This window comes from Oncorhynchus gorbuscha, linkage group LG02 (assembly GCF_021184085.1).
Source record: "Oncorhynchus gorbuscha isolate QuinsamMale2020 ecotype Even-year linkage group LG02, OgorEven_v1.0, whole genome shotgun sequence".
In the NCBI taxonomy this organism is placed as follows: domain Eukaryota; kingdom Metazoa; phylum Chordata; class Actinopteri; order Salmoniformes; family Salmonidae; genus Oncorhynchus; species Oncorhynchus gorbuscha.
Genome location: NC_060174.1, coordinates 20,643,553 through 20,715,641, shown reverse-complemented (window position 1 = coordinate 20,715,641; position 72,089 = coordinate 20,643,553). Strand labels below are relative to the sequence as shown.

Here is a 72,089-nt window from a genome sequence, read left to right as displayed (position 1 = left end):
CCCCTGATTAGAGTCCCTATTTCTTCCTTTGTGTTCCGTTCCTGTCCTGTCGGTTCCTTGTCTAGAATTCACCGTGCTGTGTTTGTGTATCGCCCTGTCGTGTCGTGTTTTCCTCAGATGCTGCGTGGTGAGCAGGTGTCTGAGTCTGTCTGGTTCAAGTGCCTTCCCGAGGCAACCTGCTGTTCACCTGCTGTTCAAGATCGAGTCTCCAGTTTGTCCTCGTCATTTCGAGTGAAAGTTGTGTTTTTTGTTTGTATTTACTTTACTGGATTAAAGACTCTGTTTTCGCCAAGTCGCTTTTGGGTCCTCTTTCACCTGCATGACAGAAGGAACCGACCAAGGAATGGACCCAGCGACTTCAGACGCTCGTTACACTGCCGTCGAGATCCAAGGAGCCATGCTCGGCAGACACGAGCAGGAATTGTCTGCTGCTCGCCATGCCGTGGAGAACCTGGCCGCTCAGGTTTCCGACCTCTCTGGACAGTTCCAGAGTCTACGTCTCGTGCCACCTGTTACTTCCTGGCCTGCCGAGCCTCCAGAACCTAGGGTTAATAACCCACCTTGCTACTCCGGGCAGCCCACTGAGTGCCGCTCCTTTCTCACGCAGTGTGAGATTGTGTTCTCTCTCCAACCCAACACATACTCTAGAGAGAGAGCTCGGGTTGCTTACGTCATTTCACTCCTTACTGGCCGGGCTCGAGAATGGGGCACAGCTATCTGGGAGGCAAGGGCTGATTGCTCTAACAAGTTCCAGAACTTTAAAGAGGAGATGATTCGGGTTTTTGACCGTTCAGTTTTTGGTAGGGAGGCTTCTAGGGCCCTGGCTTCCTTATGCCAAGGTGAACGGTCCATAACGGATTATTCTATTGAGTTTCGCACTCTTGCTGCCTCTAGTGAGTGGAACGAGCCGGCGCTGCTCGCTCGTTTTCTGGAGGGACTCCACGCAGTGGTTAAGGATGAGATTCTCTCCCGGGAGGTTCCTTCAGATGTGGACTCTTTGATTGCTCTCGCCATCCGCATAGAACGACGGGTAGATCTTCGTCACCGGGCTCGTGGAAGAGAGCTCGCATCAACGGTGTTTCCCTGCTCCGCATCGCAACCATCTCCCTCCTCTGGCTCAGAGTCTGAGCCCATGCAGCTGGGAGGGATTCGCATCTCGACTAAGGAGAGGGAACGGAGGATCACCAACCGCCTGTGCCTCTATTGCGGAGTTGCTGGACATTTTGTTAATTCATGTCCAGTAAAAGCCAGAGCTCATCTGTAAGCGGAGGGCTACAGGTGAGCGCAACTACTCAAGTCTCTCCATCAAGATCCTGTACTACTTTGTCGGTCCATCTACGCTGGACCGGTTCGGGTGCTACATGTAGTGCCTTGATAGACTCTGGGGCTGAGGGTTGTTTCATGGACGAAGCATGGGTTCGGAAACATGACATTCCTTTCAGAGAGTTAGAGAAGCCTACGCCCATGTTCGCCTTAGATGGTAGTCATCTTCCCAGTATCAGATTTGAGACACTACCTTTAACCCTCACAGTATCTGGTAACCACAGTGAGACTATTTCTTTTTTGATTTTTCGTTCACCGTTTACACCTGTTGTTTTGGGTCATCCCTGGCTAGTATGTCATAATCCTTCTATTAATTGGTCTAGTAATTCTATCCTATCCTGGAACGTTTCTTGTCATGTGAAGTGTTTAATGTCTGCCATCCCTCCCGTTTCTTCTGTCCCTACTTCTCAGGAGGAACCTGGCGATTTGACAGGAGTGCCGGAGGAATATCATGATCTGCGCACGGTCTTCAGTCGGTCCCGAGCCAACTCCCTTCCTCCTCACCGGTCGTATGATTGTAGTATTGATCTCCTTCCGGGGACCACTCCTCCTCGGGGTAGACTATACTCTCTGTCGGCTCCCGAACGTAAGGCTCTCGAGGATTATTTGTCTGTGTCTCTTGACGCCGGTACCATAGTGCCTTCTTCCTCTCCGGCCGGGGCGGGGTTCTTTTTGTTAAGAAGAAGGACGGTACTCTGCGCCCCTGCGTGGATTATCGAGGGCTGAATGACATAACGGTTAAGAATCGTTATCCGCTTCCCCTTATGTCATCAGCCTTCGAGATTCTGCAGGGAGCCAGGTGCTTTACTAAGTTGGACCTTCGTAACGCTTACCATCTCGTGCGCATCAGAGAGGGGGACGAGTGGAAAACGGCGTTTAACACTCCGTTAGGGCATTTTGAGTACCGGGTTCTGCCGTTTGGTCTCGCCAATGCGCCAGCTGTTTTTCAGGCATTAGTTAATGATGTTCTGAGAGACATGCTGAACATCTTTGTTTTTGTCTATCTTGACGATATCCTGATTTTTTCTCCGTCACTCGAGATTCATGTTCAGCACGTTCGACGTGTTCTACAGCGCCTTTTAGAGAATTGTCTCTACGTAAAGTCTGAGAAGTGCTCTTTTCATGTCTCCTCCGTTACTTTTCTCGGTTCCGTTATTTCCGCTGAAGGCATTCAGATGGATTCCGCTAAGGTCCAAGCTGTCAGTGATTGGCCCGTTCCAAGGTCACGTGTCGAGTTGCAGCGCTTTTTAGGTTTCGCTAATTTCTATCGGCGTTTCATTCGTAATTTTGGTCAAGTTGCTGCCTCTCTCACAGCTCTTACTTCTGTCAAGACGTGTTTTAAGTGGTCCGGTTCCGCCCAGGGAGCTTTTGATCTTCTAAAAGAACGTTTTACGTCCGCTCCTATCCTCGTTACTCCTGACGTCACTAGACAATTCATTGTCGAGGTTGACGCTTCAGAGGTAGGCGTGGGAGCCATTCTATCCCAGCGCTTCCAGTCTGACGATAAGGTTCATCCTTGCGCTTATTTTTCTCATCGCCTGTCGCCATCTGAGCGCAACTATGATGTGGGTAACCGTGAACTACTCGCCATCCGCTTAGCCCTAGGCGAATGGCGACAGTGGTTGGAGGGGGCGACCGTTCCTTTTGTCGTTTGGACAGACCATAAGAACCTTGAGTACATCCGTTCTGCCAAACGACTTAATGCCCGTCAAGCTCGTTGGGCGTTGTTTTTCGCTCGTTTCGAGTTTGTGATTTCTTACCGTCCGGGTAGCAAGAACACCAAGCCTGATGCCTTATCCCGTCTGTTTAGTTCTTCTGTGGCTTCTACTGATCCCGAGGGATTCTTCCTTATGGGCGTGTTGTCGGGTTAACAGTCTGGGGAATTGAAAGACAGGTTAAGCAAGCACTCACGCACACTGCGTCGCCGCGCGCTTGTCCTAGTAACCTCCTTTTCGTTCCTGTTTCCACTCGTCTGGCTGTTCTTCAGTGGGCTCACTCTGCCAAGTTAGCTGGTCATCCCGGTGTTCGAGGCACTCTTGCGTCTATTCGCCAGCGCTTTTGGTGGCCGACTCAGGAGCGTGACACGCGCCGTTTCGTGGCTGCTTGTTCGGACTGCGCGCAGACTAAGTCGGGTAACTCTCCTCCTGCCGGTCGTCTCAGACCGCTCCCCATTCCTTCTCGACCATGGTCTCACATCGCCCTAGACTTCATTACCGGTCTGCCTTTGTCTGCGGGGAAGACTGTGATTCTTACGGTTGTCGATAGGTTCTCTAAGGCGGCACATTTCATTCCCCTCGCTAAACTTCCTTCCGCTAAGGAGACGGCACAAATCATTATCGAGAATGTATTCAGAATTCATGGCCTCCCGTTAGACGCCGTTTCAGACAGAGGCCCGCAATTCACGTCACAGTTTTGGAGGGAGTTCTGTCGTTTGATTGGTGCGTCCGTCAGTCTCTCTTCCGGGTTTCATCCCCAGTCTAACGGTCAAGCAGAGAGGGCCAATCAGACGATTGGTCGCATACTACGCAGCCTTTCTTTCAGAAACCCTGCGTCTTGGGCAGAACAGCTCCCCTGGGCAGAATACGCTCACAATTCGCTTCCTTCGTCTGCTACCGGGTTATCTCCGTTTCAGAGTAGTCTGGGTTACCAGCCTCCTCTGTTCTCATCCCAGCTTGCCGAGTCCAGCGTTCCCTCCGCTCAAGCGTTTGTCCAACGTTGTGAGCGCACCTGGAGGAGGGTGAGGTCTGCACTTTGCCGTTACAGGGCACAGACTGTGAGAGCCGCCAATAAACGCAGCATTAAGAGTCCAAGGTATTGTTGCGGCCAGAGAGTGTGGCTTTCCACTCGCAACCTTCCTCTTACGACAGCTTCTCGTAAGTTGACTCCGCGGTTCATTGGTCCGTTCCGTGTCTCCCAGGTCGTCAATCCTGTCGCTGTGCGACTGCTTCTTCCGCGACATCTTCGTCGCGTCCATCCTGTCTTCCATGTCTCCTGTGTTAAGCCCTTTCTTCGCACCCCCGTTCGTCTTCCCTCCCCCCCCTCCCGTCCTTGTCGAGAGCGCACCTATTTACAAGGTACATAAGATCATGGACATGCGTTCTCGGGGACGGGGTCACCAATACTTAGTGGATTGGGAGGGTTACGGTCCTGAGGAGAGGAGTTGGGTTCCGTCTCGGGACGTGCTGGACCGTTCACTCATTGATGATTTCCTCCGTTGCCGCCAGGATTCCTCCTCGAGTGCGCCAGGAGGCGCTCGGTGAGTGGGGGGGTACTGTCATGTTTTGTCATTTATTATCTTGTCTTGTCCCTGTGCTTCCCATTCTATTCGTTTCCCTCTGCTGGCCTTATTAGGTTCTTTCCCTTTTTCTATCCCTCTCTCTCCCCCCTCCCTCTCTCACTCTCTCGCTCTCTCTTCTCTCTATCGTTCCGTTCCTGCTCCCAGCTGTTCCTATTCCCCTAATCAATCATTTAGTCTTCCCACACCTGTTCCCGATCCTTTCCCCTGATTAGAGTCCCTATTTCTTCCTTTGTGTTCCGTTCCTGTCCTGTCGGTTCCTTGTCTAGAATTCACCGTGCTGTGTTTGTGTATCGCCCTGTCGTGTCGTGTTTTCCTCAGATGCTGCGTGGTGAGCAGGTGTCTGAGTCTGTCTGGTTCAAGTGCCTTCCCGAGGCAACCTGCTGTTCACCTGCTGTTCAAGATCGAGTCTCCAGTTTGTCCTCGTCATTTCGAGTGAAAGTTGTGTTTTTGTTTGTATTTACTTTACTGGATTAAAGACTCTGTTTTCGCCAAGTCGCTTTTGGGTCCTCTTTCACCTGCATGACATTGACATCATGGTAAAATCAAAAGAAATCAGTCAAGACCTCAGAAAAAAAATGTAGACCTCCACAAGTCTGGTTCATCATTGGGAGCAATTTCCAAATGCCTGAAGGTACTACGTTCATCTGTAGAAACAATAGTACGCAAGTATAAACACCATAGGACCACGCCGTCGTCATACTGCTCAGGAAGGAGATGCTTTCTGTCTCCTAGAGATGAACTTACTTTGGTGTGAAAAGTACAAATCAATCACAGAACAACAGCAAAGGACCTTGTAAATATGCTGGAGGAAACAGGTACAAAGGTATCTATAGCCACAGTAAAACAAGTCCTATATCGACATAACCTGAAAGGCTGTTCAGCAAGGAAGAAGCCACTGCTCCAAAACCGCCATAAAAAAGCCAGACTACAGTTTGCAACTGCACATGGGGACAAAGACCATACTTTTTGGAGAAATGTCTTCTGGTCTGATGAAACAAAAATAGAACTGTTTGGCCATAATGACCATCGTTATGTTTGGAGGAAATAGGGGGAGGCTTGCAAGCCGAAGACCACCATCCCAACCATGAAGCACGGGTTGGCAGCATCATGTTGTGGGGGTGCTTTGCTGCAGGAGGGACTGGTGCACTTCACAAATAGATCATCATGAGGTAGGAAAATTATGTGGATATATTGAAGCAACATCTCAAGATATCAGTCAGGAAGGTAAAACTTGGTTGCAAATGGGTCTTCCAAATGGACAATGACCCCAAGCATACTTACAAAGTTGTGGCAAAATGGCTTAAGGACAACAAAGCCAAGGTATTGGAGTGGCCATTACAAAGCCCTGACCTCAATCCTATAGAACATTTGTGGGCAGAACTGAAAAAGCGTGTGCGAGCACGGAGGCCTACAAACTTGACTCCGTTACACCAGTTCAGTCAGGAGGAATTGTGGGAAGCTTGTGGAAGGCTTCCCTGAAACGTTTGAACCAAGTTAAACAATTAAAGCCAATGCTACCAAATACCAATTGAGTGTATGTAAACTTCTGACCCACTGGGGATGTGATGAAAGAAATAAAAGCTGAAATAAATCATTCTCTCTACTATTATTCTGACATTTCACATTCTTCAAGTAAAGATCCTAACTGACCTGAGACAGGGAATTTTTACTTGAATTAAATGTCAGGAATTGTGAAAAACTGAGTTTAAATGTATTTGGTTAAGGTGTATGTAAACTTCTGACTTCAACTGTACCTGCTGGAGTGCATGCTCGGGGTGGGTGTTGCTATGGTGACCACAATCGAGTGTTACTCCATGCAGTTTAGTCATCTCAACTTGCTCAAATTACGCATTATTTATGACAAGATTTAGTTGAGGTTTAGGGTTTAGTGAGTGTTTTGTTCCAAATAGAATGGTTTTAGTTTTACAAATATTTAGGGCTAACTTATACGTTAACACCCACTCTGAAACTAACTGCATCTTTTTGTTGAATGTCGCAGTCATTTCAGTCGCTGTAGTAGCTGACGAGTATAGTGTTGAGTCATCCGCATACATAGAAACTCAGGTTTTACTCAAAGTCAGTGTAATGTCGTTAGTAAAAATTGAAAAATACAAGGGCTTTTGTGGCTTTTGTTGCAGGGCTTGCAAACCATTACAGACTACAAAGGGAAGCAAAGCCGAGAGCTGCCCAGTGACACGAGCCTACCAGAGAAGCGAAACTATTTCTATACTCGCTTCGAGGCAGGGATGGTGTTCTTCGGCTTGCAAGCCTCCCCCTTTTTCCTCCAAACATAACGATGGTCATTACTGCCAAACAGTTTTATTTTTGTTTCATCAGACCAGAGGACATTTCTCCAAAAAGTACGATCTTTGTCCCCATGTGCAGTTGCAAACCGTAGTCTGGCTTTTTTATGGCAGTTTTGGAGCAGTGGCCTCTTCCTTGCTGAGTGGGCTTTCAGGTTATAAGCTGATATAGGACTAGTTTTACTGTGGATATAGATACTTTTGTACCTGTTTCCTCCAGCATCTTCACAAGATCCTTTGTTGTTGTTCTGGGATTGATTGCACTTTCCGCACCACAGTACATTCATCTCTAGGAGACAGAATGCATCTCCTTCCTGAGCAGTATTACGGCGGCATGGTCCCATTGTGTTTATACTTGTGTACTGATGAACGTGGTACTTTCAGGCATTTGGAAATTGCTCCCAAGGAACGAACAGACTCGTGGAGGTCTACAATTTGTTTTGGTGATTTCTTTGGATTTTCCCATGATGTCATGCAAAGAGGCACTGAGTTTGAAGGTAGGCCTTGAAATACATCCACAGGTACTCCTCCAATTGACTCAAATCATGTAACGATCGTTGTTGGAAGGATTGGACCAAGGTTCCACATATTTATTAATGTGAACCACTAACAAAACAAATAAAGTATAACAAAATGAAACGTCCAGCATTGTCGGGCTCAAAGCAACAATACAAAATCAAGATCCCAGAAACAACAGGTGGGAATAGGCTGCCTAAATATGATCCTCAATTAGTTACAACGAATGACAACTGCCTCTGATTGGGAACCATACTAGGCCAACCTAGAAAGAAAACTAGAATGCCCACCCTAGTCACACCCTGGCCTAACCAAATAGAGAAATAAAAGGATCTCTTAGGTCAGGGCATGACAAATCAGAAGCTTCTAAAGCCATGACATCATTTTCTGGAATTTTCCAAGCTGTTTAAAGTCACAGGCAATTTAGTGTATGTAAACTTCTGACTCACTGGAATTGTGATACAGTGAATTATAAGTGAAATAATCTGTCTGTAAACAATTGTTGAAAAAAGTACTTGTGTCATGCACAAAGTAAATGTCCTAACCGACTTGCCAAAACTGTAGTTTGTTAACACTAAATTTATGGAGTGGTTGACAAACTAGTTTTAATGACTCCAACCTCAGTGTATGTTTACTTCCGACTTCAACTGTATATTTCACTGGTCATCCCCAAAGCCAACACCCCCTTTGGCCCCCTTTCCTTCCAGTTCTCTGCTGCCAATAACTGGAACGAATTGCAAAAATCACTGAAGTTGGAGATTTATATCTCCCTCACTAACTTTAAGCATCAGCTGTCAGAGAAGCTTACCGATTGCTGCAGCTGTACACAGCCCATCTGTAAATAGCCCATCCAACCAACCTCATCCCATATTTGTTTTTGTTTTTCTGCACACCAGTATTTCTACTTGTACATCCTTATCTGCACGTCTATCACTCCAGTGTTAATTGCTGAATTGTAATTACTTCGCCACTCTGGCCTATTTATTGCCTTACCCCCTTACTTCATTTGCACACACTGTGTACAGATTTTTCTATTGTGTTATTGACTGTACGTTTGTTTATCCCTTGTGTAACTCTGTGTTGTTGTTTGTCGCACTGCTTTGCTTTATCTTGGCCAGGTCGCAGTTGTAAGTTAGAACTTGTTCTCAACTGGCCTACCTGGTTAAATAAATTGTAATAATTATAATAATAAAACAATTATAATAATTTGTAAACTGTCATGGTTAAAACATATTGATGCAGTAGCAGCTAAGATGGGGAGAACCTGGGAGGACTGGGGACCGTCGCCGGAAGCTCTGGACTGGGGACCGTCGCCGGAAGCTCTGAACTGGGGACCGTCGCCGGAAGCTCTGGACTGGGGACCATCGCCGGAAGCTCTGGACTGGGGACCGTCGCCGGAAGCTCTGGACTGGGGACCATCGCCGGAAGCTCTGGACTGGGGACCGTCGCAGGAAGCTCTGGACTGGGGACCGTCGCCGGAAGCTCTGGACTGGGGACCGTCGCCGGAAGCTCTGGACTGGGGACAGTCGCTATATAACTGTGAACCATCGGAATATAACAAAGGTATGAGATAAACTTTTGTTATTGACCAAATACTTATTTTCCACCATAATTTGCAAATAAATTCATTAAAAAATCCTACAATGTGATTTTCTGGATTTTTTTTCTCATTTTGTCTGTCATAGTTGAAGTGCACCTATGATGAAAATTACAGGCCTCTCTCATCTTTTTAAGTGGGAGAACTTGCACAATTGGTGGCTGACCAAGTTATTTTTTGCCCCACTGTATGTGGTAGTGGTGGATTAGGGGTCTGATGGCACATAGCGTGTTGTGAAGTCTGTGAATGTATTGTAATGTTTAAAAATTGAATAAACTGCATTGATTTTGCTAGACCCCAGGAAGAGTAGCTACTGCCAAAGCAGCAAAGCAAATGGGGATCCATGACAAATACAAATACAAGTACAAATGCATCCGACGAGCATCGGAGCCGGTGTAGTACGATTTGATCTTAGTCCTGTTTTGGCGCTTTGCCTGTTTGATTGTTGGTCGGAAGGCATAGCGGGATTCCTAATAAGCTTCCGGGTTAGTCCCACTCCTTGAAAGCGGCAACTCTAGCCTTTAGCTCAGTGCAGATGTTGCCTGTAATCCATGGCTTCTGGTTGGGGCATGTATTTACGGTCACTGTGGGGACAACGTCGTCGATGCACTTATTGATAAAGCCAGTGACTGATGTGGTGGACTCCTCAATGCCGTCGGAAGAATCCCGGAACATATTCCAGTCTGTGATAGCAAAACAGTCCTGTAGTTTAGCATCTGCTTCATCTGACCACTTTTTTACAGACCGAGTCACTTGTGCTTCCTGCTTTTAATTTGGCTTGTAAGCAGGAATCAGGATGATAGAATTATGGTCAGATTTGCCAAATAGAGGGCGAGGGAGAGCTTTGTACACGTCTCTGTGTGTGGAGTAAAGGTGGTCTAGAGTTTTTTCCCCCTCTGGTTGAATATTTAACTTGCTGATAGAAATTTGGTAAAATAGATTTAAGTTTCCCTGCATTAAAGTCCCCGGCCACTAAGAGTGCCACCTCTGGATAAGCATTTTCCTGTTTGCTTATGACGTCATACAGCTCATTGAGTGCTGTCTTAGTGCCAGCATCAGTCTGTGGTGGTATGTAGACTGCTAAGAAAAATAGAGATGAAAACTCTCTAGGTAGATAGTGTGGTCTACAGCTTATCATGAGATACTCTACATCAGGCGAGCAAAACCTAGAGACTTCCTTAGATATTGTGCACCAGCTGTTGTTTACAAATATACATAGTATTATTAAGTATCATTATATTATTGATCAATTGACTATGACTTTTCAAATCCCGCAGTAGTGCTATCTGCAGAGTTAGCTCCAGGTAAATGCTGCACTCCTCCAACAATTTTTGGACCAGCCACCAAAAACAAGCTACAGTACATATGGAAAGTACCAAAACAAATGATCAAATGAGTCGTTCTCTTTGAAGAAATAGCTTTTCAATTGTATACTTTAATATATTTGTCATCAATCATTTGGTATAAGGAAAAGCTTGGAATAATCATCATTGTTAGTTTTCAATGCTAGATGGGATGTTTTTGACATTTGCTCTTACAACACGTTTACTTCCACATCCTTCCCAGCCAGGTGTCCATCATGCAGTGTACTACTTAGTATGCTAAGACAATTGAAATGCAACTTTATGTGAGCCAAAGTGTCCTTAATACCGAAAGGTCCTTCTCAGAACAGTCTTACAGAGAAAGCATTTTTAGATACATTGTACATATAACAATATACAACATTGCCATTGCTGTTCATTGAATCGAGACCTATTCAGAATATTTTGATACCTCAATGCCTTTTCAGTGGACAATATGACATACCCTAGAATCCATACAGTTGCCCCAGGTATGCACTGATTATATAAAAGCAGTTGTCATAAAGCAGCTATATGGGTGTACACACCGGACAGGAAACCACATGAATAGCACTCCTTCTCTCACATTCACTTTTCAGTTCCTGCCCTCACTGAAAACATGATTTACCAAGAGGAGAGTTGTTTTAGCAAACAAAGTGATCACTACTGCTGTCCATTCTTTTAGACCACACCCACCACCCTTCCTAAACATATCGTTGTATCTATTGGAAACCAAAAAGGAAAACAGTGCTTTGATTTTTCCCTTTAAGCACTGTAATCCCAAACAAGTAGAGGTATTGTGAAAGTCATTGAACTCGTGCCAAAAGCTGCACCTAGAAATTTACCAAATGTCTCCCATTGGAGGGAAGCTTTCGACAAAACCATATCATTGATTGTTTTCAAATCCACATGTCCATAAACTAAGAAAATTTCTCTCCGCGGCAGGAATGTGTTTATGTAAATACTGCTGAAGGTCAAATATGATGTTTGTCAACATGGTCTCAACTGGGTATTGATGTGTTAATGTGTGAATAAACTAGAGTTATGGGTCGTTAGGGGTTGGGCTTAAAATGGCCATTAAATACATATAAATGAATAGAGTATCACTGAAACAACACTCCTATCCTATAGGTGGGGCCTGCATACGTAGGCTTATTGGCTCTTTGTTTTGTACTGGACTTTTTGGGCTGGTCAAAAGCAGGTAGAAGGTAAACGGGGGGTAAGGTAATCAGATCCCTAAACATCTGTAGGTATTTGTCAGATCTTGCTATGTGTATGTATGTGTTTATGTATGTTAACCACCCCACCCTGGAAGCATTAGAAATGTGCCTCCCAAAACCAACTCCTCTTGCTCTGTTCTTGTCAGGATATTTACATTCAGCATAATGGACTTTTTGCCCACCTGATGTTGAGTAACAGATTGGACCTTCGGTAACTAGGCTGAAAAACGTAGGCAAATTGTATAACCTATAGATGAAAAGACTGATGGATCATTTTTTAAATTAATAAATCATTAGACCAGCCCTCAGCACACAGGATATAAAGGATTTTATTATGTCACTTACTCTTTTGGCTCTGCTAATGTAAATGTACATACATAATGCATCTTTATCCTTTGTGCAGAGGTCAGTGCAGACTGTGACACGAGCATAAGCACACGCACATGAATCAACTGCAGTCCAGAGATATTCTAAGCCAGCCTCCTTTGATTAGACTTGAGTCTGCCAATGGTGTGTGTGAATGTGTCTGAGTGCGTGTGCGTGCATGCGTGTGTGTATTTGAATGTATTTATGTCTTAAAGGGGAGGGGAGGAAACTAGGAGGCGGAGAAAGGGGGCGAAAGAGTGATGAAGCTATTCAATCCCTCACCCCCTTCTTCCACTTAGCTCCCCCCTCTGTTCATCCTGCGCTCCCATCCCTCCATACCTTAGCAGTGTAAAGCTGGGCTCTCTGACACAAGCAGGCTTACGAAAAGCAGAATAGTCTACTACACTACACTGTACACCAACAGAAGAGATTACTTTGAAGTTGCAGAAGGAACATTATTTCAGTGTCTGCCTGTTTCTCTTTCTCTGTGGATGACAGGTAGCAGCTGCCGTGCTTACAATCAGCGGCGCACTTACTTAGTCGGGACACTCAGTATCTCTGAAACTTCCATCGCTACAGGACCGGGATTCGCAAATTATTGTGTAATTTAGATTAAGGCTGGAGTCACTCTCTCTCTCTTACTCTGTGAGGACAGAGCTGTAATTAACTCGCATTGAAGGAATCTGTGGGGTGAATGGCTCCGTCTTGGAACGTCTTATCTTGTTCAGAGAGTGTTGTGTTCTAAACGCAGGGAAATGGACAGACTGATCGAACTCATCTGGATCTTGGAGTATAAAACGTACTCTCATGAGATTTTAAAATATTTCAGTACTGCGTAAATAACGTTCCATTTACTCAACACACTGCAGGAGATTTCTAGACAATTTATGTTGATTTACAAATTATTAAGCTGTGGGCTGATTGTTTATTGCCATAAGAGTTGCTGGATTTCTAGGGCAGATTCTCTCTCTGAAAGTCTGGCAGGTCTCCTTCAGCATACCTGGCAGTCTGGCTGTGTGTGAAGGAGGTAGAATCATCTGGAGGAAACAACTCTACACTACTAACAGACGTTGTGTTTCATACCCTTACTAAAAAAAGCTCTGTATCTGCCCTAACACCTAGGCTTTGATAAGTCACTCTGAACACCTGAAGTAAAGACTATGGGGACTCTGGGCATCTTCCTCCACCAGCGGAACCTCTGGACGTGTGACAATGGTCTTCAGCAGATGCACAAACTCAGCAGCCTGGTAGTCCTAAAGGCTAACGCCGCTACTTTCTGACTGCTTTATTACTGGACTGAAGGGAGAGTTGATACACCTCTCTCCTCTACTCTGCCTCGCCTGAGCGGAAGACGGAGGAGTATTGGCCATTATTGATCCCATGCAGTTCTCACCTGGAAGTCAAGAGAAAAGTTAGACACACAGACGAGTCTGGATAAGCCGGGCAAACGGTAAGGACACGTGGTATCCTCTTTTGTCAGTGTAAATTGGGGGCTTATGTGGGAGGATGGTAATCACTGTTAGTGTCTTAAATGAAACATGAGCGGACCAACGGCACAATGTAAGGTGCTAAGAATCTATGTCGAAATCACTGTCCCAGAGGCTATTGCGCTACAGTTAAATTTGGTTTGGTAGTGTCATGCTTAGCAGACCTGTATACGTCTGACTATATCATATACTATAATAGGGTGAATCCCCAAACAACACTGACTGTATTCTCTTTCCCAGAGAACAATTTGAAAGGGAAACACTTATAAACACTAAATTAAACCCCAGAAAGATACTTTAACTTTTTACTGGGTCAAGGTTCACACAGAGTGATTATTGGTAATCTTATACAAATCTACTTTGAAACAAAAATATACACCTCACACATGTCTATGGCCTAAAAAAAGATGAAACCTGTACCATATCAGATATAGAGTTTAAATGTATTACATCCTAATATTACACTTTATATACATGTCAGAAGACAGAAATATAACAAAACTGTTTGACATATTTTTTTACTTTCCTCCCATGACGCCAAAGAGGTTGCTTTTGGTCATTGACTACAGCAAAGGGCTATGCCAACATTGTAAAATTCAACATGCAAGGAACTGAAATCTCACTTGAATTAGTAGCTCCCTATGGAGAGAGTCTGAGGCATGGGAAGCTAAACCAGTTGTCTCTGAGCTGTTCAACTGCCATAACCTGTGCAACAATCCGGCTTATAGCGCAGGCTGTCTGGAAAACCAGTGATTTACCTTAACTGCACTCTCCGGCGTTAGAAAGGGTCACAGCCGTCTACTCTGTGTGGACAACATGGTCGGACCAATGACGATGGCTCTATGATTGACACATGACTCTAAAGCTGAATGTGTTATGACAAATTTCGATTTTCATGTGACGTAACAGGGAGGCATGTTTTTAGTTCATGTCTAGGTAGAACCACTTAAATCTGGTCATATTGGAATTACCCAATAATAAGTCAATGGGAAACCGCTAGTGCCCCCCATTGTCTGGAACACATGTTGCAACACTATGTTGAGAGAAGAGGAAGAGTTTAGGATGTGTGCTAACATATCTGAAATCCACCCATGCCAAACCGACAGGGAATATTCAAGCTCATGCTTACCAGATTACACAAAAGACATTGGCAACATTATATTCTACTTACGTTTGTCGGTAGTCAACTTTACTTAAAGTTTGGTAGCATCTTGGGTCATTCATGGTTAAGACCCGTGGTTCTTATAGATTTATTGATTTGTTTGTTGGAGATGGAGCAGATTTAAGCTTGTTCACTTGCGTCTCTTTTAAATGTATCTTCCAGCTGTGATAATTTACAGAGAAAATAAACGTTTTTCCATCTTTTCCACTTCTGTAGTGAATGTGGAAGCTCATGTAATAGGTGATCACTGTTTTTACGCACACGAAAACAAGGGACATCTTACTACATCTTCCCCTCTCTGATGAACAAGAATTCAACATGCATAATCACTGAAGCATAACTGAAATGCAGTTTTGAAACAAGTATTATTTTCTTTAACATGCTACTTCCCATTCTGAAACACCATGAAAACATGAAATTACACAGGCTGAACTATGCATTAACTTAGGTCAAATCTTTATTTTTTGCTGGGAATGGTCCCCTCAACAGTATGTATTATATTCACATAACATAGTCTTTCAGCCACTCTGGTGGCTTCACATCACTTTTTGGGCGAGCTTGTTAACCTGAGCCGGTGAGACAGGCAATGGGGAGGGTAGACTTATGTCCATGATGCAGTGGTGTGACTCTGTAAGCAAACATAGCCCTATACAGATCCTTGTTCTTTTTCAGCAGTCCCTTGACTGTTTTCACAGCCCTCTCTGCCTTGACACTTCTCTGTGTATGGTAGGGGCTACTGGTCACATGTGCGAAGTCATATTATACAGAAAAAGCAACCAGGACCTCAGCTACCCCTTGCCTGGAAAAAAATGACTTTAATCCATTGATAACACCAGCTGATGTGGTTATGGGTGTCTTTGCTATTTCAATGTATCGTGAATAGTAATCTAATCCAAGAGAACATATCTGCCCCTACCTTTTGCCATGGCCGTTTTGGCAGCTCAGTTGCCATCATTGGTTCAGGATGATAAGGTTGACATTTTGCACACACCTCACACTGGGCCACCAGCTTGGCAATCTGAGTACTTAGACCAAGCCACCACACCAACTGTAGAGCCCTCAGTCTGCATTTGGATATCCTCATGTATCCTCATATACTCCGTTTAGCATTTCTGGTTGTAGAGTCTCTGGGATAACTATCCATTGACTGTTCATGAGTAGGTCTCCATTACGGTGGAAGTCACTTTGGTGCACCCAATAGGGCTTCAGAAGCTGAGGCAGATGGTCTCGCTGTTGCTCCTCTGCAATCTGCTGCAGTTTGGTCTGAGACACAGGTATGCTGTCTCTTACTCCATGAACAGACACCTGTACCTCACCCTCTAGACATTGCTTCTCCTCTGTTAATGGATGTTTAACTGGGCCCCTGGAGAGTGCATCTGCTGTGTTCAGTGCCTTCCCTGGCACATACACCATCTTGTAGGTGAACCTCAGCAATCTGAGGCGGAAGCGCAGAACTGTGGGAGGCAAGTCGTCCAGTGCTTTTGTCCCTAACAAAGCCAACAGTGGTTTGTGGTCAGTCTCTGCTGTAAGCTGAAGGCCAATTAACTATTGCCTGAGCATTTCACATGCCCATGTGATAGCCATCGCCTTCTTCTCCACTTGTGCATGCCTTTGCTCTGTGTCAGATAAGCTTTGTGAGATGTATGTTATTGGACACCACTCCATGTTGTCCTGCATCTATGTGAGGACCGCCCCTAGCCCAAAGGATGGTGCCTCTGCTGACACATTTGTCTTAGCATGGGGGCGCCTACTGGGCCAGCACTCTCTGTGAGGCCAGGTGTCCTCTGATTTTGTCAAATGCTGTCTGTTGCATGTCATTCTCTTTGAGTCATTCTGAGTCATTCTCTTTGGCTAGTCAGTCTCTCAGGGGTTTGGTTGTGTCTGAAAGTTACTCACATATGTGGCCATGCCTAAGAAGGTCCTGACTCCAGCCACGTTCTGGGGGATGGGCATGTCTGTGATAGTGCTGATTTTCTCTGGGTCCGGCTCTTTTCCAGCTGCACTGATATTGTGTTTCCAAGAACAAGACGTTTGACTGTGCAAAGGGGCATTTTTCATTGAGTGTCAGGCCAGTCTTTCATCATGTTCTGCTCTGTCCCGTCTGCACATGAGCACGCCGTCCACGTGCACTATGATGCCCCTCAGCCCATCCAACAGCTGGGACATGCGTCTTTGGAAATGCTCAGGACCGGGAGCGATTCCAAATGGCAAAACGTTGAAACCGTACCGGCCAAACGGTGGGAGCGCCCTACTCTCTGGTGACAGGGGTATCTGCCAGAAGCCTGAGCGGGCATCCAGCTTTGTGAAGACCTGTGAACCATCCAACTAAGCCAGTGACTTCTCAGCTGATGGTAAGATGTGTCTCTCTCTGCAGTGCCTCATTCAAGTTAGCAATGTCCCCATTGGCTTTTGGGACCACCACCATCCCTGCACACCAATCAGTGGGATTCTCTATTTTAGACACAGACCCAATTTCTTCCATCCTTCCAAAGTGATAAGGGCATAGGGGACTGTATCCTCCTTCAGGTGGATTTTGTAGTCACCTTCTAGCCTTCCTAGGCCAGAAATCACTTTTGGGAATTTATTTTTGAAAACCTCCCCTGGGTCCTCCAGTTCACTCACTCTCTCAATGAGTTGCAATGCTTCAATTGCTGGCAGCCCCGGCAGCGGTCTGGCCAGAGAGTCAATGACGAATACAGGCTGGATGGCACTTCTATTTACTCTCCAGTTTACACACAATCTGCCTTACCACTGATAATATCTTATTGTTGGGCCGGTACAGTTTTTTGTTTGTAGCAAGCCATCTCTACTGTAGCTATACAGCCTAGTGGGGATTGATGTCACTGCTACACCTGTGTCTGGTTGAAATTACTACAGTTTAATGTCGGAGTGCCAGCCAGCATCCCCCCCCCCTACTTCCCCCAGAATTAGCTGACCTACTGTAACTGCTGTTCCTCCTCTGAGAACTCATGCATTTGCTTTGATTGACAGACCGATGAAAAGTGTCCTCTCTTGTGACATTTCCTGCATTGCTCATCTTTGCTAGGCAATCTTTCCAGCTCTGGAAAGGGGATTTCCCACATTTGCGACAAATGCTTGAACATTCCGTGCTTCTACACCTGCATTGCTTGCTGTTTGGGGTTTTAGGCTGGGTTTCTGTACAGCACTTTGAGATATCAGCTGATGTACGAAGGGCTATATAAATAAATGTGATTCGATTTTGATTTGAACTGGCTACTGGGACTGTCTGTGATTGTTTTCTCCACATCTGTCTCTGCTCCCCTCAGTTGTTTTAGCACGGTATGAAAACGCATGTATTTCCTCCCTCTCTTCACTCTACATAGAGCTGCTAATGCACAGCATCGGCTGCTGTTTTTTTACTGTCTCACTCTGCCTAACCTGGTTTACAGCTTTGGACAAGGTAAGCTGTGAATCCAACTGTAACTGTTCAGAAACTGTTCACTAAATCAAATCAAAATTGTATTGGTCACATGCAGATGTTATTGCAAATCTAGTGAAATGCTTATGCATTTTATGCTGACAGTGCAGCAGTATCTAACAGGTAATATCTATCAAATTCCACAACAAAACCTAATACACACAATCTCGTAAAGGACTGGGATGAAAATATATAAGTATAAAATATACGGATGAGCAGTGACAGAGCGGCTAAGATGCAATAGCTAGCAAAGAATTTTATTTATTTATTTTATTTCACCTTTATTTAACCAGGTAGGCTAGTTGAGAACAAGTTCTCATTTGCAACTGCGACTTGGCCAAGAAAAAGCATAGCAATTCCACACATACAACAACAGTTACACATGGAATAAAAAAAACATAGTCAATAATACAGTAGAACAAAATAAAACAAAGTCTATATACAGTGAGTGCAAATGAGCTAAGATAGGGGAGTTAAGGCAATAAATAGGCCATGGTGGCAAAGTAATTATAATATAGCAATTAAACACTGGAATGGTAGATGTGCAAAATATTAATGTGCAAGTAGAGATACTAGGGTGCAAAGGAGCAAGATAAATAAATAAATATACTGTATGGGGATGAGGTAGGTAGATAGCCAATCTGTAAACATTCCATCTATGTACAGATGCAGAGATCTGTGAGCTGCTCTGACAGCTGGTGCTTAAAACTAGTGAGGGAGACATGAGTCTCCAGCTTCAGAGATTTTTTCAGTCCGTTCCAGTCATTGGCAGCAGAGAACTGGAAGGAAAGACGACCAAAGGAGGAATTGGCTTTGGGGGTGACCATATACCTGCTGGAGCGCGTGCAACGAGTGGGTGCTGCTATGGTGACCAGTGAGCTGAAATAAGGCGGGGCTTTACCTAGCAGAGACTTGTAGATAACCTGTAGCCAGTGGGTTTGGTGACGAGTATGAAGCGAGGGCCAACCAACGAGATTGTACAGGTTGCAATGGTGGGTAGTGTAAGGGGCTTTGGTGACAAAACGGATGGCACTGTGATAGACTACATCCAGTTTGTTGAGTAGAGTGTTGGAGGCTATTTTATAGATGACATCACCGAAGTCAAGGATCGGTAGGATGGTCAGTTTTTCGAGGGTATGTTTGGCAGCATGAGTGAAGGATGCTTTGTTGAGATTTAGGAAGCCAATTCTAGATTGAATTTTAGATTGGAGATGCTTAATGTAAGTCTGGAAGGAGAGTTTACAGTCTAACCAGACACCTAGGTATTTGTAGTTGTCCACGTATTCTAAGTCAGAGCCGTCCAGAGTAGTGATGCTGGACGGGCGAGCAGGTGCGGGCAGGGATCGGTTGAATAGCATGTATTTAGTTTTCCCTACATTTAAGAGCAGTTGGAGGACATGGAAGGAGAGTTGTATGGAGAGTAGAATAGATAGTGAAGGATACAGTATAGACATATGAGATGAGTAATGCGAGATATGTAAACATGATTCAAGTGACGAGTGTTCCATTTATTAAAGTGGCCAATGAAATCAAGTCTGTAGGTAGGCAGCCGCCTCTCTATGCTAGTGGTGGCTGTTTACTAATCTGATGGCCTCGAGATGTTTTTAAAACTCTCTGTCCCAGCTTTGATGCACCTATACTGACCTCGCCTTCTGGATGGTAGCGGGGTGAACAGGCAGTGGCTCAGGCGGTTATTGTCCTTGATGATCCTTTTTTCCTTCCTGTGACATCGGGTGGTGTAGGTGTCCTGGAGGGCAGGTAGTTTGCCCCGAGTGATGTGTTGTGCAGACCACACCACCCTCTGGAGAGCTTTGCGGTTGTGGGCGGTATAGTTGCCGTACCAGGCGGTGATACAGTCCGACAGGATGTGCTCAATTGTGCACTGGTAAACGTTAGTGAGGGTTTCCAGTGACAAGCCACATTTTTCAGCCTCGTGAGGTTGAAGAGAAGCTGTTGTGCCTTCTTCACCACACTATCTGTGTGCACGGACCATTTTATTTTGTCGGTGATATGTACACCGAGGAACTTTCCACCTTCTCCATTGCTGTCCCGTCAATGTAAATAGGGGTGAACAGGTAGTCCACCATCATCTCTTTTGTTTTGCTGACATTGAGTGAGAGGTTATTTTCCTGACTCCAGACTTCGTTCCAGTGTTGAGGATCAGCGGAGTGGAGATGTTGTTTCCTACCTTCACCATCTGGGAGCGGACCGTCAAGAAGTCCAGGACCCGGTTGTACAGGGCGGGGTCGAGACCCAGGGTCTCGAGCTTAATGATGAGTTTGGAGGGTACTATGGTGTTGAATGCCGAGCTGTAGTCAATAAATAGCATTCTTACATAGGTATTCCTCTTGTCCAGATGGGATAGAGCAGTGTGCAGTTTGATGGCGATTGCATTGTCTGTGGACCTATTGGGGCGGTAAGAAAATAGGAGTTTGTCTAGAAGTGAGTGTTACGGGGCAATAGTAATTTAGTTCAGTTACCTTAGCTTTCTTGGGAACATGAACAATGGTTGCCATCTTGAAGCATGTTGGGACGGCAGACTAGGATAGGGCATGGTCCTTCTGTAGCTCATTTGGTAGAGCATGGCGCTTGTAACGCCAAGGTAGTGGGTTTGATTCCCGGGACCACCCATACGTAGAATGTATGCACACATGACTGTAAGTCGCTTTGGATAAAAGCGTCTGCTAAATAGCATATATTATTATTATATTAATATGTCCTTAAACACACCAGCCAGCTGGTTTGCGCATGCTCTGAGGCTAGTGATGCCGTCTGGGCCGGCAGCCTTGTGAGGGTTAACAGGTTAAAATGTTTTACTCATGTCGGCCATGGGGAAGGAGAGCCCATCAGTCTTTAGTAGCGGGCCGTGTCGGTGGATTATAGACTATATTGTCTTCAAAGCGCTCAAAGGAGCTGTTTAAATTGTCTGGGAGCAAGACGTCGATATCTGCGACGGGGCTGGTTTTCTTTTTGGAATCCGTGATTGTCTGTAGACCCTGCCACATATGTCTCGTGTTTTAGCCGTTGAATTGAGACTCCACTGTGTCTCTATACTGACGCTTTGCTTGTTTGATTGCTTTACGGAGGGAATAACTACACTGTTTGTTTTCGGCCATGTTTCCAGTCGCCTTGCCATGATTAAATGCGGTGGTACGTGCTTTCAGTTTTGTGCGAATGTTGCCATTAATCCACGGTTTCTGGTTAGTGAAGGTTTTATTAGTCACAGTGGGTACAACATCTCCTATACACTTCCTTATAAACTCGCTCACCGAATTAGCGCATACGTCAATGTTGTTGTCTGAGGCTACCCGGAACTTATCCCAATCCACGTGATTGAAGCAATCTTGAAGCGAGAAATCCGATTGGTCAGACCGGGGTTAGATAGACCGGGCACTTCCTGTTTTAGTTTCTGCCTATAGGAGAACATCCCGTTGGCTGTACAGACTCCGACAGCATGTCCCCAGCTAGCCATGTCTCTGTGAAACAGAATATGTTACAATCCCGGATCTCTCTTTGGAAAGCAACTCTTTCCCTAATTTCATCGACTTTTTTTAACTAGGGACTGGACATTAGCAAGTAATATACTCAGAAGCGGTGGGTGGTGTGCGCGCATCCGAAGCTTCACTAGAAGACTGCTCCAGCACCCTCTCCTCCGACAGTGTTGTTTTGGGTTGACCTCTGGAATCAGTTCAAATGCCTTCGGAGGTGCAGACAAAGGATCCACTTTGGGAAAGTCATATTCCTGGTCGTAGTGCTGGTTATGCTGTTAAATTGTGCTGGTAAGTTGACGTCTCTCTGATATACAATCCGATCTTGGATCAGTTCTTCCCTGAGTGCGCCAAACTGACTATGTTCTGCTAGCTTCTGAACAGCTGTGATAAATCTGCCAGCTGTTTCACCCTGCTTCTGCACACATTAAACCTACCTCTCTTAAACATAATGTTGTGTCTCCCTACGAAATGCGTTTCATACGTCTTTACTTGCACTGTAGTTAAGTTTCTCTTCCTCAGTCAACAATGAAACATTTAATAAATCCCCAGCTTCATCACCTATAGAGGAAATCAGTGTATTAACTTGAAATGCCAGATTTGCCATGTTTAAGTCTGAAACTTCTCAAAGCGCCTGACCCATTTTGGCCAGTTTTGAATGAACATACAATCAAAATTATTGTGGGGCTAATGCGAAATCCGTCAGCACTAGCCACTGGCCTGTTCATGTTCATGAGAGTGCCCATTGAACTTGGAGTTGACAACCCTGAAATCCCGACAGTTTCTTCCTCTTGTAAGATGTTGCTAGCAGTAACCTAATCCTCACTCGTTAGCTAAGACCAATGATGATGTGCGCTGTTTATCTCCAAAAATATGCCCTCCTTGCTATGAAACAGTCTGTCAGCATGGATTTATGATTTACATGTTAAGTCCTTCACATTTTTGTCATTATTAAAACCACTCTGACACCATGTAGTATTATCTAAAATAAGGAGGCACGACAAGGCCCTAGTGTCAGGATGTTTACTAGCCCAGTCTGCGCATGTCATACACAGCGCATTTGGAAAGTATACAGACCACTTGATTTTTTTCCACATTGTTACATTACAGCATTATTCTAACATGTATTAAATTGTTTTTTTTCCCTAATTAAATCTACACACAATATCAAATTGATTACAAATCAAAAACTAAAATATCACATTTACATACTCAGTACTTTGTTGAAACACATTTGGCAGCAATTACAGCCTTGAGTCTTCTTGGGTATCATGTTACAAGCATTCTTCTCTGCAGATCCTCTCAAGCTCTGTCAGTTTGGATGGGGAGCATCGCTGCACAGCTATTTTCAGGTCTCTCCAGAGAGGTTCAATTGGGTTCAAGTCCAAGCTCTGGCTGGGCCACTCAATGACATTCAGAGACTGTCCCGAAGCCACTCCTGCATTGGCATCTGTATGCTTTTCGAATGCACTGTATAGGTACAGATTCCCACAAGGGACATCCTAGAACACTTTCCATAGAAGGTTCTACATGGACCCCAAAAGGGTTCTACCTAAAACCTAAAGGGTTCTCCTATGTGGAGAGACAAAGAACCCTTTTGGAACCTTTTTTGTATACGAGTGTAGTGGGTCGTTCAATGTCATTTCAGCAAGCCATGACACCCACCATCTCCGACTGCTCTGAAATTGTTTCTGTAGTTAGAAACGGGTAAGATTAGCATTCCTGCAACAATATTTTGTTGAAATATAATTTGATCTCTGAGAAATTAAGCTAATTGATTGCACCCAAATTGGACATTTTTTAAATGATAGGATTCATATAATATTCAATAAATATAGTACATATATAGTACATAACATCCAATTTGGACCAACATTTACATGAGTAAGACATGAGGGTTTCAAAGAAATTTTCAAAAGCCACCCACGTATAACCCACACCCCACACAAATCCCAACCCAACAACTAGTATACAATACATTCTCTACCTTTGACAAGTAGTACAGCTCGGAGTATTGTTTCTTCATCCTATGTAATACATTCTCAGTGAATTTGCTATTATATTCCCTCCTGTTCAGACAATTAGTCATAGAAGTTGTAGGTTTATGTCCCTTCCTACATTCTGATATTACCAGGTCCTGACCACTTGACGGTGATGTTCTTGCTATTAGGTGTTAAAAAATGTAATCCCCCCCCCTCAATGTTAAATGGATAGTTCAACCAAATTCCAAAATTATATATTGGTTTCCTTACCTTGTAGCATTCTATGAACAAGGTATGACAGCAACCCATGCTTTGGTTTAGTTTACCTGGCCACTGTTTCAAATTTTAACTTTTTAGCATTGGTCTCACAAATCCAATGCAAGTCAATATTAGCATTCATATCCAAATTATCTCACGTAAAATAATTGAGTAATTCAATCCATTTTGAGATGGTTTGAACATGAAGAGTGATTCACAGGAAAACTATCTGAGAACATCTATCTCATTCACAACACTGGGCTTTATAGGTGTTTTGTCTTTTGTAGCCTTTTGGTTGCTCCTCATTGCTATTGTTCTTTATTTTAAAATTTTGTCATTTCTATCTGCAACTTCTGAATGTCATTTTTGGACTCAAACAGTACCATTTTTTGTAAATATTACCACATGCACTATAAGCACCTGCAACGTCCTAAAACTGCTAGATGCCATTTTATCTTAACAGGAACTGAACTGATAGTGTTATTGACAATTTCCAATTGACTACCATCCTTCCTGTTCCCAAAACCTCCAAGACATCCTGCCACAATGACTACCGCCCTGTAGCACTCTGGTCAAGGCACACATCATCTGCATCATCCCAGACACCCGTGCCCCACTCCAATTTGCATATTGCACCAACAGATCCACAGACGACTTAATCTCAGTTGCAGTCCACACTGTCCGCTCCCACCAAGAAAAGAGGAATACCTATGTGAGGATGCTGTTCATCAACTACAGCTCAGCGTTCAACACCATGGTGCCCTCCAAGCACGTCATCAAGCTCGGGACCTTCTGACTGAACACCTCCATCTGCAACGGGATCCTGGACTTCCTCACGGGCCGACCACAGGTGGTAAGATTAGGCAACAACACATCCGCCACGCTGACCCTCAAAATGGGTTCTCCTCAGGGGTGTGTGCTTAGTCCCCTCCTGTACTCCTTATTCACCCACGACTGTGTGGCCACGCACAACTCCATAATTAAGTTTCCTGATGACATGACGGTGTTAGGCTTGATCACCAACGGTGGTGCGAAAGACGATAGGGAGGATGTCAAAGACCTGTCAGTGTGATGCCAGGACAACAACCTCTCCCTTAACGTCAGCAAGACCAAGGAGCTGATTGTGGTCTACAGGGAACAGGGGTGGGTGCACACCCCATCCACATCGACGGGCCACAGTGGAGAGGGTTCGAGAGCGTCGGTGTCCACATCATTGAGGACTTATCATGTTCCTCTCACACCAGCACAGCCATGAAGTAGGCATGGCAGTGCCTTTTCTCCCTCAGGAAGCTGAAACAATTTGGCATGGCCCCTCAGATCCATAGGAACTTTTACAGCTGCACCATCGAGCGCATCCTGACTTGTATGACCGTCTGGTATGGCAACTGCATGGGGGCGGGTGTGCCGTGAGAGTTATTTAAGATTCTCTTCAAAAGAGGTAGGGTTTCAGACGTTTTCGAAAGATGGGCAGGGACTCCGCTGTCCTGACTTTAAAACTTCTTGGTGACGGGGCAGTATTTTCACGGCCGAATGAAATGCGCCCGGATTGAACACCTACCAACCAGTAAGAATTCCGGCTCTCACATAGTTTTTCTTTAAGAAGCCCTCCTGTTCTCCACTCATTACCTGTATTAACTGTACCTGTTTGAACTCGTTACCTGTATAAAAGACACACACTCAATCAAACAGACTCCAACCTCTCCACATTGGCCAAGACCAGGGAGCTGTGTAAGGACATCAGGGATAAAATTGTAAACCTGCACAAGGCTGGGATGGGCTACAGGACAGTAGGCAAGCAGCTTGGTGAGAATGCAACAACTGTTGGCGCAATTCTTAGAAAATGGAAGAAGTTCAAGATGACGGTCAATCACCCTCGGTCTGGGGCTCCATGCAAGATCTCACCTCATGGGGCATTAATGATCATGAGGAAGGTGAGGGATCAGCCCAGAACTACACGGCAGGACCTGGTCAATGACCTGCAGAGAGCTGGGACCACAGTCTCAAAGAAAACCATTAGTAACACACTACGCTGTCATGGATTAAAGTCCTGCAGCGCACGCAAGGTCCCACTGCTCAAGCCAGCGCATGTCTAGGGCCGTCTGAAGTTTGCCAATGACCATCTGGATGATCTAGAGGAGGAATGGCAGAAGGTCTGATGAGACAAAAATAGAGCTTCTTGGTCTAAACCAAGAAGGATGAGTACAACCCCAAGAACACCATCCCAACCGTGAAGCATGGAGGTGGACACATCATTCTTTGGGGATGCTTTTCTGCAAAGGGGACAGGACGACTGCACAGTATGTATGTATCGCGAGATCTTGGCCAACAACCTCCTTCCCTCAGTAAGAGCATTGAAGATGGGTCGTGGCTGGGTCTTCCAGCATGACAATGACCCGAAACACACAGCCAGGGCAACTAAGGAGTGGCTCCGTAAGAAGCATCTCAAGGTCCTGGAGTGGCCTAGTAAGTCTCCAGACCTGAACCCAATAGAAAATCTTTGGAGGGAGCTGAAAGTTCGTATTTTCCAGCGACAGCCCCGAAACCTGAAGGATCTGGAGAAGGTCTGTATGGAGGAGTGGGCCAAAATACCTGCTGCAGTGTGTGCAAACCTGGTCAAGAACTACAGGAAACGTATGATCTCCGTAATTGCAAACAAAGGTTTTTGTACCAAAAATTAAGTTCTGCTTTTCTGATGTTTAGTTTAGTTTAGTTTAGTTTATTTTTACAGGGACAGTGCACATTAATCAACATTTCAGTAAAAGTGCCGGTTTTAGCCAGCCGGCTAATTTTCAACCGCAGTCCCTGGGCAGGTTATTAAAAACAATTACAATATAGACAATAGCACCATAGAACAAGCAAGGCATAGCAACATAGGACAAGCAAGACATAGCATACAGACAGAGCAACATAGAACAAAAAGCAGCAAAACAAAATTCATAAAAGCAACAAAGTGTTTCCACACCTCACAAGCTACAGACAACAGACAACATGGAAAGCGGCAACACACAGCTAGGGACCATGTTCACAAATCTGATTGACCTTTAGCCAGGTCTTCAAGCATTTTGTGAAAGTGTGATATGTGGTGCAGTTATGTGTGTCTGATGGCAGTGTATTCCAGACATGGGAAGCTCTCACAGAGAATGCAGATTTACTAAAGGTGCTTTTCCTTAGGGGAACTATACAGTCACCTCTCATGGCAGACCTTGTGGATCTGCTGCCATATGTCTGGGTTTTCTGTTTAACAAAAATATTGAGTGGAGGGGGAGCCAGGCCATTTAGGATCTTGAATACAAGACATGCGTCGGTGTATTGCACAAGATTTTCCCAACTCAAGAGCTCATGCTTTCTAAGGATGTGACAATGATGATGGCTATTGGGCTTCCTATCAAGCACTTTGAGAGCCTGTTTGTAGACAGACTGAATAGGTTTTAATGTTGTACAGCAAGCTTGGGCCCAACTAGTCAAGCAGTATGTTAAGTGGGGAGTATCATAGAATTGAAGTACAGTTTTGCTACCTCTGTAGTCAAACAATTTCGTATAAATCGGAAATTAGCTAGGTTGAATTTGGTTATTTGAATTACCTTTTTCACATGCTTTTTAAAAGAGAGGTTGGAATCAAGTATGATGCCAAGGTACTTAAAATCGGATACCACCTGGAGCTTCTCCCCTGACACATAGACATCTGGCTCAGTTGCATCTGTTGCCCTCTTTGTGAAGAACATGCAAACAGTTTTTTTCACATTGAGATGCAAACACGAGTCACTGAGCCACTTTGTAACCTGGACCATTACAGTAGTGAGTTCTTGTGCAGCTTGTTGTTTGCTCTTTGCATGCACATATATCACTGTATCATCTGCATACATTTGAACTTCAGACCCAGTACAGACAGAAGGCAGATCATTAATGTACAGGCTGAACAGGAGGGGCCCCAGTATTGACCCTTGGGGCACGCCCACATCATAGCTACGAGTGGGCGACAGCTCATTGCTCACTCTGACACACTGAGTTCTGCCTTCAAGGTATGATTTCATCCATCTCAAGGCATCAGGGGAAAAGTTGAACTTGGACAATTTTGTGATGAGAATCTCATGGTTAACCGTATCAAAAGCCTTCCTTAGGTCCAGAAACACAGCCCCAACAGCACCCCCTTTGTCCATCTTGGACTTCACATTTTCCAGAAGAAAGCAGTTGGCCGTTTCTGTGGAGTGTTTCGCTCTGAAGCCAAACTGCATGGAGTGTAATGTGAAGGGGCTGTTGTTGAGGTGGGCAATCAGTTGTTCTATGTATCAAATACTTATGTCATGCAATAAAATGCAAATTAATTGCTTAAAAATCATACAATGTGATTTTCTGGATTTTTGTTTTAGATTCCGTCTCTCACAGTTGAAGTGTACCTATGATAAAACAAATTACAGACCTTTACATGCTTTGTAAGTAGGAAACCTGCAAAATCGGCAGTGTTATCAAATACTTGTTCTCCCCACTGTGTACCTCAATACTCCAGTATCCCTGCACATTGTAAATTTAGTTCTGGCACTGACCCTGTATCTAGCTTCCTCTCTTATTTCTTATTTGTCGTGTTTTTTATTGAATTCTTATTTTGTAATTAGTTATACTTTTTGATATTGAATACTGCACTGCTGGGTAGGGCTTGATAGTTAAGCATTTCACTGTACTTTTGCATGTGAAAAATAGACTTGAACATGAGTCACCCTACAAGACAGAGTTGACTTCTGGGATGAGGAATACCACCCATGGGAGCCTACTGGTATTTCCCATGACCTGCACCACATATAATGGGAGCTGTGGTCAATGCCCTCCATCTAATCCGCTTTCAAAATGCCTCAAATCTCTAATATTGACAAAGTACCTTTACCCCTCTCTCTGGCTGAGACATCATGTGGTGAATGAATTGCATTAATAGTAGGCTACATAATGGAAACCAGTTATCCTTACCTATATCAAAGCTATGATGTGGTTATAACAGATTATCCCCCCACTTCCATCCCCACACCTCCAGGTGGTGATTCCCTCCAGCCACGCTGGGTAAATTGCAGCCCACGTGATGGAAATAAACTGGGAGGCATTAGCAGTTGTAATCCAGGCCTGATCTTGGGAGCCGTGCTCCGCTCTATATGCTGCTCCCCTGTTGCCCGGCCATTAGGCCTTGAAGACAACTGACCGTACAATAACATGAACTATTAAGAATTCAGCCCAACTCTTCTCCTCTTCTTGGGAAGAGAAAATGTAGGTACCGAATCACTTTTCCTGCTGTGATGTTCTCGGTGTAGTGTGTCGAGTTTGAGTCTTTTTGGCTTGAGTTTCGCTGAGTTACAGAGGTGACCTTGCTCACCTTTGATCTAAATGATTGTGCTTCTGTAGAGGCGTGCAGCCATTAACATTACTGTAGCAATTGAACCTTGTGTGTCAAGTGATGGACTGCATCTGGGGTCCCCTTATGCATGCTTCTCCACCTCCTCCAAACATTTAACCCTGGAAGGACCAAAGCTTGTAGACATCACTGTACATGTACACTTGATTATCTTGTTGCACTTGGAATCTTCCTACTCTTTAGAGGTTTTCTTATGATATTGCAATTGATCCATGGAATAGACCCTAGTAGTCAGCCCAAACATTGTGCACTATTCACAGTGATCCACCTCAACATAATTAATCCCAATTTGTAAAGCACTAAACAGCAGATTGTGTGACAAAGGCTCAATGCTTATGTGGTTTATCTCTACCAAGAGCAAGGCATGTGCACATTGATGTCCTAGAATTCAAATATGGGGTAATCCTTATTCTGAATAGTTTTTTGTGAGACCTACTTTTGCTTTCATGTCACTGAATTGCAATACATTAATTTACTGTATGTCAGGGACTTGCACTGCACATGAGCAGATCATTGTAGAGTTGAGTTGATGATGTAAGGTTGCATGTATGGGCAACTCCCATAGTGATTTACTTCCCCTTCGTACACTTGTTTATTAGTTACTGAAAGACCCCACTTCATCACGTCTCCATGTATTTTTACTCGAGTGATTACAGCACGTAAATTACACAAACGGACACTATATTAGACAGACAGATGGCCTGAATTAGTCTCTATTGTTGTTGAGGCCTGTGAATGTCTATAGAGGAAGAGTGGCCTTGGAACATTGTGGATCTGTACCAACTGTGAATCACCTACTTGACTATAGGAGTAAGAACAATTTGGTTTATTTTAGTTTGTTTGGAATTATTCTATAAATACTCATAAAGTTGATTGATTTTGTTTCCTTTGGGTTGGGAATAGAAATGTATAAAGCCTGACATTTAAAGTTACAGCTTATTTTCCAAAACTTCCTTTGTGAATTGAATTGTCTCCTTGTGGGGGGACAGGGTGTAGTGTCCTTGGATACGTGGTCTATGAATAATAACCCTAGTTGTTTTCCTGTCTCACTGTAGTCTGCTCATTTGATAAACAAAAGGTTGCCATGAGAAAAGAATGCCTTCTCCTTGATATCAGTGGAGTAGTTGATGAAGAACTCAGTTTAAAAAATACATTATAGAAGAATGCACTTTAAAAAATGAAATACGAGTTGCTCGACAAGCTTTTTCTCTCTCTCACACACACACACTTTTTCTTGAGAGGATGGTCAGGGGGCCAGAACATAACTACAAATAATTTGTAGACTGCAAAATTACCTCAAGAAGACTAAACATATCATATTTGAATAAAACATCATTTCAAACTTTGCTTACATTTGTATAAGATCACAATATCTCTCTATTGTGGGAATTATTTGGAACAGATTTCCAAAATTAAAATCACTTGGAGCTGAGGCTGCACTACTTTTGTGACAAAAAAATGTACCCCGCACTGCAGACGGCTATATCAATCCGCTAATACAGTCAAAGGCCGGCCTTCTCATTAAGCAGGATTAGGCAACCGCCTATAGTGGCAGACTGAAGAGGGTAGCATTTTCTGAGAAACTGACCAAGACTTACCTCCAACAACATACAAATGCACATAATTCTGTGCCAAAACAATGACAATTTCTCTCAACCAGTGGCATATGGGATTTTTAGGTGCGTGCTGATGCCGCCCTGTGATAAGCAGTACCTACTTCCTCAAAGGCGGGCACAAAATATTTAGCTTGTCCATTCCCAGTGCACCTCTCCAGGGTACTGTTGGAGAGCTCCATCACTGCCTCACTCCACCAACTTTCCGTCAAAATAATGATCTAACATAAATCATGTAGCAGATGTATGTGGCCTTTTTCTGTAGCCTAACAATGTAATGAGACAGACACTTTTTACATCATGCAGGTTTCTCCGATCAAATAGCCTCACCTAAATGGTGCCCAATCAAAATGAATGTGCTGACATCTTAACAGTAACATATCCTTAAAACAGGAGAAGTCAAAGTAAAATGGACAATATGGAATGGATGATGCCTGGACAACTGCTGTCCATAGTTTCACCCCGTGGGTTAAATCTTTAAAAAATACATGTATTTAACCTTATTTTACCATGATCAGTGGGTTCAAGTTTGTATCCATACATTTTTGAGGAGCTGATCATAGCGAAAAAATAAAATACTTGTGCATTTCCCAACATGTAAACACATTGCAAATAGGCTCAGGATAACTCCTGATAACTCAGGATAACTCAGGATAACTCAGGATAACTCCTGATAACTCAGGATAACTCAGGATAACTCCTGATTACTCAGGATAACTCCTGATAACTCAGGATAACTCAGGATAACTCCGGATAACTCAGGATAACTCCTGATAACTCCTGATTACTCAGGATAACTCCTGATAACTCAGGATAACTCAGGATAACTCCTGATAACGTTGGGTAGCTGATAATCAGAGCTTAAATGCCTAAAATGGATTAGTCACATGAATCAGGGCTAATAAAGCCAATGCAACAGCCTGTTTTACAAATGTTGAGCCTAACACATGGATGGGCATTCATAAAGTTCCATTGCAGGCCTACAAGGTAGACTACACCCAAGTAAGCACTGACAACGTCTTTTGTATGTTATTTTGGTCCTGTCTGGACTAGTCTTTTTTGGGGGGTGCAGTCCAGACCGGCCTTGATTTCCTGGTCCACAGACTTTGGTTTTTGGTCCGGTTTGGACCAGTCTCCATTTGGCCCAAACACAGACGTCTCTGTTTGGTTCATATTTGGTGCAGTCCTGATCAGCCTTGATTTGACAGCAGCATACCACCCTACATACCACTGGCTTGCTTCTGAAGCTAAGCAGGGTTGGTCCTGGTCAGTTCCTGGATGGGAGACCAGATTCTGCTGTAAGTGGTGTTGGAGGGCCAGTAGGAGGCACTATTTCCTCTGGTCTAAAAAAATATCCCAATGCCCCAGGGCAGTGATTGGGGACACTGCCCTGTGTAGGGTGCCATCTTTTGGATGGGACGTTAAACGGGTGTCCTGACTCTCTGAGGTCATTTAAGATCCCATGGCACTTATTGTAAGAGTATGGGTGTTAAGCCAGGACACCAGGGTTAAATTCCCAATCTGGCCCTCAAACCATCATGGTCACCTAATAATCCCTAGTTTACAATTGGCTCATTCACCCCCTCCTCTCCCCTGTAACTATTCCCCAGGTCATTGCTGCAAATGAGAATGTGTTCTCAGTCAATTTACCTGGTAAAATAATGGATAAATAAATAAATACAAATTTCAACGTCCACGGACATAGATTTTTGGTCATGTCCGGACCAAATCTGAACCAATAACAGGCGACTATGTTTGGTTCAGATTTATTTATTTTGGGGCCAGGAGTGATAAAGGCCCAGTGCACTACTTTTGTGAGAAGAAAATTTCCTGATCTGCAGAAGGCTATATCGGTCCACTAATACGGGAGTTGTAAAGGCCAAGTGGACTACTTTTGTAAAAACTTGAATAAAATAAATACAAATAATTTGCCCTGCTCTGAAGCACCTCACTCACATTGCTCTCTTAGATATCTAAATTCTTATTAGCCAATGCCCGTCACGTGATCGGGTTCTCAAAGGCATACAGACACATCTGGGATGCAATGGCGCATGTCTTTCTTATAGAATTGAGGCGCATATTGAAGATGTTAGAACTGACCACATTTACATTTCGTCAGCTATATTACAAAAGTTGACCTATTCTATTGGTCAGTATAAGGGCACAAGGCGAGACCCAAATGCAGACACAGGAGGCAGATGGTAGAGCTCCAATATTTATTATAAAGGGAGTAGGCAAAGGCAGGTCGAGGACAGGCGAGAGTTCATAAAACAGGTCAAACAGTACCAGACGATAGGCAGTCTCGCAGTCAGGCCAGGCAGGGGTCAGAAACCAGATCCGAGTTCAAAACACTACAAGGGGATAGGCAGGCTGGTAGTCAGAACAGGTAGTGGTCAGGCAGGCAGGTTCGGAGTCAGGACAGGCAAGGGTCAAAATCAGGAGGACTAGAAACAAACAGAGACTGGGGGAAAAGGAGCAAGGAAAACCGCTGGTTGACTTGGCGATCTGGCACAGAGAGACAGGAAACACAGGAATATATACACCGGGGTAATAAACGACACCTAAAGGGGGTTGAGACAATCACAAGGACAGGTGAACCAGATCAGGGTGTGACAGTTGTGACGACCCTCCCACTCTGTCTGCCGTATTCTGTCTTTGTTCTTGTTTCCTTATTAGGATGCCGGTGGGCAGAGTTGAGAGGGTCGTCAGCTACATGGGAAACACCTGGGCCAGGTGTCTCCCAGGATAAATAGACCTCTTCAACATTCATGGAAGAGACTCTCTCCATGCAGACACCTGTTGTAGATTGTGGTGTGGTTCTTGGTGGCCTTTTGTTTGTGTGCTTTGGCACCTTTCAACACCCTGCATTATCACATTCATGCATGCAAAACACTCACTTACACTACGGACTACTGATTACACACACCATTGGATATTTTCCTTAGTTGCTTTAGTTAATAAATATATCTTTTGTTACTCCTTATCTCCACGTTGTCTCCCTTTGTTACGGGCTTTGAGCCGGTTCGTGACAAGTGGGGGCTCATCCGGGATCTTTGAACTATTGGTTTGGGAGACCGTGGAGGTACGTGTTTAGTTTGAATATGGTGTTTGAGTGTGATCGGCCCAGTATTGGTTGCCTTTGTTGTTTGGTTTGTGTGCTGCGTTGGAGAGAGTATAATGGTTAGTTTCCAGGCCCTGCCTAGCCTGAACTCTTGTTCTACTTTCTGTTGGGACGTCAGTCTGAAGTGAGTAATCTGCTGTGTACCTCGGTGGGAGATTTGGGTAGGGTAGTGGAACTTGCTACCCGGAGCTATAGCCTTTTTCCCCTGATAGGTTTAGCGACGTGTTTCATTTTTTGGAATATGTTGGGCATGGTTAATGTTTGTTATTTTTGTGTGGTGTCTGTGGACTGAGCAGTTGTCTCGGGGCACATCCGTGGCTTGGTGGAATTTGCCAGCATGCTGGGGAGTTCTATTTCCTTGCCAGCGGGCTACAGTGCGTAAATTCCCACCGCAAATCTGCACGAAGACTAGGGTTGAGTTATTGTAGGTTTTGGGGAAGCTCCATATCTCATCTCTCTTCTGTGGTGCTCAGGGTGATTGTCAATTCTCGGGTTGTGTTCTGGTGTGCTCAGCAGAAGGGAAGAGCGAGAATTTTTTTGTGTGTGATTATGGCGTCTTATGTAGATAAGTTCATTCGCTCTCCATCAGAGGAATTGTTAGATTTAGGTACTAAAGAACAGCTGTTGAAGGTCGCGGAACACTACAAGGTTGAGATTAGTGATAAACGTCTAAAGAATTCTATTAGGTTGATATTGAAAGCCAATCTGATGGAGAGTGGTATTCTTGAAGTTACCACCGGGCCAGCCTCTGCTGAGGATTTGTTGTCTCCCATAACGTTACAATGGCCATTCCATCGGTTAGTCCTAGTAGCCTTCTTTTTGAACAGCAGAAAGAACTGCTTTTGTTACAGCTAGAGCATGATCGTGAGAAGCTAGAGCATGATCGGCAGCATGATCGTGAGAAGCTAGAGCATGATCGTGTGAAATATGAAAAGGAATTGGCATTTAAACAAGATATGGAGCGTGCTAAAATCAAGTTGCAACAAGAACGTATAGAGTTGGTTAGGGAAGGAAAGATCTCAGGGGAGAGTTTGTTTTGGGAAGGTGACCCAGATTTACCTAGGGGTAGTTCCGCTTTTGGTCGTGCCCCAGAGACATTTGATATTGTTGGGAACTTGCGGTTATTGCCTCGGTTTAATGAAAGGGACCCCGAGACATTCTTTTCATTGTTTGAGCGGGTTGCTGACGCTAGGAGTTGGCCTGATTCTGACCGCACTTTAATGTTGCAGTGTGTGCTGACTGGTAAAGCGCAGGAAGCATATTCAGCTCTTAGTGTACACGACAGTGCCAGTTATGATAAAGTTAAAACAGCTGTGTTACAGATTTATGAATTGGTCCCTGAGGCTTACCGCCAACGATTTAGAACTTTAAAAAGGGACGATAACCAGACTCATGTTGAGTTTGCGCGACAGTTATCTTTACAGTTTAATCGCTGGTGTTCTGCCTCTGCAGTTGTGACTTTCCAAGGGCTGTGTGATCTGATTATGTTAGAGCAATTTAAGGACACAATTCCTGATCGTATTGCCACTTATATTAATGAACAGAAAGTAAAGAATGTTGCTGAAGCTGCGGTTTTGGCGGACGAGTATGTGTTGACTCACAAAAGTGTCTTTGCAAAACCCCGTATTCGGAAAGAGTGGGGCGTTCGGATAGATTTGGGCTTCGCTCACCGAGATACTTTGGTTCTCGGGCAGAGTTCTATTCAACTAGGGTTGAACCTGACTCCCATGGTAAGGCTGACTTTGGGCAGGAGTGTCACTACTGTCAAGGTTCAGGTCATTGGAAAAACGAATGTCCACTTCTCAGGTCAAAGGGTGCTTACGCTAAATCTAAACCTGCTGCGTTAGCTGCACCTGTTCCACATCAGTTCATTCTTGACTCATTTCCTCAGGCCCAGGAGAATGTGAAAGTCCATATTGATCCAGACTATTTACCTTTCATTACAGAAGGTTTTGTGTCTATGTTAGGAAGTAAAGACCTAGTGCCAGTGAAGATCCTGAGAGACACAGGTGCCTCTGAATCATTTGTGTTGGAGTCTGTGTTACCCTTTTCTGCTGAGACTGATTCGGGGAATAGTGTTCTAATTAGGGGAATAGGTTTGAACACTCTGTCAGTTCCATTGCATAAACTGATGTTGGATTGTGGGCTGGTGAAGGGTGAAGTTGTTGTGGGGGTGCGTCCTTCGTTGCCTATTGAGGGTATCGACGTTATCCTTGGGAATAACTTAGCAGGTGAGCATGTATGGCCAGTCGTGTTTCCATCTCTAGTGGTTTCCACTAAGCCGTCATTTGTTGGGATTCCTGATGAGAGTGTACAGAGTTTCCCAGAGGTGTTCTCTGCGTGTGCAGTGACACGTTCTATGAGCCGTGGCGAACTAGTCACTGCGCCGACTAATGCTAATAATACAAAGTATGTCACTGTTTTCCCTGTTATCCCGTTATCTGTAACCCGCTCAGATCTAATCAATGCTCAACGGGATGACCGCACGTTGGAAGAGTTGCGTGATCAAATTGTGCCTATAGAACAGTTGGGAGATGTCGCCCATGGCTATTTTCTCCAAGAGGATGTCCTGATGAGAAAGTGGGTGTCTCATGATAGTGTTTTTCTGGGGGAGGCAATTAGTCAGGTTGTTGTACCAGTTAAGCTTCGTGAGTTGGTGTTGGAAACTTCTCACAGTGACGTTGCTGGACATATGGGGGTGAGGAAAACCTACAATCGCATATTAAGACATTTCTTTTGGCCTAGATTAAAGAGGGATGTTTCTGATTTTATCAAAACTTGTCACACCTGTCAATTTACTGGTAAGCCTAATCAAGCTATTAAACCAGTACCATTTTTTCCTATTCCTGTACTCAGCCAACCTTTTGAGTATCTGATTATTGACTGTCTGGGTCCTCTGCCTCGTTCTAAAAAGGGTAGCAGTTACCTGTTCACTGTTATGTGTCAGACCACTAGGTTTCCTGCTGCCTATCCTCTCCGATCTATCACGACTAAATCGGTGTTAAAAGCTTTGACTCAGTTTCTCTCATTGTTTGGAATCCCTAAGGTCATTCAGAGTGATCAAGGATCTAATTTGACCTCTAATCTGTTTGGTCAGGTTCTTCAACAGCTCCATATTAAACACAATGTGTCTAGCGCCTATCACGCGCAAAGTCAAGGAGCACTGGAACGTTTCCATCAAACACTTAAGTCTTTGTTGAGAGCTTATTGTACTGAGATGGATAAGGATTGGGAGGAGGGGTTGCCTTGGTTACTGTTAGCCGCTAGGGAAGTTTCACAGGAGAGCACAGGTTTCAGTCCAAATGACCTTGTGTTTGGACATAGGGTGCGTGGACTTTTATCTGTTCTCCAGGATGACTGGAAGTCTCCCGAGCCTCCTCAGTCCCTGTGTTCGTATGTGTGTGATTTCCGGCGACGGCTGTATGCCGCTGGTGAAATGGCTAAAGAGAAGTTATCATCTTCACAGGAGAGGATGAAGGGCATATTTGATCGCCGAACTGAGCCTCGTCACTTTAGTCCAGGTGACCAGGTTCTTGCTCTGCTGCCAATTGTTGGTTCTCCTTTTCAAGCCAAGTTTCAAGGTCCATATACAGTGGTGCGCCAGTACACTGAGCAAAATTATCTAGTTGCCACTCCAGAACGGAGGAAAGCACACCAGCTGTGCCATGTAAATCTGTTAAAACCCTATTATGCACGTTCCTCTGAGACTGAACAGTGGGATTCTACAGAGGACGGTAAACCTGTTCTTTTGGCTGATACCGTTGTTTCCTTGGGTTCTTGTCGTGCTAGATCTGTGCATGAGGAGGAAGATGTTCCTGGTCCTGACGATTGTATATTGCAGGGTAGATTGAAAAATTCAGAAACACTGGATATTTTAGACAGTCTTCTCACTCACCTACCTGTTGATGAGCGGAAAGAGATGGTTGGTCTGATTCAGAGATTTCCAGGTTTATTTTCTGATACACCTACACGTACAAACTTAATAGAACATGATATTGACATTGGAGGTGCTGACCCCATTCGTCAGCGGTTCTATAGAGTTTCTTCAGAGAAACTACGTTGTCTGGATGCTGAGGTCAAGTACATGCTGGAGAGTAAGATAGCAGAGCATTCTTTCTCCAGTTGGGCTTCTCCCTGTATCTTGGTCAGTAAACCGGATGGAACAAACCGTTTTTGTACGGACTACCGTAAGGTAAACAGTGTCACAAAGCCAGATTCATTTCCTCTTCCTCGGATGGAGGACTGTGTAGATCAAGTCGGTGCAGCTAAGTTTGTGAGCAAATTTGACCTGTTAAAAGGCTATTGGCAGGTGCCACTGACGAGTAGGGCACGTGAAATCTCTGCCTTTATTACACCCTTTGGTCTGTACTCGTATTCAGTTATGAGTTTCGGTCTGCGCAATGCACCTGCCACTTTTCAGCGACTTATGAACAGGGTTGTCGCCGGTCTGACCGGGTGCGCTGTTTATTTGGACGATGTAGTGATCTATGCAGATACTTGGGAAGAACATCTGTCCCGTATTCAAGCCTTGTTTGAACGTCTGGCTGCGGGTCGCCTCGCAATCAATCTGGCAAAATGTGAGTTTGCTCAGGCGACCGTTACATACCTTGGAAAAGTGGTTGGGCAGGGTGAAGTGCGTCCTGTTCGGGCTAAAGTGGTGGCTATTGATGCTTTTCCACCACCAACTACTAAAAAGGAACTGATGCGTTTCTTGGGCATGATTGGTTATTACCGTAGTTTTTGTAATAACTTCTCTACTGTGGTCGCTCCCTTGACAGATATGCTGAAAGCTAAGGCTGTTTACGTTTGGTCTACTCGTTGTCAACACGCTTTTGAAGATTCAAAGAGGTTGCTTACCTCAACTCCAGTGCTGGCTGCTCCTCGCATGGATTTGTCATTTACCTTGCAGGTGGATGCTAGTCATGTGGGGGCAGGTGCAGTTTTGCTGCAAGCAGATGTGTCTGGGATTGAGAGGCCTGTTAGTTTCTTTTCTAAAAAGTTTAACGATTATCAGTTGAACTATTCGGTTATTGAAAAGGAAGCGCTAGCACTCATTTGGGCGCTACAACACTTCGAAGTGTATGTCGGGTCGGGGTAGTACCTATTGTGGTCTACACCGACCATAACCCCCCACTTTTTTGAGGTCCATGATGTGTCCAAACCAGAGGATAATGCGATGGTGTTTATTTTTACAATCATTCCATCTCGATGTGAGGCACATCCGGGGACTGAAAACGTGATTGTTGATGCGCTCTCTCGTGCGCCCTGTTCCTAATGTTTACGTGACTGACCATTGTTTCGTATTGTCATGTTCTCTCTGTCCTGTCTGCTCCCTCCTGGTCTTGTTTTCTTTCCTCTTAAATGTTGCTTCCTGTGCGAAGGTTGCTGAGGTCTGGGGAGGAGGTTGGCTGGGGCAAATTGTAAGTGTGAACACGTAAACCCTCATCAATTTGGGGCACAGAGGCCTGTGTCAATTTGGGACGCAGAGGCCTGTGTCAATTTGGGACGCAGAGGCCTGTGTCAATTTGGGACGCAGAGGCCTGTGTCAATTTGGGACGCAGAGGCCTGTGTCAATTTGGGACGCAGAGGCCTGTGTCAATTTGGGACGCAGAGGCCTGTGTCAATTTGGGACGCAATTTGGGACGGAGGCCTGTGTCAATTTGGGACGCGGGAGGCTGGTATGTTGTTCCGGGGTCCTTGTTGGTCCCCGGTTTTATGGGGGGAATGTGACGACCCTCCCACTCTGTCTGCCGTATTCTGTCTTTGTTCTTGTTTCCTTATTAGGATGCCGGTGGGCAGAGTTGAGAGGGTCGTCAGCTACATGGGAAACACCTGGGCCAGGTGTCTCCCAGGATAAATAGACCTCTTCAACATTCATGGAAGAGACTCTCTCCATGCAGACACCTGTTGTAGATTGTGGTGTGGTTCTTGGTGGCCTTTTGTTTGTGTGCTTTGGCACCTTTCAACACCCTGCATTATCACATTCATGCATGCAAAACACTCACTTACACTACGGACTACTGATTACACACACCATTGGATATTTTCCTTAGTTGCTTTAGTTAATAAATATATCTTTTGTTACTCCTTATCTCCACGTTGTCTCCCTTTGTTACGGGCTTTGAGCCGGTTCGAGCTTGTCTTTCTGTGCAATAAATACATTTTCCAAACAGACTCTGGGACAGTTGTGGGAGGATGGATCACAAATGATTACAACCACTCTACACCAAAACATTTTTTTTAAAGCAATGAGGCTGATGCAACAGATAAGAACATTGAACTTAACATGTTGATAAACTATTAGGCTATTTATTCACATTACAAGTGCACCAATGCTATATGCTATAAGTGCGAATGATCCAAAATGCAATTAGCAGGAAAACACTTCTCCAAAGCTCACTGCATGGGTTGTTAATATGACTAGGATGGTGTCTTTGGCTGCTAGACAACAAAAGAAAGTTGAGAACATGAGAAAATTAGCATACTGGTTTCAATGGCATATGAGGAAGTGTTTATAAAATAATCCCCTTAAATTGCTTATGGTCAGAACCTGGTAAGATATTACACTTATGGGTAAATAGTTTCAAAACATTCAATGCCTCCGCTCAGATTGCAAGGTGGGTGATGTTGTCCCCCCACACCAGAAGCGATCAGGACATGCAGATTGAAATATCAAAACAAACTCTGAACCAACTATATTCATTTGGGGACAGTTCAAAAAGCATTACACTTTTATGGCAATTTAGCTTGTCCTGGGATATAAACATTGGGTTGTTATCTTACCTGAAATGCTCATGTTTCTCTACTCTAACAATTAATACACAGATAAAAGGGTAAATGTTTTGTTTTCTAGTAATGTCTCCTGCTTCAGGCTTCTTCCTCTTCTTTGGACTTTATTTGGCGGTTGGCAACCAACTTTACGGTCCATTACCACTTCCGACTGTACTGGAGTGTGGAGCTCAGTTCAACTTTCAATCATCGATGTGGGTATATGCTCCTAAAAACCAATGAGGAATTGGCACATGGGTATATGCTCGTAAAAACCAATGAGGAGATCGGAGAGGCAGGACTTGCAACGTGTTGAGCGTCACAAATAGAACCAAGTCCTATTTTAACACCTGGTTACGCAGATGCTCGTGAGCAGTGTGGGTGCAATGATGGAATAACATGTATGTGTACATTTATTTTGCGACGCACACATGCTGACCAAACCGCATGGGTGCGCCATTGCGCACAAGTTGATTTTGTTCACCCACACCAGACATGATCAGGAGACACGACATGCAGATAGAAATATCAAAACAAACTCTGAACCAATTATATTAATTCGGGGACAGGTCAAAAATAATTAAACATTTATGACAATTAGCTAGCTAGCTTTCTGTTGCTAGCTAATTTGTCCTGGTATATAAACTTTGGGTTGTTATTTTACCTGAAATGCACAAGGTCCTCTACAATGAATCCATAGATAAAACGGTCAACCAAATTCCTTTCTCATCGTCTCTCCTCCTTCTTTCAGGCTTCTTTTTCTTCTCTGGACTTTACATGGCAGTTGGCAACGACAAAGATGAACTGAGTGTGGACCTCAGTTAATTTTTTAATCACCCACGTAGGTATATGCTCCTAAAAGCAAATTAGGAGTTGGAACATGGGTAAATGCTCCTAAAAAAACAATGAGGAGATGGGAGAAGCAGGACTTGCAGTGCGTTGAGTGCCACAAATTGAACCAACTTATATTTTAGTGCCTGGACATGCAGAACCTCGCTGGCACGCAATGTTTAGATTACATGTATGTGTATATTTACTTTGCATCGCTCACGCACGCACGCGACGTGAGCAATGTTGTCAGCATGTCAGGCTAAAGCCCAAATCAAACAAAATGGGGTGTAACACATGTGAACGACCGTGTACATGCTGGATTTAGAATGCATGGTAGTGAATGACATAAAACATGCTGGATTTAGAATGCATGGTAGTGAATGACATAAAACAGACAGGCTGCAAGCTTCAATGCAGTAAAAAGCATCAGGCGCTTCAAATTAGAAGAAGACACATTCAGGGTCTCAGATTTAGGCAAGTACACCATTAGCTCTACTAGCACCACATAGAATAGCCGACACCACTGCACTTATGCTGCACAAAAGCTGATGTGATTCAGTATCTGGATTTATACCCTTTCTCCCACTGAGACCTGTAGGTCATGCCCAATATGGAGGTTATGACTCTATTGTGCCGTTATAACAGAGGATATGACTAGTTTAGCCCGGGTACCAGTTTTTTAGCTAACATTCCACTCCTGGCCACTCCTTGCTATTGCCAAAGTCAAGGCAATGGCAAATTGACATTTGTCAATGACAAGGAGTGGCAAGTGGAATGTTAGCTAAAGAGACTGGTACTCTGGCTATGATGTCTAGCTAGCTTTACCACACCATTTCCTGTGTGTCAGTGCTGTACAGAGACACAAAACCATGAGCAACTTCAAAAGAAAGCTGTGGCTATAATGTAATGTAATAACAAAATAATACCATCGCAATGAATCACGTTTCTGCTGGAAATTGACATGCCTACTGCTCAAATAGGGAGATGGCATTGTGAATATAGTAGGCCTACAATATAATAGTGTGGTATGGATGAAAATGAATAGGAACACGTTATGTTGTTTGAATGCCTGTTTTCTATGAGCGCACACCTTTCCCTATGTGCCAGTTACAATGCATGCAGCATTGCCAAGTGCTTTACATATTAGTGAGTAATCCTTTAGAGCGTGCTGTGTAAGTCCTCAGGAGATGATCTATGGGACTGTTAGTATCTGACTACCAAAAACACACTCCAAAACAGGATGCTTCTATTTACAAGACAGTAAACCATTAAATCAAATCAAATGTTATTTGTCACATACACATGGTTAGCAGATGTTAATGTGAGTGTAGCGAAATGCTTGTGCTTCTAGTTCTGGCCATGCAGTAATATCTAACAAGTAATCTAACCTAACAATTTCACAACAACTACTTTATACACACAAGTGTAAAGGAATTAATAAGAATATGTACATAAAAATATGAGCGAGTGATGGCCGAATGGCATAGGCAAGATGCAGTAGATGGTATAGAGTACAGTATATACATATGAGATGAGTAATGTAGGGTATGTAAACATAATATAAAGTGTCATTGTTTAAAGTGGCAAGTGATACATTTATTATGTCCATTTTTCCATTATTAAAGTGGCTAGAGTTGAGTCAGTATGTTGGCAGCAGCCACTCAATGTTAGTGATGGCTGTTTAACAGTCTGATGGCCTTGAGATAGCAGCTGTTTTTCAGTCTCTCGGCCCCTGCTTTGATACACCTGTACCGACCTCGCCTTCTGGATGATAGCGGGGTGAACAGGCAGTGATTCGGGTGGTTGTTGTCCTTGATGATCTTTTTGGCTTTCCTGTGACATTGGGTAGTGTAGGTGTCCTGGAGGGCAGGAAGTTTGCCCCCCGTGATGTGTTGTGCAGACCTCACTACCCTCTGGAGAGCCTTACGGTTGTGGGTGGAGCAGTTGCCGTACCAGGTGGTTATACAGCCCGACAGGATGCTCTCGATTGTACATCTGTAAAAGTTTGTGTGTTTTTGGCGACAATCCGAATTTCTTCAGCCTCCTCAGGTCTAAGAGGCGCTGCTGTGTCTTCTTCACCACGCTGTCTATGTGGGTGGACCATTTCAGTTTGTCTGCCGAGGAACTTAACTTTCCAACCTCTCCACTACTGGCCCGTCGATGTGGATAGGGAGCTGCTCCCTCTGCTGTTTCCTGAAGTCCACGATCATCTCCTTTGTTTTGTTGACATTGAGTGTGAGGTTATTTTCCTGACACCACACTCCGAGTGCCCTCACCTCCTCCCTGTAAGGCCGTCTCGTCGTTGTTGGTAATCAAGCCTACCACTGTAGTGTCATCTGCAAACTTGATGATTGAGTTGGAGGCGTGCATGGCCACGCAGTCATGGGTGAACAGGGAGTACAGGAGAGGGCTGAGAAGGGACCCGTGTGGGGCCCCAGTGTTGAGGATCAGCGGGGTGGAGATGTTGTTACCTACCCTTACCACCTGGGGGCGGCACGTCAGGAAGTCCAGCGGCCAGTTGCACAGGGCGGGGTCGAGACCTGGTCTCGAGCTTAATGACTAGTTTTGAGGGTACTATGGTGTTAAATGCTGAGCTGTAGTCAATGAACAGCATTTTTATTTAGGTATTCCTCTTGTCCAGATGGGTTAGGGCAGTGTGCAGTGTGATTGCGTCGTCTGTGGACCTATTGGGGCGGTAAGAAAATTGGAGTGGGTCTAGGGTGTCAGGTACGGTGGAAGGGATATGGTCCTTGACTGGTCTCTCAAAGCACTTCATGATGACGGAAGTGAGTGCTATGGGGCGGTAGTCATTTAGCTCAGTTACCTTAGCTTTCTTGGGAAAATGAACAATGGTGGCCCTCTTGAAGCATGTGGGAACAGCAGACTGGGATAGGGATTAATTTAATACTTCCGTAAACACACCAACCAGCTGGTCTGCGCATGCTCTGAGGACGCAGCTGGGGATGCCGTCTGGGCCTGCAGCCTTGCGAGGGTTAACACGTTTAAATATTTTACTCACGTTGGCTGCAGTGAAGGAGAGCCCGCAGGTTTTGGTTACGGGCCGTATCAGTGGCCTGTATTGTCCTCAAAGCGAGCAAAGAAGTTGTTTAGTTTGTCTGGCTGGGAGCAAGACGTCGTGGCCCGCGACGGGGCTGGTTTTTCTTTTGTAGTCTGGGATTGACTGTAGACCCTACCACATACCTCTCGTGTCTGAGCCGTTGAATTGCGACTCTACTTTGTCTCTATACTGACGCTTAGCTTATTTGATTGTATAACGGGGTGCGTAATTGGTGGCAGAGAAGTCAGGTGCAGGAGAGCAGAACTGGGTAATAACCAGAGATTTACTAAGTAAAACCAAGGCATCCAGAACAACAAGATATACAAAAATAACCCGTTGTGCGCACAAAAATAAGGCACAAAAATAACCCGTTGTGCGCTCACGGCGAACATGCACAGCATTACAATAAACAGTCTCACACAAAGACATGGGGGGAACAGAGGGTTAAATACACAACAAGTAAATAAGGGAATTGAAACCAGGTGTGTGGAAAAACAAGACAAAACAAATGCTACCAATGCACCTATTACCTATTCCTGTGGCGGACTGCAATAGCATCGAATAGTCCCTGCGATATGCAACTGTTCAGGGAAGTCAGGGAAGTCAGGGAAGTCAGGAACCAATACACACAGTCAGTCAGGAAAGCTAAGGCCAGCTTCTTCCGGCAGAAATTTGCATCCTGTAGCTCCAACTCCAAAAGGTTCTGGGACACTGTGAAGTCCATGGAGAACAAGAGCACCTCCTCCCAGCTGCCCACTGCACTGAGGCTAGGTAACACGGTCACCACCGATAAATCCATGATTATCGAAAACTTCAACAAGCATTTCTCAACGGCTGGCCATGCCTTCCGCCTGGTTACTCCAACCTCGGCCAACAGCTCCGCCCCCCCTGCAGCTACTCGCCCAAGCCTCTCCAGGTTCTTCTTTACCCAAATCCAGATAGCAGATGTTCTGAAAGAGCTGCAAAACCTGGACCCGTACAAATCAGCTGGGCTTGACAATCTGGACCCTCTATTTCTGAAACTATTCGCCGCCATTGTCGCAACCCCTATTACCAGCCTGTTCAACCTCTCTTTCATATCGTCTGAGATCCCCAAGGATTGGAAAGCTGCCGCAGTCATCCACCTCTTCAAAGGGGGAGACACCCTGGACCCAAACTGTTATCTAAGGTCTTCGAAAGCCAGGTCAACAAACAGGTCACTGACCATCTCGTATCCCACCGTACCTTCTCCGCTGTGCAATCTGGTTTCCGAGCCGGTCACGGGTGCACCTCAGCCACGCTCAAGGTACTAAATGATATCATAACCGCCATCGATAAAAGACAGTACTGTGCAGCCGTCTTCATCGACCTTGCCAAGGCTTTCGACTCTGTCAATCACCATATTCTTATCGGCAGACTCAGTAGGCTCGGTTTTTCTGATGACTCCCGTGCCTGGTACACCAACTACTTTGCAGACAGAGTTCAGTGTGTCAAATCGGAGGGCATGCTGTCCGGTCCTCTGGCAGTCTCTATGGGGGTGCCACAGGGTTCAATTCTCGGGCCGACTCTTTTCTCTGTATATATCAATGATGTTGCTCTTGCTGCGGGCGATTCCCTGATCCACCTCTACGCAGACGACACCATTCTATATACTTCCGGCCCGTCCTTTGACACTGTGATATCTAACCTCCAAACAAGCTTCAATGCCATACAACACTCCTTCCGCAGCCTCCAACTGCTCTTAAACGCTAGTAAAACCAAATGCATGCTTTTCAACCGTTCGCTGCCTGCACCTGCACACCTGACTAGCATCACCACCCTGGATGGTTCCGACCTTGAATATGTGGACATCTATAAGTACCTAGGTGTCTGGCTAGACTGTAAACTCTCCTTCCAGACTCATATCAAACATCTCCAATCGAAAATCAAATCTAGAGTCGGCTTTCTATTCCGCAACAAAGCCTCCTTCACTCACGCCGCCAAACTTACCCTAGTAAGACTGACTATCCTACCGATCCTCGACTTCGGCGATGTCATCTACAAAATAGCTTCCAACACTCTACTCAGCAAACTGGATGCAGTTTATCACAGTGCCATCCGTTTTGTCACTAAAGCACCTTATACCACCCACCACTGTGACCTGTATGCTCTAGTCGGCTGGCCCTCGCTACATATTCGTCGCCAGACCCACTGGCTCCAGGTCATCTACAAGTCCATGCTAGGTAAAGCTCCGCCTTATCTCAGTTCACTGGTCACGATGGCAACACCCACCCGTAGCACGCGCTCCAGCAGGTGTATCTCACTGATCATCCTCTCACTGAACACCTCATTTGGCCGCCTTTCGTTCCAGTTCTCTGCTGCCAGTGACTGGAACGAATTGCAAAAATTCGCTGAAGTTGGTGACTTTTATCTCCCTCACCAACTTCAAACATCTGCTATCTGAGCAGCTAACCGATTGCTGCAGCTGTACATAGTCTATCGGTAAATTGCCCACCCATTTTTACCTACCTCATCCCCATAATGTTTTTATTTATTTACTTTTCTGCTCTTTTGCACACCAATATCTCTACCTGTACATGACCATCTGATCATTTATCACTCCAGTGTTAATCTGCAAAATTGTAATTATGCCTTTTGCACACAATGTATATAGACTCCCTTTTTTTCTACTGTGTTATTGACTTGTTAATTGTTTACTCCATGTGTAACTCTATGTTGTCTGTTCACACTGCTATGCTTTATCTTGGCCAGGTCGCAGTTGCAAATGAGAACTTGTTCTCAACTAGCCTACCTGGTTAAATAAAGGTGAAATAAAAATAAAATAAAAAAAATGGAAAATTAAAAGTGGCTCGACGATGGCTAGAAGACCAGCGACACAGAGTGCCGCCCAAACAAGGAGAGGACCCGATTTCGGAGGAAGTCATGACAGATTGCCTTGCGGAGGGAATAGCTACACTGTTTGTATTCGGTCATGTTTCCGTTCACCTTGCCCTGATTAAAAGCAGTGGTTCGTGCTTTCAGTTTTGCACGAATGCTGCCATCAATCCACAGTTTCTGGTTGGGGAACGTTTTAATAGTGACTATTAGTGACTTTTCAAAGACGTTTGTCGATACCAGTCGATAGTGTCTCTGAGTAAAAGGCAAACAACCGGTGAGTATTGCCAGAAACTGTAAAGCATATCTTTTCACTTCCAACCATGTTTTCCCTCCTAGTCGGCCACTCTACAGAGAGGGACAGAAACACAGAATCTGATGAAGGCCCTACAGAGGCAAACACATTCACCCCCAGTCTGGCAAAGCACTTTGACAGAGCTGATCTGGATATGTCCTCAGCCACTGTCAGTTTACCATTTCCTGATCTGGAGAAATGTTTTGCACCCCACCATCTTCCCCGCCCCGCACAAACAAAAACAGATTTCAAACATGGGAGGGATCTGAATCAATTGATACTGTTAATGGTAAAGTGTGGGAATGAACGTGGAAAGTCAAATGTGGTACAATAACATACATGTATTTGCATGGGAAAACAATTACAAACACCGGTGCGTGAGCAGACAAACATAAAGTAGTGAAAAGGTCAAGGGTCTTTGGTGTCTGGAACAGGATTGTTCTGCTTTGCTTCACGTCTACTGTCCACAAGAGGAGGCTGGTGTGAAGAACTATAGGAAGACGGGCTCATTGTAATGGCTGGAATGGAATAAATGGAACAGTACCAAACACATAAAAAATATGGAAAACGCATGTTTGACACAATTCCATTTATTCTATTCCAGTCATTACAATGAACCCATCCTTTTACAGCTTTTACCGTTTTTATCTCAATATCAAATCATTAATTGGTAGCAATTAAGTATGTTACTGTGATTGTTTTCAATTAATGCTGCAATATGTAACTTTTTGGGCAACCTGACCAAATTTGCATAGAAATGTGAGTTATAGATATGTAATTCTCAATGAAAGTAAGTCTCAGAAGTGGTAGATCTGTTCTATGTGCTTTAATTCTATGCGTCCCGTTTTTAAGTTTCATTTTTGCGTATTTTACTTTTGGTTCTGTACACTAGCTACAAACTTCTGAAAATGCAATCGTTTTGATTATTGAAAAGATATTTCATAGAGGTTAGATGGTACAATGACTGTACACCAGGGGTGTCAAACTCATTCCATGGGCCTTTGGGCCTTTGGGTTTTTTGTTTTTTCCTCTCAATTAAGACTTAGGCAACGAGGTGAGGGGAGTTCCTTACTTATCAGTGACCTTAATTCATTAATCAAGAACAAGCAAGGAGCGAAAACCCGCAGACGCTCAACCCTCCGTGGAATGAGTTTGACATGTGCTCTACACCAATGGAGGCTGCTGAGGGGAGGATGGATCATAATAATGTCTAGAATTGATTGTAATGGCTGGAATGGAGTGAATGGAATGGTATCAAACATATGAAAGCCACATGTTTGACACCATTCCATCCACTCCATTCCAGTCATTACTATGAGCCACCCTTCTTTCAGCATCCTCTACTGCTGTACACATACATTGCTTGTTTTGTGACATAAACTGAAATAAGGAAAACTATTCAAATTTTAGGTTTGTAATTCTCTTCCTTATTAGCCTATTAACTGTGATGTCATCTGGCAGGCCAAAAGTCGTCCCCCCCCGAAACAGGCAGAAATTTCTAGCGGTCTTTTCACACCGATCATACACTGAAAGGGCGTTATCATAATTTTGTACAATTTCTCAGTATTATTCCAGCATCACAGTGTGAAAATATACTGTCGCCTCTTCACTGTTAACGTTGAGACTGGTGTTTTACGGGTACTATTTAATGAAGCTGTCAGTTGAGGACATGTGAGGCATCTGTTTTTCAAACTAGACACTCTAATGTACTTGTCCTCTTGCTCAGTTGTGCACCGGAACCTCCCACTCCTCTTTCTACTCTGGTTAGAGACAGTTTGCGCTGTTCTGTGAATGGAGTAGTACAGTGTTGTACGAGATTTTCCGTTTCTTGGCAATGTCTCGCATTGAATAGCCTTCATTTCTCAGAACAGGAATAGACTGACGAGTTTCAGAAGAAAGATCTTTGTTCCTGGTCATTTTGAGCCTGTAATCGAACCCACAAATGCTGATGCTCTAGATCCTCAACTAGTCTAAAGAAGGCCAGTTTTATTGCTTCATTAATCAGCACAACTATTTTCAGCTGTGCTAACATCATTGCAAAATGGTTTTCTCATGATCAGTCAGTCTTTTAAAATTATCAACTTGGATTAGCTAACACATCGTGCCATTGGATGACAGGAGTGAAGGTTGCTGATAATGGGCCTCTGTACGCCTATGTAGATATTCCATAAGAAATCAGTCTTTTCCAGCTACAATAGTCATTTACAACATTAGAATGTCTACACTGTATTTCGGATCATTTTGATGTTATTTTAATAGACAAAAATGTTGATTTTCTTTCAGAAACAAGAACGTTTTCTAAGTGACCCCAAACTTTTGAACGGTAGTGTTTATAAAACACAGGGAAATCATGTTTTTGACTGCACTGGGCCTTTAAAAGAGACTTCAGAAACAATATCGCAGAACATAATAAGTAATATGGTGAGAGTCCACAGTAGGCTGCTGAGGGGAGAACTGCTCATAACAATGGAGCAAATGGAATGGCATCAAATAACTGGAAACCATGTGTTTTTCCAACATTCTGCTCCAGTCATTACTACGAGCCTGTTATCCCCACCTCCTGTGGGTGAGACAATATTGATTACATACAGAAGCATCACTGAGAGATCCCACAACAATGGGAGCCTAAATCAAGCTGTGAAGCCGATAAAACACTAAGATAAGTAGATAAGTAATAAAACAGAGTCTATTGCTGCATAGTTCAGTTTAAACCATTACTATGTAGTCAATCCCTCGAGCAAAGCAAACTAGAAGATTGTGGAAAATTATTATCGCTCAGATCTTTTAAGGAACAATTTCAAGATAGTTTCAAGATGACAGATTTTAGGTGTTTCTTGTGACTCTCAACGCTGCGCGATGAGTATCTTCTGTAAACTAAAGCATGGCAGGTTTACGTGAGAACCACTGTAAATTCAAAGCTGTCTCTTCAAACGCAGACATACCTGACAAGTCTCTGTACTGCAAATGGGAGACTACAACTGGAACGAGATCAATTTTGTGGTGGAATGAGAGACCTCTGATGGCTACCATGCTAGTAATAGACTTTTCATCTGGGACTTGACACTATGCCAGAGGAGAATCCCATCCATGCTCACAATAAGGGCAAGCTCTGTGAGGGAGTTTACACAAGCTGTACGCTGACTGCTATTCTATATATAATATAATAATATATGCCATTTAGCAGACACTTTTATCCAAAGCGACTTACAGTCATGTGTGCATACATTCTACGTATGGGTGGTCCCGGGGATCGAACCCACTACCCTGGCATTACAAGCACCATGCTCTACCAACTGAGCTACAGAAGGACCATTCTCTGCTCACTTTTGATATACTGAAACATAAAAACAATAAATAAATGCGTTCAGAGACTTCATGCATGGGTTGCCGGAATTGAGTAACACAGGTGTGTTGACATAGAGTATCTGGGCAAATCCAACCTTAGCACATCTGACAATCCACACCTGTGAAACAGTCATTGCAGAATGGCCTGAGCAGAGGGACAAAGTATTTTGTTGATGGTAATAACACTTGTGATAACATTTTGAGAATGAGATCTGTTGAAATGGAGGCGCCTGTGCCAACAAGAGGCCATTCCCACTGTACATGTGTGATACTATGGAACTAAGCAGCTGGATTTGCCATTTATTGCATGAAGTATTTGTCCCGTCACTCCTGTGCTTTCATCATTGTGGGTGTTCCAGTAAAAACAGTCCCCCATAACCTCTTCCCTTGTGTTTCCTTGTCTTTCAGAGTGTCAATGCTCATTCTAAAATGAAGTTATGGAAGTGTGCCACCATCGCCTTGACTCTTTGTGGTACAGCACTGTCCTTCTTCCTCACTAGAATCATGGTTCCCACGCCGCCGCATCACTTCCTCTCCTGGGACTGGTCTTCGCCGCGGACATCAGACTCCGCCTCCGCCTCAGCCTCCACCTCCTCCTCCAACTCTTCTTCCTCCCTGATTGGACCTCATCGCAAAGCACGGTCGACAGATGGCATCAGCAACATTTTGACAGAATGTAAGCAAAACCATCATCTTCAGTCACCAACCATTCTGGTCCAGATGTTCTGATTGGTTTAGATGTTCTGATTGACCCTTGCTAAAACTCCAGATGTGATTGCATATTTCAATGGTCACTAAAGAAAACGTTATGGTGGAGAGCAGTCAAGGGAATGTACACTTTTTATGTGCACTTTTTCACGTGTTAAAATGTGTCAACAGTAAATTGGATAATTATCAACCAGTCTTTGTTTGGGGGCCATTATTAGTTTACCTGTACAGATAAAGCTAATTAACTACATCATCTCCATGACCATGGACCACAGAGGTATTTGCACTGGTGACAGACAATGCTGCCGAACATGAAGGCTGCTTGGTCTAAAGTGGAGGAGTCCTACTCTCACATCACACCCATTGGCTCCGCAAGGACATCATGGCACTGAAAACAATGGATACACTCTACAAGAGAGCCATGGAAATGGTAAGGTATGTGAAGGGTCATCAAGTTATAGCAGCAATCTACCTCACCAAGCAAAGTGAGAAGAATAAGAGCACCACATTGAAGCTGCCCAGCAACACCCGTTGGGGTGGTGTTGTCATCAGGATTGACAGTCTACTGGAGGGGAAGGAGGCTCTCCAAGAAATGGCCATATCACAGTCTGCCAATATGGACAGCCCCCATCAAGAGGATCCTCCTGGATTATGTATTTTGGGAGAGAGTGGTAAGCAGCCTGAAACTCCTGAAACCTATAGCAGTAGCCATTGCACGATTGAGGGAGTCAATGCCATCCTGTCTGATGTTCAGACTCTCTTTGCAGATGTAAGAGTAGAAATCCGTACTGCCATGCCCACTTCACTGTTGCTCCAAGCAGAGGAAACTGCAGTTCTGAAATACATCAAAAAGCGTGAATACTTCTGCCTGAAGCCCATACATGCCGCAGCGTACATGTTGGACCCCAAGTATGCTGGCAAGAGCATCCTGTCTGGTGCAGAGATCAACAAGGCCTATGGTGTCATCACTACCGTGTCTCACCACCTTGGGCCTGGATGAGGGCAAGGTTCGTTCCAGTCTGGTGAAGTACACTTCCAAGCAAAGGCTTTGGGATGGAGATGTCGTGCCAACATATCTCATCAGCCACCTGGTGGAACGGACTTTGTGGATTTGAGGCACTTTCCCCTGTTGCCTCCATCCTCCAAATCACACCAACATAAACCGCCTCAGAGCGCAACTGGTCCTTGTTAGGGAACACACACACCAAAGCACGCAACAAGCTGACCAATACAAAGGTTTAAAAATGAGTGGCCGTCAGGGCAAATTTGAGGCTTTTAGAACCTGACAACGAGCCATCATCAACAAGGTTGGAAAGTGACAATGAAGAAGAGGCTTCGGAGTCTGATGTTCAAGAGGTGGACAATGAGAAGGTCCAGGGAGAAGACATGGAAGCCTGAGAAGAAGACAACCAAAGCTTTAGTTTCTGGAATATCATTTTACAGACGCATGTTGAAAACGGTTTTGGGAGATGCGATGGGTCATTGGGATCACTCAATATTCCCTTTCTTTTGTTGTTCAGTGAAATCATCCCATGTGTCACACCCTGACCTTAGAGACATTTTATTTCTCTATTTGGTTAGGTCAGGGTTTGATTTGGGTGGGCATTCTATGTTTTCTATTTCTTTGTTTTTGGCCGAGTGTGGTTCCCAATCAGAGGCAGCTGTCTATCTTTGTCTCTGATTGGGAATCATACATAGGAATACTTTTTTCCCACCTAATGCTGTAGGTAATTAGTTATTTTCTGTGTGTGTTTGTGTGTGCCACGGTTGCTCATGTTTGGTTTCTGTTTAAGTGTGTTTTTGTGAAAGTTGAACTTTCTTAAAAGATGTGGAATTACATGCACGCTGCGCCTTGGCTCATCTATGACAGGGGGTTTGAATACAGTGATTGTGACACCATGTCACACACCAAGTTCAATTTGTAACTAAATAATTTTAAAAATTTCTATTGGAATGATTTAATCATTTGCAATTATATCTACGTATGATCTATGTATCTACGTATCTACGTATGATAAGGTTAAAGGTTTATTTTCTCTACGATATGGTAAATACAGTTGAAGTTGGAAGTTTACATACACTTAGGTTGGAGTAATTAATAATCATTTTTCGACTACTCCACAAATTTCTTGCTAACCAACTTTAGTTTTGGCAAGTCGGTTAGGACATCTTCTTTGTGCACGACACAAGTCATTTTTCCAACAGTTGTTTACAGACAGATTATTTCACTTATAATTCACTGTATCACAATTCCAGTGGGTCAGAAGTTAACATACACTACGTTGACTGTGCCTTTAAACAGCTTTGAACATTCCAGAAAATGATGTCATGGCTTTAGAAGCTTCTGACAGGCTAATTGACATAATTTGAGTCAATTGGAGGTGTACCTGTGGATGTATTTCAAGGCCTACCTTCAAACTCAGTGCCTCTGCTTGACATAATTGGAAAATCAAAAGAAATCATCAAAAACATCAGAAAAAAACTGTAGCCCTCCACAAGTCTGGTTCATCCTTAGGAGCAATTTCCAAACACCTGAAGGTACCATGTTCATCTGTACAAACAATAGTACACAAGTATAGACACCATGGGACCACGCAGCCGTCATATCACTCAGGAAGGAGAGGCATTCTGTCTCCTAGAGATTAACGTATTTGGTGCGAAATGTACAAATCAATCCCAGAACAACAGCAAAGGACCTTGTGAAGATGCTGGAGGAAACAGGTACAAAAATATCTATATCCACAGTAAAACTAGTCCTATATCGACATAACCTGAAAGGCCGTTCAGCAAGGAAGAAGGCACTGCTCCAAAAACGCCATAAAAAAGCCAGACTACAGTTTGCAACTGCACATGGGGACAAAGATTGTACTTTTTGGAGAAATTTCCTCTGGTCTGATGCAACAAAAATTGAACTGCTCTAATGACAATCGTCATGTTTGGAGGAAAAAGGGGGATGCTTGCAAGCCGAAGAACACCATCCCAACCGTGAAGCACGGGGGTAGCAGCATCATGTTGTGGGGGTGCTTTGCCGCAGGAGGGACTGGTGCACTTCACAAAATAAATGGCTTCATGAGGAAGGAAAATTGTGAATATATTGAAGCAACATCTGAATTCCAAATGGATAATGACCCCAAGCATACTTCCAAAGTTGTGGCAAAAAATGGCTTAAGGACAAAAAAGTCAAGGTATTGGAGTGGCCATCACAAAGCCGTGACCTCAATTTGTGGGCAGAACTGAAAAGCATGTGCGAGCACGGAGGCCTACAAACCTGACTCAGTTACACCAGCTATGTCAGGAGGAATGGGCCAGAATTCTCCCAACTTATTGTGGGAAGCTTGTGGAAGGCTACCTGAGACTTTTCACCCAAGTTAAACAATTGAAAGGCAATGCTACCAAATACTAATTGAGTGTTTGTAAACTTCTGACCCACTGGGAATGTGATGAAATAAAAGCTGAAGTAAATAATTCTCTCTAGTATTGTTCTGACATTTCACATTCTTAACATAAAGTGTTGATCCTAACTGACGTAAGAGAAAAAACTGAGTTTAAATGTATTTGGATAAGGTGTATTTGGATAAGGTGTATGCAAACTTCCCACTTCAACTATATATCCAATGCAAAAAAAATCTATATTTAAATGGTATTTATATTAATTTGCATATATTTCAGTTCATTCCCATATATTCCCGTTAATTCACATATGTTCCCGTTAATTCCCACGGAAAGTTTCCACCTCTGAATATTCCCCAAAATGTGCAACCCCAGTTGCTGCCATGCTATGTTGTTGTCTTAGGTCTCTCTTGTCATGATATGTGTTTTGTCCTATATTTTTATTAATTTTATTTTTAATCCCATCCCCCGTTCCTGAAGGCTTTTTACCTTTTGGTAGGCCGTCATTGTAAATAAGAATTTGTTCTTAACCGACATGCGTAGTTAAATAAATAAAAATAAATAAGAGCCACCTGGCCTTGTGTTAAGACACTGTCTTTACACACTGTCCCTTTGGCTTTGGACTGGGCATTACTGAGGGTTCTTGTTATCTCTCATCCGCTGATGGGCATTCTATTTTCAAACTACCACAAAGTAGGTTGTAAAACAGAGCGTGACTGAGGGGAATTTCTCCAAAGTCATTTTTACTAGCCCGAAATGTCTATCTGGTGTCCTTTTTCTGGCCCGGACTCAGAGTATGACTCTCAGACCATTATTCAGATCATCCAATAGAGATTTTCTAGGCGAGGTCAAGAGTAAGATCTGCTAGCCTAATCACCTAGCCTAATCACATAATCTTTCATGCTACTGCCAGGCCATGGGGAGATCTTCACACAAAACAAACAACTGAATCGCAAACCATTTTGGAAAAAATCACTTTGGGAAGGCCTTTTTCAGTTTAATTTGTGAATGCAAAGAACAACGAAGGGTTGTTGCTTCAAGACCACCATTGATTACAGTATCAGTCAGTGCAGCAAGCGAACGCAGGGCTATTACAGTGTCTGAGTTGGTAGGGTTTAGTGTTTAACAAGCTCCCTGGTGTTTCAAAAGCCTTTTAAGTAAAGGTTGTGTCCTGGAGGGGATAGAATGAACTGTTAATTACAGCTCTATCTATCTTTAGAACAGACCCTAAGGGGCATAGTAGAACAGAATTGTCGGACAGATGAGCATCATTTTTGATTATCTTGTGAAGTAAATACCTGAAAACGTAATTAAAGGGGTAACCTGCGATTGCTTCATCAATTTTTAGACTTTTAAATTAATTATATATACCCATTGATTCTTGAAGAATATAACTTATAAATGCCTCATCAACTTAGTTCAACTGTCGTATCGCATCAACCCCAAATATACAAATATTTTACTCCATCGTTTGTAAAAAAAACAAAAAAACACTGTATAGCCTCAAAACATGGTTAAATCTAATCTTGATCTCATGGCTGGTCAGTCCTTCCATCCATAGTTATGTCTATGAATTTGAGAATGGTTACATTTCTCCTGCCCCTTCCCTCAGCTCTTAACCAAAATAGAGGAGAGGTGACCGTTTTTTGTTTAAACTGTAGATGCTCCTTTAATTGATATGCATATTCCTTTGTTTGCATAAACCTTGAGTATGACAATGTGTATGAAATCCATTTCAATTAATAAAAAGGTGTTATTTGTCTATACTGTTGATGCTGTCAACGCATAAACATGATGTGATCTCTACAGGCCCATTGACCACAAAAGTAAATTCTCAGTGTCCTATAAAGTTTTACCTCATATTTTGACAGAATTGATTTGGTATTTGGTAATCCCTATGGCATGAGGTTCTGGATCAGATGTTCAAATGCATTGGGCATGGGAAAGAAGTTCATTGACTCCTAATGGAGCAGGTTGAGAGCTTCAAGTTCTTTGGTGTCCTCATCACCAACAAACTAACATGGTCCAAACAGACCAAAACAGTTGTGAAGAGGGCACAATAAAACCTATTCCCCCTCAGGAGACTAAAAAGATTTGGCATGGGTCCCCAGATCCTCAAAAGGTTCTACAGCTGCACCATCGAGAGCATCCTGACTGGTTACATCACCGGCTGGTATGGCAACTGCTCAGCCTCCGACCGCAAGGCACTATAGACGGTAGTGCTTACAGCTCAGTACATCACTGGAGCTAAGCTTCCTGCCGTCCAGGACCTCTATACCAGGGGGTGTCAGAGGAAGGCCCTAAAAATTGTCAAAGACTCCAGCCACCCATCAGAGACTGTTCTCTCTGCTAGCGCATGGCAAGCGGTACCGGAGCACCAAGTCTAGGTCCAAAAGGCTTCTAAACAGCTTCTACCCCCAAGCCACAAGACACCTGAACATCTAATCAAAAGGCTACCTATACTACATGCATTGCCCCCCCCCTCTCTCTTTTACACCACTGCCACTCTATGTTATTATCTATGCATAGTCACTTTAGTAACTCTACCCACATGTACATATTACCTCAATTACCTCGACTAACTGGTGGTGTCCCCGCACATTGACTCTGTACCGGTTCCCCTGTATATAGTCTTGCTATTGCTGCTCTTTAACTACTGGTTACTTTTATTTCTTATTCATATTTTTTTAAACCGCATTGTTGGTTTGGGGCTTATAAGTAAGCATTTCATTGTAAGGTCTACACCTGTTGTATTCGGCGCATGTGACTAATAACCTTTTATTTAATGTGTAAATGTGCTGATGTTTAACATGTGGAACAATATTTACAAAGTTGCTCTACCTCGTTTACACAAAGACTCAGCCACAGGTGTACCAGACAAATTGACATGATCTGAAAGGAGACATTCTATTTCTATAGACTCAGCAGAAAATATTGTCTATTTTCTCTGCCAAGTACATAGCTAGCAGCTGGACTGGTGATAAACCCAAGCTCAATGATGATTATTGTTCACCAAGCCAACAAGAACTTATTCTTCACCAAGCCAAAGATCCATGCAGGTCTAATCAAGGATTCAAATGTTTCAATTGTTTGCAATGAATCTCTACAAAATGGGTCAAGGAAAGTCTAAAGCTAGCATTACACTGTATGTTCCAGTAAATTTCACAGGTTTTGGTGATGTAGCTGTTAGCTTGTCACATTCCTATCATTTGAAAACCTGTACCAACAACCGAATATCTTTTATATTTTTATTTTCCAAACTGACATAATGTTTGAGACTGTGGTTTCACAGACATTCAAAGGTCTTCATTGTACCACAAGCCATGCTATAGCTACAACAGATGTATTGTATGGTTCTTATGGTTGAATATTATTTTGGCATATCACCATCTCTTCATCTCTTCTCTGCAGTCATGCACATGTTCCAGAGCTTTACAGAGGGGGAGCTGAAGAAGGTGATCGGGACTCTGGTGGAGAAGAAGGCACAGCAGGAGGCCAGGCAGGAGGCTCGGCAGAGCAAAAGGACTAAACGAGCTAAGAAAGCATCGAAGCCATGTTCCCTGCGGGAGGTGGAAGTGACTGTCAGTGAGCTGGGTCTGGGCTACTACAGCGACGAAACGCTGCTCTTCAGGTACTGCAGCGGGAACTGTAATGCTAGCCGCCGCAACTACGACCTCATACTGGAAAAATGGACGAGGAAAGGCATCTCAAAGAGGGAGAGGAGCCCCTGTTGCCGGCCCAAGGAGTACGATGACATTTCCTTCTTGGACAACAGTAACAGATACCAGACGCTCCACGAGTTTTCTGCTCTAGCGTGCGGTTGTGTATAACACCTAGATGGTGACCATTTTGGCTTTCCAGATACTGTATCGAACATGGGAAACTACTGCTACAAAAAAAAAACAGGAGTACACAAGAATAGATCCCTACAGTATGACGCCAGGGAATAAGGACATTTGAAACTACCATCTATTCTACCATCTGTTCATTCATTTTGTTTGTTTAGCTTTCTTTGCCTTTCATAGGATATTTCTCTGTTGGTTTATACATTGTATGTCCTAGGATTATACATTTGTCATCATGGGGCAATCACAGTTAAAGTAACGATTTGTTGCTTGATTGTGGACTATGTAGCAATGCCTCCATTACCAATACAGAAGACCAGCTAAGGTATAACTAGCACATTGTACACTGCAAGTCTGTTCTTATACTACACTTGTAAGAGGCCTAGTTTATTTTTTCAGGAATTAGTGTGTAGAAGTGTGTACATGGAAAATAGTAGAATAATATAGGGAATGACGAGGACGACATGTACAGTATACAAAAGGATGAAACCAACATGAAGCTACCACAGTGTGCTTCTCCACAACTTCTTGATCTGCACCATTGATAACGCATGAGGTATCACGAAGGCAAGTCCAATGGAGCAGCAACAGCAGTACTAGGAAAGACTAGAGGCTTGAAGAAACATGTATCGCAGGCTTCACTTCATATTATGTGTATAGGCACTCCTTCATATCACAGGTAATGAACTGAATCATGACATTTCTAGCCTTCATCAGGAACTTTGAAAATCTACCTCATTTATGTTGAACAATAATGGACAACATCCGATGTAAAAACACACGAACATGTTCTTCAACAGCTTCCTCTGTATTCATCACTAGGACCAGACCAAAAGGAGATATTTTAGTAATGAATAATGGCCTATATTGGCATATGAAGCTGTAGGGTAAAACAACAAAAAAAGAGCTAGCCCACAGCATGTTCTATGCTAAATAGAGACGGTATGGGTGATTTAGGCTTAATGACAACAGCTTGTTCATCAAATGGAATGGCTATAGCTGTATAAATAAGCCAGTTCACAGAAATAACAATCCAGCAGAAAAACAATGTGCTATCACAAATCCCTATCCTTCTACAGCAAGATCACTATGAGCTCATGAAATACAACTTCATTGGTAATACAGCAATGCAGTCTGGTTTGATCATCAAGACAGAGTGGTGCATTAAATGGGTGACTGCTGCATTGTAAATGTGACTGCGAGGGATTGTGCTTTAGTTTTTACCATGAATTAGCCTCTGCAAATCCATACCATTTGCGCAAAACCCGCAATAGACTACCTTAATCCACTTACCTCCTTTATAACTGACTTGGCCAAAAGCACTGAGAAAGAGAGAGATATACAAGCCACCATGCAGCATTACTATTTTTTTGTCACTAGAACACTGGAGATGTAAAGGAGTAGCCATTGGTTTTAACCACACATGTAATATAAATGTTACCAGAACAGGTTTGAGCAGCAATACGTGTTAATATGTGTTGCATCAAACAGAGTTATTTTCTGAAAACCAAATGGAAATCATTCATTAGATTAATTGTGGCCAAATATATTTATAATAAGATTAAAATAACACACCTTCGAAAAGTTCAAGAGCAATTCCAAAAAATGTACTCGAATGACATGAGTTCAGAAAATATCTCTCAATCTTGAAAACTGTTAACAAATAATTATAGACTGAGTGCTGTGTCGAAATTATAGATTTTACCTGAGCATCTACAGTGTAGTGTGAGGTACAGATAGGTTTAAATGGAATAGTCTGAAGCCAGTGGGAGTATCTCTTCAAGAGCCACTGAACATGCTGATTGGCAAGTGTGTTTTTCTGTTGCTCAATGAGATTTCAGTCTGTTTTCTCGGTGCTCAGTGGTGAATCGGTGTTTTCTGACCGATTCTGCATTTGTTTAATGATGTTTGTCCCCTATGAGAGACTGTAGATAGGAATGCCTATTTTACTTCTTCAAATCCCCAGAATGTATCTAAGATAACTCAAGGAATCTGTAATTAATTTTGACGTTTTTGTCGAGGATATTTTAGTTGTGCAATTTAACTAAGTGTGTTTGGTGCAGTATTTCTCAAGTTAAAAAGATGTGTGACGTGTTGTCTTATGTAAACACAGTCGGAGCTGCTGGGCAGGTCTGTCTCACTCTCTATTATATTGGATAGAGAGCAATCACCACAGCTGTTCACCCCATGTTAGTGGGCAAATGGACATCGTCAAATCAAAATTCAACCTTCATTTACCTGTTTTAGACGAGACTGACTTCATGACCAAAATGACCCTATTTACACTTTGTAGTCAATTTTGGCAGTAGAATAACTGTTGCTGACTCATATCGATGCAACATAGGCCATTTTAAAAGGGATTTATTGCTTTTGAAAGGCAGTCGCTCTTTAAGTTAAGACCAATCAAATAATTAGAGCAGACAGGTAATTAAAGGCCCATGCTGGCGTTAAGCCAAGAAAACAGGCCTCCCCAGCCAGGGACCAAAATAGCCTCAAGACTAAATGTGCTTAAAAACCAAAGGATTCCACACTCTCTGAACAATCAGTACACAGACAGTCACTATGCAGGTGAGCTGTAGCTGCTGCTAGTGAGAGGATAATTATGCCTAGAGCTCTTCAAGCTTGAGGTGACATGATGCTATATAGTGAGAACCATTACTAGGTTTGTGCACTAAAATGAGCAGGCTTTTAATGCCACCTTGCATGTATAGAAATGAGCATATCTCTGGCATGTTACAAATGCTCTACATTGTTGAGGACATCTCAATCAAATAATGCATTTTTTAAGGACTAATAAGATATGCAATTTAGTTTTGCCTGTTCAAATGGTTGACAATTTAAGAGAAAAGAGCAACTAGAAAACAAATTGTTGTCTTAATGTTGATGATATGTATTTGTCATTATATATATATTTCATAACCCCTATATTTGCCATCACAATTTACCAAGACTACGCAGCGTTAAAATATATCTATGGGTTGAAATTCCCTAAGGATTCATTTGTTTCCTCTCTTGGCCTACCTAGAATGCTCTCTCAAGATAAGAAGAGAATGTTTGCGAAATGACAAACGACAACCTACAGCTCTGGCATTGTTGGACTACGTTGACCAACTACAGTAAAGTTGATGCAATGCATCTGTATTATAGATCATGTATATTTATTGGAGCTTAAGTTATGGTGTATTTATTTAGATAGAATCATAAAAAAAGAGGAACATGTTTATTTATTGAACTATTGGTGCCAATACTCTAAATATTCTAACTGTTGAATAAACTTAATCTGCTTAAAAATATAACATTGTATGTTCTTCTCTTTGAAAAACTCCCATGTACAATGGCACACACATCCCTTAAAGTGATGTTACAGACATTTTGTATAATTTCATCCAGTAGTTTTGAAAGTAGCGCTCATGAGCCAAAACGGTTCCCTGAATATTGTGCACAATTCTGTAAAAAGTAAACTACTTTGTATGATATGTTACATCCTACAATTGTTGTTTTTTTACATTTAAAGAAAAGATAAAAGCAGTCATACAATATCCTACAAACGTGTAAGTGCGTAAGATCCTGTTCAATCTCTTTAAGGAGTCGATTTTCAGACCTCTCTTCAATGTGATTGAGGTGAAGGAAATTTCATAACAATTGCCAATGACCATCATGAATCTTCTAATACTTCTGTATAATTGATTTATTTTAATTTTAATTTAACCTTCCTTTAACTAGGCAAGTCAGCTAAGAACAAATTCATATTTACAATGACGACCTACCAAAAGGCAAAAGACCTCCTGCGGGGACGGGGCTGGGATTTAAAATTTAAAAAACATAAATAAATTACATATAAATATAGGACATAGCACACATCACGACACGAGAGCCAACACTACATAAAGAGAGACCTAAGACAACAACATAGCAAGGCAGCAACATATGACAACACAGCATGGGAGCAACACAACATGACAACAACAAGTTAGCAACACAACATGGAAGCAGCACAGAATATGGCACAAACATTATTGGGCACAGGCAACAGCACAAAGGGCAAGAAGGTAGAGACAACAATACATCATGCAAAGCAGCCACGACTGTCAGTAAGAGTGTCCATGATTGAGTCTTTGAATGAAGAGATTGAGACAAAACTGTCCAGTTTGAGTGTTTGTTGCAGCTCGTTCCAGTCGCTAGCTGCAGCGAACTGAAAAGACGAGCGACCCAGAGATGTGTCTGCTTTGGGGACCTTTAACAGAATGTGACTGGCAGAATGGATGTTGTATGTGGAGGATGAGGGCTGCAGTAGATATCTCAGATAGGGTGGAGTGAGGCCTAAGAGGGTTTTATAAACAAGCATCAACCCGTCTTGCGACGGGTACACAGAGATGACCAGTTTACAGAGGAGTATAGAGTGCAGTGATGTGTCCTATATGGGGTATTGTTGCAAATCTGATGGCAAAAAATGGTAAAGAACATTTAGCTGCTGGAGAGCACCCTTATCTGCTGATCTATAAATGATCTCTCTGTAATCTAGCACGGGTAGGATGGTCATCTGAATCAGGGTTAGTTTGGCAGCTGGGGTGAAAGAGGAGCGATTACGATAGAGGAAACCAAGTTTAGATTTAACTTTAGCCTGCAACTTTGATATGTGCTGAGAGAAGGACAGTGTACTGTCTAGCCATACTCCAAAGTACTTGTATGAGGTGACTACCTTAAGCTCTAAACCCTCAGAGGTAGTAATCACACCTGTGGGGAGAGGGGAATTCTTCTTACCAAACCACATGACCTTTGTTTTGGAGGTGTTGAGGACAAGGTTAAGGGTAGAGAAGGCTTGTTGGACACAAAGAAAGCTTTGTTGTAGAGCATTTAACACAAACTCCGGGGAGGGGCCAGCTGAGTATAAGACTGTATCATCTGCATATAAATGGATGAGAGAGCCTCCTACTGCCTGAGCTATGTTGTTGATGTAAATTGAGAAGAGCGTGGGGCCTAGGATTGCGCCTTGGGGTACTCCCTTGGTGACAGGCAGTGGCTGAGACAGCAGGTTTTCTGACTTTATACACTGCACTCTTTGGGAGAGGTAGTTAGCGAACCAGGCCAATGACCCCTCAGCGACACCAATATTCCTGGACCACAAGAATGGAATGGTCTACCATATCAAAAGCTTTGGCCAAGTCAATAAAAATAGCAGCACAACATTGCTTAGAATCAAGGGCAATGGTGACATTATTGAGGACCTTTAAGGTTGCAGTGACACATCCATAACCTGAGCGCAAACCAGATTGCATAGCAGAGAGAATACTATAGACATCAAGAAAGCCAGTCAGTTGATTATTGACAAGTTTTTCCAACACTTTTGACAAACAGGGCAAAATAGAAATAGGCCTGTAACAGTTAGGTTTAGCTTGATCTCTCCCTTTAAATAAAGGACACACCATGTCTGGGAACCTCCCCAGAAAGGAGAGACAGGTTAAAAAGGTCAGAGATAGGCTTGGCAATGATAGGGGCAGCAACCTTAAAGAAGAAAGGGTCTAACATCTGACCCAGATGTTTTTTTGAGGTCAAGTTTCAGGAGCTCCTCTAGCACATTGGAGTCAGTGACTGTCTGCAGGGAGAAACTCTGTAGCGGGGCCGGGAAAAAAGAGGGAGAAGCATTGGAGACAGTCGCCTTAAAAGGGGTGGGAGATGAGGAAATGTTGGACGGGCAAGGAGTCATGGCTGAGACCAATAGGAATCCTGACTTAATGAAGTGGTGATTAAAGAGCTCAGCCATGTGCTTCCTTTCAGTAACAACGACATCATCAACTTTAAGGGACATGGGCAGCTGTGAGGAGGGTTTCTTCTCCAGGTCTTTAACCATTTTCCAGAACTTCTTGAGGTTAGACCCACAGAGAGAGAGAGAGAACTGCTCCTTAAAGTAACTTTGGCCTTCCGGATAGCCTGAGTGCACTTATATCTCATTTTCCTGAACGATAGCCAGACAGCCTTAGTATGCGTGTGCCGAGCCTTTCGCCAAATGCCATTCTTGAGGTGGAGTAACTCTGCAAGATCACGTTTGAACCAGGGGTTGAACCTGTTTTTAATTCTCATTTTCTTTATGGGGTGTTTGTTAATAACAATACCACTGAAAATATACAAAAATAATGTCCAAGCGTCTTCGACAGAGGGGATGAAGCTGATTCTATACCATTTTACAGAGGCCAGTTCATGAAGGAAGGCTTGCTCATTATTTTTTTTTTACCAAGCGTCTATGACAAATCAGGACAGGTTGTTTCACTGAGCAGCCATTACGAACACAGGCTGTAAAGCAGTGATCACTAAGGTCATTACAGAAAACACCAGACTGATACCTATCAGGATTATTTGTGAGGATAACATCAAGAAGAGTAGCATTTTCTGGGTGTTTGGAGTCATTGGGGATTGGGAATAATCTGAGAAAGATGTAGGGAGTCCCATTGCTTTAGGACTTGGTCAGGTGGTTTAAGTATGTCCCAGTTTAGGTCACAAAGCAGGAAAAATTCAGACTTGGTGTAAGGGGCCAGGAAAGAGCTTAGGGCAGATAGGGTACAGGCCGGCGCTGATGGAGGACGATAGCACCCAGCAACAGTCAACAAAGAGCTATTTGAAAGTTTAATCCTTAAAACCAGCAAATCAAATGGTTTGGGGACAGACTTGATGGAGACAACCGAGCACTGAAGGTGATACTTGGTAAAGATTGCCACTACCCCACCTTTGGAGGATCTGTCTTGCCAAAAAAGTTTATAACCAGAAAGGTTAACATCAGTATTCCAAACATTCTTCCTTAACCATGTCTCAGTAATGACCAACACATTTGGATTGGAGCTCTGAACCCACACTTCCAATTGATCCATTTAGGTAATAAGCTTCTAGTGTTAACGTGCAGAAAACCCAGGCTTTTACGGGAGCAGAAAACAGTGAAGCAGAAATCATAGCATTAAGTCAGAATTGGGGATAGCAACGGTAGATGGGCCAGGGTGTACATGCCCATTTCCAGATATCATCGACAATAATACAATCAAGGCACGGCATAGTACAGGGAGAGCTCGGCAGTGCTGATTTATGACATGTGAATGTGCATCAGATGGCAACAAGATCATATTGTACAGCAATTTCATCAGGTAGCATGAACAGATCTAATTGTCTGCATTTCAAGTTAAATTATACTAAATGTTATTTGTAGTAGAGGTAAGCTACAGACCTTGCCTCAGACTATCAAATTAAGAGGTCACGATGAGAGCCTTAACCTCAGTCCAGAATCATGCATGCCATGGCACAATGCAATGAAAACATTGTCTCATTTGGCATGAAAGACTTGTATTCTTGCAGCTTTGGAATAACTATTCTGGCCCTTGCAATATGTTAATACTACCCGAGATAAAATAAACAAAGGAAATCCATGGTCATGAAAAAAAAATCCTCATTATCAAAAATGAAATAACAACCACAACTAGAGTCTAGGGAGGATATTTGATATTATTTGATATTAAGCTCCACCACAATTGTATGGTTTTACTAATTGCTGTATTTCCTTGCATCATTATGTCAAGGCATTCCCAAGGGAAAAAAAGTATATTTTAATACATTAAAGTATACTAAAGTATACTTAAATATACAAAAAAAATGCAAATAATATACTTAAAATATGAGATGTACTTTCTAGTATATCTTAACGTGTACTATAAATATACTATCATTACACTTCAAAACACTTATTAAAGGGATACTTTAAATTAATAGTTCAGTCTAAGTTTACCATATGTCCACTATCATTAAACTTAACCTTTTAGGGATAGGGCTGTCTACTGCCCCCGCTGGAGTAATTGCGTGCCCATGGTAAACATAATTATTTTTTGTCAAAAGTTGCTAATATATGCAAATAAAAAATATTATTGAATAGAAAACACTCTAAAGCTTTTAAAACCGTTTAAATTGTGTCTCTGTGTAAAGCAGAACTCTCAAAATATGCATTCTCCCAAACTATCTCTTCTCATCTGAAAACTTGGGCCACCTTTGACGTCATCGCAAACACCCTCCCCAAACAGTTACAGCTCCAGGAACAGTCTCCACGTGTTCAGCGTGATCTCAGCTTTCAATAGGGCTTGTCATTGTGAGAATCGCCCGCTCGCGAGAGTTTGAGCACATGGTATGCTCCCAGTCAATCAAAAACAGCTGTCACTTTTCTGTGCGCAGTGGTCAAGTCCTCTCTTTCTTCCAAGATCGATTGAACGGTGCCTGTGTTTCTGTTTGTTCTCAAAATTGCTGTACACCTTTATAACATGTTAAAGCTTGATTATGAAGTTAGTTTGACAAGTTAACTAGACATATAATATAGAATTTCAACGTTTTGGTGCGCAACCACTTCAATTTTGCGTAAATTTCGACCGAAATGTGGGTAGTTTGAGAACCGAAAGACGTAGACTTGAAAACTAAACGCTGGTTTGGTAAGTATAATCCCTTCCAGGTCGTTTGATGGAAGAACAACAAAGGTACGGGAATATTTAATGTATTAATTTTGGGTTTCTGTCGACTCCAAGATAGAGGAGTCATTATGCTACTGTGGGAGCGCCGACTCCATATTATAGTCTAGTGAACGCAAAATGTAACGTTAAAATGAAATGTAACAATGCAATTGCATTTAGAAGAAGTGTATCTTGCTATACATATGTAAAACATGCATATGTAGTCAAAGTTTATGATGTGTATTCCTTGTTAGCTGACGTTATCTGCCGGGGCTATCGTCATTTCTCAGGACATTTGGGTAGCATTTTTTGAACGATGCATCATTGTAAACAGAGATTTATGGATATATATAGCATATTATTGAAAAAAAATGAATGTACTGTGTAACATGTTATATTACTGTCATCTGATGAAGATTTCAAAAGGTTAGTGAAATGATTTTTCTTTTAATCCTGCGTTTGTTGATTGCATATTTTTTCCTACTTGGCTATGCTAATGAGCTATGTCTGCGGTGGTGGTTTGACATAAATATGTGCTATGTTTTCGCCGTAAAACATTTTAGAAATCTGACTTGCTGGCTAGATAAACAACTTGTTTATCTTTCATTTGAGCTATTTTACTTGTTAATGTGTGGAGGTTAAATATTTTTAGGAATATTTCTTGCGTTCCCTGCGCCACATTCCAGCTGGGGGGGTGGGGGCGCGTTCCCAAATAGGAACTGGTGTCTCTAACAGGTTTTAAACACACTCATGAAAACTGTCCATCAATTTCAAAAGCTACACTTGGAGTGATTTTAAAGTTGAATAAATTAGATTTTTTTATGAACCTCTGTGAGTGTCCAAGTACACTATAAGTATCCAGTGCCTTGGATACTTCTTCAAATTTTATTGTGTTACAAAGTGGGGATAAATTTGATTTAATTGTAATTTTTTTCTACAATTTACTCAAAATACTATAATGTCTCTAGTATACAACTTTTTTGTATTAGTGCAATTACATAACTAAAATATAGTAATTGCATAAGTTTTCAGCCCATTTGGTTAGGCAGCCCTAAATTAGAAGTACAATTTGGCTTAACAAATCACATAATATGTTAAATGCTCACTGTGTGAAATAGTAGGGGTTGGCATGATTTTAAATGGCTAACCCTTCCTCTGTTCCACATGCATACAACATATGTAAGGTCCCTCAGTCAAATATAGAATTTCAAACACTGATTCAACTACAAAGACCAGGGAGTGTTTCAAAAAGCCTAAAAAAGAAGGGCATTGATTGTTGGTTGGGTAACAATATCAAATCAGACATGGGGCGGCAGCGTAGCCTAGTGGTTAGTGCGTTGGACTGGAAGGTTGCGAGTTCAAACCCCCGAGCTGTCGTTCTGCCCCTGAACAGGCAGTTAACCCACTGTTCCTAGGCCGTCATTGAAAATAAGAATGTGTTCTTAACTGACTTGCCTAGTTAAATAAAGGTAAAATAAATAAAAATTGAATATCTCTTTAAGTATGGTCAAGTTAATATTTATGCTGTTGATTATGTATACACTACCTTCTGAACTGAGCTGCAGAAAAGGAATGAAACTGCTCAAGGATGTTACCATGAGGCCATTGGTGACAGTGGCTGTGATGGAAGAAAACTGAGGATGGATCAACAACATTGTAGTGACTTAAATTACAGAGTGAAAAGAAAAATACAAATATTCAAAATAAAAATATTCCAAAACATGCATCTTGTATGCAACTTAAATGTCCACAAAATATATTTAAAGTATACTTTCAAAAACGTGTGCCAAAAATGTCATATTACCCAGCATTATTTTCTGCAGCTGAAGTTTAATTTCTAATATATTGTTCCTCGTATTTAGCTTGTTCAAATGTTTTGGTGTTCATTTTTAATGCGAATAATGTACTTATTAAATATGACATATTATTTGACCCTTGCCTGTTTCTGGACTGTATCCGCCTAACCATTCTGCTTGCCTTGACCCCAAGCCTGTCTGCCACTTTGTACCTCCTGGACTCTGATCTGGTTTTGACCTTTCTGCCTGTCAACGACCATTCTCTTGCCTACCCCTTTGGATTAATAAACATTTTAAGACTCCAACCATCTGCATCCTGTGTCTGCATTTGGGTCTTGCCTTGTGCCTTGATAACAACTGCTTTGCCAATCAAGTTTATTTGTAAAAGTATACTTGAAACACATTATAAATACACTTTATTTGTAATGAAATAACAATGACACATTTAATACCGCTTTGCAAATGAGAGTTTCTATTAGACACATTCAGGTATGTTTATACCCCTTTTGTTTTCAACAGAATTGGCGCAATGAATCATACGTAAACACAGTTCACTTTCATAGCAGCCACATACAAACAGCATGGTCCCTTTGATCGTTGTATAATTCCTTATCGCCTCTACCCGCTCTCCTCCTCTCACCTTTTATCTTTACTTGGGGACTTCAGCTGTCTGTGACAAGGCGAAAAAACCTTTGAAGCCAAAATTTCATATAACTGCTAACCACTACATCTTCATAATTAACATAGCTACTTTAAATAACGCGTTAGTAAACCCGCTATAATAATGCAGTACAGAGTACAGTCAACAAGCAGTTTATCAGTTACACCAGCGGGCCCCAGTCGCAAAAAATTATAAAACCAAAAGTTTACCTTGACTAGGAAAAGTTCCAGTGTTGGATAGTCATAGCCACCAAGCTAACATAGCATCCCTCTCTGTTTGAGCCAGGTCATTGAGTAGGTTAAACTAGCGAGCTGCATTGGCTAGCTAAGTAAGTGAAACACAAATACAACTAAATATAGATAGGTCTCTCTCTCACTTGCTTCCCCTTCATTTTTGAAGAAATTAATTTAGTTAAAACATGTTCAACTATTGTCTTTCTCTCTCTTTGAGTCAACTACTCACCACATTTCATGCACTGCAGTGCTAGCTAGCTGTAGCTTATGAGTTCAGTATTAGATTAATTCTCTGATCCTTTGATTGAGTAACATGTCAGTCCATGCTGCAAGAGCTCAGTTAGGTTGGAGGAGGCCTCTGGAAGTTGTCATAATTACTGTGTAAGTCTATGGAAGGTGGTGAGTACCACGAGCCTCCTAGGTTTTCTATTGAAGTCAATGTACCCAGAGGAGGATGGAAACTAGCTGTCCTCCGGCTACACCATGATGCTACCCTGCAGAGTGCTGTTGAAGCTACTGTAGACATTTCAAAATATTTTTGTTATTGTTTTTATTTAATTTTTTTTTTTAAATTTACCCCCTTTTTTGTGGTATCCAATTGTTAGTAATTACAATCTTGTCTCATCGCTACAACTTCCATACGGGCTCAGGAGAGACGAAGGTCGAAATCCATGCGTCCTCCGAAATACAACTCAACCAAGCCGCACTGCTTCTTAACAAGGCACGCATCCAACCCGGAAGCCAGCCACACCAATGTGTCGGAGGAAACACAGCACCCGGACGACGCTAGGCCAATTGTGCATCGCCCCACGGACCTCCTGGTCGCTGCGATGCAGTGCCCTATACCAATGCGCCACCCGGGAGGCCAAAACAGTGTGTTTGAATAAATTATTTGGTGACCCGTTTCAGGAAACTAGGTTTATGTCGCGGGTCGCTACTTCACATGAGAGTCATTTGAACAATGTTTTTTTATTTATCAAAATGCGTTTTTTGGGCAGAAATCCCTTCGGGAACATGTGAACTTTCATGTTCCTTAACCTTTTCATATGTGAGTTCCAATTTTCTCTACCGGTTGTCCCCAGCATGAGTTTTTTTATGCACGTGATGTTAGAATGTTCTCTCAGTTCCAGAATGTGATTGTTACGCAACAGCACATTTAATCTGTGCTGCCCTCGAACCAAGGCACGCAGCCTGTTTTTATTTATAGGCTGTTTTCAACTTGTCCATTTCAAATGATTTTCTAACAAGTTTTTATTTTCTAAGAACAGTTTGAATTGAGGTGTGTTCCGCCTCCTCATTCATTCACATAAAAGTAGTCCAATTTTACTTTTGTGTAGAAAACATTTCTGACCTGGACAAAATTCCCCAAGCACTTCCCAATTGTTTGTGCAGTTCAAGTCTGCAGACATTTTTGCATCTCCCATCAGAACAGGATCTGCACACACATGTTCACATTTTCTATCTGTTACCCCCATCGCAGTCGTTGTGGTTTTCATTACCAATAATAACTTTGGAAATGTATGCGTTTCTATCAAAGTAAGTGCTAATAATATATTTAAATAATATATTTGTCTATATTCCTTATAACCGCGGACACGCGAGGTAATGTTACTCATTTTCTAAACCTTTATGGCAGGGGTGTCAAACTCATTTCGCATCGTGGGCCACATACGGCCTAGGGAGATGTCAAGTGGGCCGGACCATTAAAATTATACCATACTCTGCTATAAATAACCAAAATATCATGTCTTTCCTTTGTTTTGGTGTAAAGAAGCACAAGAACATTAGGAAAATATTGAAATTTAATGAACTATCCTTTTACAAAACATTTCATGAAACACCTCATATTTCCTTAGACAAATGTGCAATTTACTTTTATCATTCACAAATATGCATTGCAACTGATCCCACTGATTGTACAAAGGCACAAAAC

The 72,089-nt window shown here is 43.1% G+C and overlaps 1 protein-coding gene across 1 annotated transcript; it reads left to right on the top strand.

The window, feature by feature from the left end:
- Window positions 1-12,359: 12,359 nt before the first annotated feature.
- Window positions 12,360-62,291, top strand: LOC123991668 (neurturin-like). The gene is made up of 3 exons (XM_046293320.1): window positions 12,360-13,413; window positions 51,464-51,731; window positions 58,565-62,291. Exons 2-3 carry the CDS (start codon window positions 51,485-51,487, stop codon window positions 58,981-58,983), a joined length of 666 nt encoding a protein of 221 aa, XP_046149276.1. The 5' UTR covers window positions 12,360-13,413; window positions 51,464-51,484; the 3' UTR covers window positions 58,984-62,291.
- The last annotated feature ends 9,798 nt before the right edge of the window (window positions 62,292-72,089 follow it).

Coding starts and splice junctions, on each gene's coding strand:
- LOC123991668 (XM_046293320.1), top strand. CDS start 51,485: ATGAAGTTATGGAAGTGTGCCACCATCGCCTTGACTCTTTGTGGTACA. Junction 51,732..58,564: donor CAGCAACATTTTGACAGAAT/GTAAGCAAAACC, acceptor TCTTCTCTGCAG/TCATGCACATGTTCCAGAGC.